Source organism: Phyllostomus discolor, chromosome 14 (genome assembly GCF_004126475.2).
Source record: "Phyllostomus discolor isolate MPI-MPIP mPhyDis1 chromosome 14, mPhyDis1.pri.v3, whole genome shotgun sequence".
In the NCBI taxonomy this organism is placed as follows: Eukaryota; Metazoa; Chordata; class Mammalia; order Chiroptera; family Phyllostomidae; genus Phyllostomus; species Phyllostomus discolor.
Genome location: NC_040916.2, coordinates 31487880 through 31556091, shown reverse-complemented (window position 1 = coordinate 31556091; position 68212 = coordinate 31487880). Strand labels below are relative to the sequence as shown.

Here is a 68212-nt window from a genome sequence, read left to right as displayed (position 1 = left end):
TTGCACCCTTTCCTTTCTCGTTTGCCTTCCAGATCGGGGGCACGTATGCCAAAGCCGTGATCCTGCCGCCCGAGGTGGCGATCGGGGCTCTTGGATCCATTAAGGTGCGTTTATGAAATAGCAAGAAAGAGTTTAGGCAAATGGGGGAAGTAAACACAGGAGAGTGGCCATTTCTGAGGTTTCCGCTCGCTCGGTAGGTGCGAGGGTGAGGTTTGGCCCGGGCGCCGGTGCGTCTGGGCCTCCAGCTCCAGGGGCCTTGGCGGGGCGGGGGGCGGGGGGCGGGTACCGAGGGGGTGGTCTGAGTGTGTGTCTGGGGGTGTGCCCCGCAGCTCCTGCCCAGTGCTGGGCGTCTTGCGGGGGTTACTTGCCCAAGCGAGTCATTGAGTCATTATTTATGGCTCAGTGACTCTTTTTTTTTTAAGATTTTATTTATTTATTTTTAGAGAGGGAAGGCGGGGGGAGAGAGAGAGAAACACCAATGTGCGGTTGCTGGAGGCTGTGGCCTACAACCCAGGCATTGTGCCCTGACTGGGAATCGAACCTGCAATGCTTTGGTTCGCAGCCAAAGGGGCGCTTTTTCTCACACTCTTTTCTGTTCAGGAGTGATTAGGGATGCTAGTTTGAAATGGGATTTCTTGGCCTTGGGCACAGAGCCCCCAGAAGCTGGATTTTTAAACAAAAGCCCAGTAGTTTCAACACAGGGGTGACCTGTCGCCCGTTTTAGGAGAAACCGACTTAGAATGAGGGTTACCAGGACTGTTCGTCCGCCTGCCTCCGCTCCGGCACCCGGGCTCCATGGAACAGGTGTCCGGACTCACCCCGCATCGACTGAATCGGAGTGTCGGGCCGGGGCGCGGGCACCCCTGTAACTCGGGGCGCAGGCCCCCCAGGGCTGCCCCAGCGAGGCCCCGAGTGCCGTTTCTAGACCGCCATTGCCAAATGTCAGTGTCACCACACTGACCTCGATGTCGGCCCTCACGAGTTCAAAAGAACCTTCCTTCTTTTATTTCACTTACCTTAGTAATTCACTTCACATATATATTAAAAGTCTGTGATGGGCTAGAAATGCGGGGGGAGGGGAGCAGGTCCTTCACCCAAGACAGACAGAGCGACGGTTCCGAACCGCGTGCCCAGCCTCACCAGCGCACGTGTGGCCTCTCCCCGCACTCGCCCTGTACCCCTGCTCCCTCGGCCCCTGCCGTCCCTGTGCCCCTGCTCCCCTCTGTCGCCGTCTCTGATGTCCACTGGCTTGTCCCCTCGCTGCCTGTGCTGAGGGGGCCTTGCTGAGGCTTTCCTGCCCACCCTCCACGTCTCTGCTCGCTGTCCCCTTTCCGGTGTCTCTGCTTTTTCTTTCTCAAGTTTCACGGTCTGATACACTCTATAGAGGGTCTGGTACAAGTGACAGTCCTCTTTTATTACGAACTCTTTTATTACAAAAATCATAAGCGTGTAATTCTGTAACATAACAATGTCACACTCAAGCACACCATAGGGCATTATAGGTGAAATGTTCAAATTAAAACTATGAGTTATTACACGCCCATTACTACCTCACCAACCACACTCACACAGTCATTACTTCTGCCAGACCGTGTATTTTTCCTGTGTATCTTAATTCTGTCTCTCCCCCTTAAAATGTCAGCTCCAAGAGGGGAGGACTGTTTGTTCTGTTAACTGCGTTACCCCCAGGGTCTAGGACAGTGCCTGCGACATAGCAGGTGTTCGGTAAACATTGGTTAAGTAATTGAAATGGGAGGAGAAATTTACCATGCGTGTGGAGATCGTTCTGGAACCGAACACGCCGGGCTTGGGACACGCCCTCAGAGAGGGACCAGCGAGAGCTGGAGAGTTTCGGAAGTCGCTCGGCAGGGCCATCCCGTCCGCACTGCAGGGGGCCTGCAGCGTCTGTGAGTGTGCACCCCCCCCCCACGGCGAGGGCTGACTTCCCGCTCTTTTCCGCACCCGCAGGCCCTCCCGCGGTTCAACCAGAGAGGGGAGGTGTGCAAGGCCCAGATCATGAACGTGAGCTGGTCGGCCGACCACAGGATCATCGACGGGGCCACCATGGCGCGCTTCTCCAACCTGTGGAAGTCCTACTTGGAAAACCCGGCCGTGATGCTGCTGGATCTGAAGTGAGACCCGGCGACCTGACCCGCGAGAATCTCGGAGCTTCCAGCGACACGTGGAGCCCAGCCGCGCCCTTACACGCCCCTCGCGACAGCCCATGTCTGGGTGGACTTCTCATTCCCCCCCCCCCCCCCCACTGCTCTCCCTGGGCCTCCGTCAGTGATGTGGGCAGGCAGGTCCATCTTCGCTGCCGGCATGACCCTCATGGCCGCCCCAGCTCAGTGGCCTGGTGCTCGGGACGTGCTGGCTGATGCGGGCTCTGTGCCCTTGGTATTTTTATGACGCGCTGAGAAAGCACAAAGTACAGCCAGCAACCCAGCCAAGGGTGACCTGGAGCCAGGGTGGCCCCGAGGCAGCCCTCATGCCTGGGGAAAGTTCAGGGCGCTTTGCTGGCCACCAGGAAAAGCGTCTAGAGGAGGAAAAGGAATCTGCAAACCTCCTCCTCACCACTAAAACCTTCATTCTACATGTTTGGCAAAGAAGAGTTCTTTCTATGTGGAGTGCGGCTGTTTGAGAATGCGTTAGAATTCCGTGGTTAATCAGCCTGCTTAGTGTTTTCTAGCTCCTTGGAGATTTAGCAGAACGTGGGTCATCATTTTTCCTTTTAAAATGTTTATTATGAATGATTCACGTACAGCAGCCTAACGTACAACTACACAAAGCAACGGTGCGTCTAATGCCCAGCGGGACGGAGCACGGCCAAACCCAGCCACCTCACTTACTTAGGTGGGAAGGTGTTGCCCGCAGCAGAGGGGCGCCCGCTCTGCCCAGAATAGAACCGGCCTGACTGACCGCCTTACTGCTCCACTGACCTATGCACAGCCACCCTCAGGGAGAATGTAAGAAAGCTACTGCATCTGTATCTTTAATCGCCACACTTGAATGCTGTAATTATTACTGTTCTTGCATTCTCATTTCTAGCTAACTTCACATAACATTTTAAATGAAGCACTTCAATGATGATTTTATTTACTACTCACGACAACCTTACGTACTGTTATTCATTTATTTCAACGATGAGAGAGAGCAGCCCTGGCTGGTGTGGCTCAGTTGGTTGGAGCATCGTCGCATGGACTGAAGGGTCATGGGTTCAGTTCCCAGTCAGGACACCCTACCTAGGTTGCAGGTTCGATCCCCGGTTGGGGAACGTACAGGAGGCAACCGATTGATGTTTCTCCTCACACCAACCTCTCTCTCTCAAAAACAAAAGCAATGAGAAAATGTCCTTGGGTGAGGATAAAAATGCATACATAAATAAAATAAACCCTTGTTTGTTTTTCTTGTTTGTTTTTTACTGTTATTGACTATATTTTGTATGTTTTACATCCTCATGACTATCTTGTAACTACCAGTTTGTACTTCTTTTTTTAAGATTTTATTTTATTTATTTTTAGAGAGGGGAAGGGAGGGAGAAAGAGAGAGAGAATCAATGTGTGGTTGCCTCTCACATGGCCCCGCACTGGGGACCTGTCCTGCAACCCAGGCATGTGCCCTGACTAGGAATTGAACCTGTGATGCTTTGGTTCGCAGCCTGCACTCAATACACTGAGCTACACCAGCCAGGAAACCCTTGTTTCTTTCTTTCTTTTTTTTTTTAGATTTTATTTATTTATTTTTAGAGAGGGAAGGGAGGGAGATAGAGAGAGAGAGACATCAATGTGCAGTTGCTGGGGGTCATGGCCTGCAATCCAGGCATGTGCCCTGACTGGGAATGGAACCTGTAACACTTTGGTTCGCAGCCCACGCTCAATCCACTGAGCTACACCAGCCAGGAAACCCTGGTTTCTTAGAGAAGGAGCAAAGGCTCAGAGAGGATGACAGCCGGCCCTGGTCCCACAGTAAACAGCCGACCCGTCCTCGCAGTCACCTTCCCAGTCACACCTGCCCAGCTCAGCAACCTCAGCGTCCCGGAACACGGCCTCTCCCGAAGTTCCCACCCCCCACCATTCCCCAGATTAGTGTTTAAGATAAGTTGCTCCGTGAGGTCGGTTCTTTTCTGGGCACAGGGCAGGGGGGAATGGAAGCGTGGGCCGCTGTGCCTTGTGCAGGCCCCAGAAGGGAGGGCGGAAACCATGTGACTGAGTGTCTGCTGCGAACCAGGCACTGCGCCGGCACAGATCTGCATCTCAGACCTCATAACGACAGTCCTCAGTAACGGCATCGATGAGGGCTGGGTCTGGCCACGCCTGAGAGAGGCCCAACCCAGCGGCAGCTCAGACAACAGACTCTCGAGTGACTGACTGTCCTCAGCTGGTGCGACGGCTCTGCCCACTGAGTCCTTACGGACCCAGGCTCCTCCCCGCCTTGTGTCCTGGGTCCCTGCAGCATCACGTCTGTCCCCACTGTCCAGGCCCACATTCCACACGGTGGGGCAGAGGGACTGAAGGGAGGTTCTCTCCAACGGAAGATTCCCGGAGGCCGCCCCGGCCACTCCTGGTGACCGGGCTTCCTTCTCCTCTGCTCGCCTGCGGTCACAGTGTGCGTGGCCAAGGTCTGGCCGTACCTCCCACGCAGGGGTCACCTGGACAGTTAGTTCCCTGCGGGCCCGCTTCTCCCCTGTGCTCTAGGTACTCGTGTGCACTCTGAGCATCTCGGGGTGACCGTGCGTCTCCGTGACATCAGACAGACCGGGTCGGCTCTGAATGATTGATGCCGAACCCGAGACAGTTCATCGTTTGCTCATCAAAATGAACCTGGCTCCCGTCCCGTGTCTTATAGCATGCCCCCCCCCCGCCGGAGGGAGCGTGGCTCCTCCATGTCTGTGGGCTCAGACGCAAGTGATACAGACTCACCCAGAGGCAGTCCCAGGGCTGAGTCCGGGACTCCAAGCGCAGGCTGGCGCGCCTGCTGGCCGGGCCCTGGCTGGAGGAGTCCAGGCCACGGGCTGAAACCGAGCAGGGGAATGAATGTGGAGCCGGTCCAGAGGACAGCCATAAAAACAATAGGAGCGTGACGAGAATAATTGCAGCTGCAAAGAGACCTTCTTTCTATGTCGGGCTTCCACGGAGCTTGTTAGCAGGTGGAGCGCGGGGAACAGCTGCCGTGGGTGCCGACGACCAGGACGGAAGCACTGCGAACGGGGCCGAATTTAGGGCGGACACTGGGGCAGGGTCGGGCAGCCCAAGGAGGGCTCGCGCTCGGCCCCGGCCGGGGAGGACGCGGCACCTGTCCCCAGCCGCCGCGTTCCCAGAGGAGCCGGCACGCGGCAGGAGACTCGCTAGCCCCGCTTCAGTTGAAGCTTACAGCTCGTTTATATGTTCCACGTATGTAGTCAGTGGCACTAAAAACTGTGGTGAGAGAGGGAACTTTTAAATGGGATAGTCGTTTTTAAAATGCAGTAAGAGCCCTGGCTGGCGTAGCTCAGTGGATTGCGCACAGGCTGCGAACCAAAGCATCACAGGTTCAATTCCCAGCCAGGGCACATGCCTGGGTTGCAGGCCATGACCCCCAGCAACTGCACATTGATGTTTCTCTCTTTCTCCCTCCCTTCTCTCCCTAAAAATAAATAAATAAAATCTTTTTTAAAAAGTTCTTTAAAAAATAAATAAAAATAAAATGCAGTAAGAAAGGAAAGGGGAAAGAAAGTCAAGGTTATAAAGTCTGTACAGAAGGTGCGAGAGTGCAGTCATCCGGAAAGAACTAGCAACTTAATTTCCTGGAAAAATGCAGCCAGCGTGCCAACCGTGGGAACAAAGGCAAGGTCACGGACGGCCGGCGTGGCGGTGTTTACACGGACTGCAGGGACGAATACAGACCGGCCCTGGACTAACGAGTAGGGATGTGAGACAGCCACACGGGGCAGGGAGGAGGCCACCGCTAGGCCGGCACACCGAGGAGGCTGCAAACCAAGGGCACCGCAGACCACACATGAACCTGGCCTTGGCCCCGATGTGTTGCTGGCACAAGATTAGACGGGCCGTGCTTGGACAGAGCAGGACAAACTGTCACGGAGGTGGCATGAGTTTTTTAAAAACCACCACTGTTATGTACGGCACTCGGTTCCCTCCTAGGTGTGTGCATGTTAGAAATACTGATGTGTAAATGCAAGGCATTTCAGTTGTAATAGAATGCTATTTTTTCCATCCTATGGCTCTCTTTGGTCGTAATTCTCCTCCTACTTCAACTCCCCCGTCCCTTTCTTTTTTTTTTTTTTTCCTGCAAAGAGCTGTATTGTTTCCATTTGGGCCAGTGCAGGGGGAGGCGCCAGGGTGGTGAAAAGGCTGCCTCGTGGCTGCAGGGAGAGGCTCAGGCAGAAGCCAGACCCCAGGGGGATGCAGAGGGGATCCTCCATGGGCTCCCAGTCATGCTCGACCGACAGGGAGCCTCTCAGAGAGACCCCGCCCAGCCCAGCCCAGCTGGGGGCAGCCAGCCCGCAGAGGTGAGCCGGAGGTCGCCCATCTTCTCGATGCGTTTCACCTGCTGGGCCAGACGCGGCTCCCCAGGAAGTCATGGGGCTGAGGGGCTGTGGGGCAGAACCCAGGGCAGGAAGGTCCGGAAGGGCCGGGTCAGGTTCTTCTCTGGGACGGTGGCGGCTTCTGTGTGTCCTGAGCGGCACCCCGCTCACTGTGGGAAGGCCTCTGGGAGAGGGGGAGGCCCCCTCACTGGGTTTGCATCTTGAAGACGTGCTCGGTGCCCTGAGGCTTCCCCGGGCCGACTCTCAGAAGTGTCCCCTGTGCAGGCCACAGCGTCGGACCAGAAGCTGAGAGAGGTGGGTGTGGGAGGCCCTCAGAGCAGGGTGACAAGGCAGTGGGTGGGGCCTCCCACACCCAGGGTGTGATAATTCTGGCGGATTTGGGAGCTCACGGTTGCTCAGGAGACAAGGTCAAAAACAGAGCCGCCTGGTCTGGGAGGCTGGGGGAGGCTGAGGCGGTTCTGAAGGTGGCGACTGGAAAAGAGGTTGGAGGGGTGTCGGGGCTGGAAGAAGGGGCGCCCCGGGGACTGGGGACTAGAAGTTCTGTCCAGACAGGCTGAAGCAGGAGATGTTTGGGGGGGGGGGGAGCCGCCGAGGGCACTGCCTGCAGTGCTTTCTAAGCACAATCAGAGTTCTCACAATCCCACCTTTGTAGATATTAGGGGTCCTGCAGAGCAGTTTGTGCAAATGTGATGAAAGCAAATTCTGTGGGTGCCTTCTGACATGCATACCGTCAAAGGCTGGGCCAGTACCCTAGGAACCAAGGATTGCCCAGGGACAGAGTTTAAACTCCAGTGTAGACTTTATTCCTGTAGAAATAAAAAGGGGTGCATAAAAATGGAAACAAAGGGAACATGAATTTTGAAGTTGTTACCTGGCCAAAAATACCTCACCCAGCATGTAGCAAGCCGGTGCAATTTTGCATCATTATTGGGTGCATGGGCTGCGGGGTTGCTGTCTTCCCTACCCCTCCCCTCCCCTCCCCTTCCCTCCCCTCCCCTCCCCTTCCCTCCCCTCTCCTTCCCTTCTTTTGAAGCAGGATTATACTGGCTTTTACTTTCAGCCCGTCCAACCCTAGGTTTAAGTTGCTCCAGGAACCTGCATGACGGTCTGGCGGCTCCCACTAGGGTCCACATGGTTCCCGTAAGAGCTGTTGTCACGTAATGGGAAACGCCATGGCCACTCCTCCGTTCACCAGAGAAGTGAAGCCTTCCACTGGTGTTTTGCTTGCTGAGTGACCTGTCGTTTCCGGAGACTGACGGCATGTTTTTCCCCAGTGCAGATTTTAAAATCACTTCCAGTGAACTTTCGATTTCTAGCCAATTCCCAGTAATGTAGAAGAAGTGGTTTTCCTACATTTACCTGCATCTCCACTTGTTGATTGGTTCAGGGAAATGGTGTGTGTGTGTGTGTAAAGGACAATTCGGTATCATTTTAACCGCATAAATCCCCAGACCGTCTGTGCAAGGGCGCCCGAGTAGCTGGCAGCAGTGACCGCCATCCAGGAAGAGGATGAAGTGGCTGGGGGTGGGCAGCGGAGCTCCCCTGTCGCTTGAATTTTGTGCCATGTGCACATAGTACCAATGCAAAAAAGAAATGCATAATTTTATTTAAAGAACCAGGAGTTAACTCCAACCTAAGCCAGGCTGAAGAGAGAAAGGGTGAGGGCGCAACGAGCCTGACGAGTCTGACGTGTGGATGTGGGAGGAGCTCGGGGCCCCTGTTTCCTCTCCCTACCCACGCCTTCATTTCCCTTTTTTTCCCCTGGAGCATCTGTGCCTTCAGTTTAAATATTTAAAGATCTGTGGCTTACTGGGTAGGGTTTTGTTACCCCATACATACTCTCGTTTCCGAGTCGCTTTCTCTCTGAACGGGGCCATCCAAGTCTGTGCGGTACTGAGAGTGTGGAAGTCAGGAGAAGGGGAAAGGCTTGGGGGGGCAGGAGGTGTGTTCTGGCTTTGGGGCGCCTGTCACTCCACGTGGCGTGGGCAGCATGCACTCACATACATGCATTCTCAGCTGATCCTTCGCACAGAAGCTCCACGTGACCCCTGCTATTCTCAGCTTTGTCCACGAACTAAATTTAGACCGAGGCTGGCATTACCTTTCACTTGGTCACCGACCGACAGAGGGTTCTACTCATTCGGAGCTGTGCTGTGAACCGTTCTGCCTGAGCCGTTCTGCCCGACACACACCCTTCTGAGCTGATAACCGGGAACTTTGGGCATGTCGGTTTCTGCACACACCGACAATGGTAAGTATTTTTCTAGAAAAAAAATTTTTTGTTCCCACTCTTCACGTACAAATAGACTGCTGATGGTCCTGTGTCTGTATTGGCTACGATGTACAACTAGACTTAGAGTTGGGTTTAAAGGTCTCTGGGGGGGGTTTCTGGTCCCTCACGCAATTGTCCTTGTCAGGAAGACAGACGTCCCTAAGAGTTAAGGAGCATCTGTTTCGAGACTGTGTGTCTTTCTTTTGACTTTGGGGAGCTGGCTTGCCGGTCATGCCATTGTCGTGCCCGCCTCACCGCCAAGCCATGTCCTGGCCCGTCACGGCGATGATGCAGGCAGAGCCCACAGTCCTATGGCAGAGGCCAAAAGCACATAATGTCATTGTTCCTGCTCTCCTCTAAGGGGACTCGGACACTGTGACGGGAAAACTGTTGGCTGCCCAGCGTGTAATGGCAAGTGAGGAAATGAATGAGCACGTTTATGTCTAGTAGAATATAGATAGTTGGAATTCTCGAAAACACTTCATTGTTTGATAAACAAATCCTTCAAACAAACTGCAGCTTGACTGGGATCTGTCCAGATAGTCGGATCATCGGCGTCTGTATCCCAAGGTTTCTAAATGGCAAAAGACCTGGCCGTCTGCTCCAGGCCAGAGTCTGCAGGCCTCGCTTAGACAGAGGGACCCTCTGTCCTCGCGGTTTTCCGCATGTTGGCGATGACGTATCAGTCCTGAAACTGGACACTTTCCCCCTCTGTGATGTGTGTCTCCTCCCTCTCTGTCTCTGTCTTGGTCTCCCTCACCCCACACACTGCACACCTTTACCTTAAAGAAATCAGTACTTCAGAGGTGGTTGATGATGAAAAGCAGAGTTCTTTACCCAGCGTCTCCCTACCACCCTAGAAGCAACATCCTGAGCATCCCAGTGGTTATCTCTGTATGTCTTTCTCCTTTTCCCAAACACGGTTACATGCTGCTTCTTGCCCACGCGAGACATTGTCCACGGAAGTTCACCCTGAACGATGCTGCCCATGTTCTCCAACACCCCCTGGGGTTCTCTCCCAGTGGCCAGCGTCTCTCTCAATCACCTTTGTGACTCGAAGCAAACACCGATTTCTTTACATCTTGTTGCATAAAGTGCCCACAGTATCTATGGACTCCCCACGTGGGCACTGAGATAAACACCAGGATTTTAGAAGCGGTGTTGCTTGTTGTAGCACAACTCTGAAACCCAAATATCCACATTCTGTCGGGGGTAAATCAGCGGTGGTGCCATTTGAGAGGTCACCGCATGTCGGTTTATAAGGTGCCGTCCCTTCTCCATGGAGCTGTGTCATTGCCCACGAGGTGGCTACACCACCGTGTACAGATGGAACTCAGGGTGTCCCCAATCTTTTACTGTTATGAAACACACCGTGGTGAATCATTCTGTAGTATGTCATTTTACAGCTGAAAACATGTGTGGTATAAGTTCCTGCCAGTGTGAACGTGCGCTTGTGAGTTCGGTAGCGATCGCCCGGCTTCCCTCCCTGGAGATGAGGACAGCGTGCACCGTCCCTCCCCTCTCCCCCTCTCCCGGTGGGAGCGCTCACCTGCGCAGCTGCAAGAGTCCCCTCTCCCTTCCGGAGCTCTCTCTCCTCCTTCCCTGAGTTGCAGCATCCCAGGGACACGCTGCAAATGCTGCACGGACGTGGTGACGGGGGCGCCGCTGGCTTCCTGAAGGGGTGGGGGGAATCAATTAACTGTAAATTGAATTCGTTCACTGTTGTTCATATAACTTGGTGAAAAACCAATACCATTCTTTGTAAGGCGAAGAACATTCCACCAAACGGATCTACCATAATTTACATAACATTTCCCAATTATTGTTTTCTTCTCATTTCCGAGATTCGGGTCACAATCCTCACTTTTACCTCCGTCCATTTGCAATGTATTTTACACAAGAGTAAACAACCCCAATACACGCTTTACCACTCCACAGAATTCCAGCCGGATCACGTAGCTCACCCCAGGTGCCTGTCTTATTTTATATATCCCTTTTTAACCGTTTTCCTATAATCAGACATGCGAACGAGTTGCAGATTTTCTTTTTTTTTTAATTAATTAATTTTTTTAGAGAGAGAGGGGGAAGGGAGAGAGAAAGAGAGGGAGAGAAACATCAATGTGTGGTTGCCTCTCATGCACCCCCTACTGGGGGACCTAGCCCACAACCCAGGCCTGTGCCCTGACTGGGAATCGAACCAGCAACCCTTTGCTTCACAGTCCAGTGCTCAATCCACTGAGCCACGCCAGCCAGGGCCGAGTGGCAGGTTTTCATTGTTGCGAATTGCATAGTAACGGAGGGAGTGTACTTGGCACCAATGCCTTGAACACACCGCTCATCTTCTTTAAGGCGCGGCCTTCCCATCCATATCTTAGAGACAATGAAAGTATCCAGGTCACAGTATCTGTGTGGCACGTAACGTGTCTGAATAGCACAGTGCCGTAACGTGTCTGAATAGTCTGGGGAACCTGGCACGGGTTCAGGAAACACGCGCTACGGTGACCGTGACGATCCTGAGTGGGCCTCTGAAACCCGCTGTCCTCTCCCCCCGTGTCCGCAGGTCCTTTCTGAGAGGGCCGCTGGGACTCGGCTGCTCCGAGCCTCATGACATCGGCGACTCCGTGACGATGCGGAGAAATCATGTCAGAAAACGTGGCTTGTCCGGGGGCTGTCACTGCTGTCAAGGAAATCTGGGAAAAAAGGATAAAGATACTCAATGAAGACCTGAAGCGAGAGAAGGAGTTTCAACAGAAGTACGTCCTCACGTGTTTATTATGTTGAGCTCGTGAACACTTGTAACCTTGTTCTAGAAAAGAGTGATATGAAATGCCTTGTTACTGAACCTGGTGGAATTGTTTTTATTTATTGAAAACTTAGTATGCACCCAAAGGAAACACTCCACTCGGTGGAGTGTGGCCCTGTGATGGGGACCCAGACAGTCTGAGTGTCTGTGCGTGAAACCACAGTTACTGTGGGCTCTGTCAGGGCTCTGTTCGTCAGTCGCTAAAGTTGCATTAGCACCGTTTCGTCCACTTTTCAGTGGTTGTTTGTGCGACGTCACGGCCACTAGGATCTTGGACAACATCTGGCTGAAGGTTCTGCAGATTCTCATCCATGTGCCAAGCTGTGGGCTCCAGCCAGGGCCCCTGTAACCCTGACGCCTTGATTCAGGCCCCATTTAAATGGCTAGGCTCTCGCGTCCTCCGCCTCCTTGGCGTCTCCTTACTTTCCTCCCCGAACGTGTCCGAGGTTCTACTGGTCTTGCAGGAACAGCCCCTGTCCACGCGGATCCCCCATCGCCCCGTGCGTCAGGGCTGTCAAAGCATCAGATGGTCTCGTGCGAGTCGGCACATCACAGCATGTTCACCGAGAGTGGCTCAGGGGATAAGGAGGTCCTGAGGCGAGGCAGTCCCAAAATGTCGCCAGCTTTGTCCACTCCGCTTCTTTGGTCACCTTCCCCTGCGGCCCTCAGGTGACTTCCCTCAGCGTCACAGGGTGACTGAGGCACCTCCAGGCCTCGCCACGTTAGCAGTAGGGCAGAAACTGGTTCCTTCTATTTCTTCTTTATTGGCTGGACTCAGGTCGTTTGTACGCCCCTCACCCAGTGACCTTCCAGGGAATGAGACTGTATGATGGATTTAGACAAATTAAGGCTGATACCTGGGTGGGGAGGGGCCATTCTCCCCAACCAAAGGTAATAAGGATGCTGACCCAGAGAAGGGTAGTAGCTGTTTATTGTGCATTTACTGTTTCTTAGGCATCTGCTAAGTGTTTTCTTGGCACTGTCTCACTTAACCCTCCCACCATGCTGAAACGTGGTTTTGTGATGTGGGTGAGACTGCGTTCTGAGAGAAAGAAAGCTAAAATAAGAGCGCCCCCGACAAGAATGTTAGCTTTTCTGGGTGAAGTGGCCCAGGGCTGGAACAGCACGCCACGGAGTCAGACACCTGGGCTTCTGCCTCGTGGCTCACCCGTGTGTGGCTTCCATTCCCGAAGTCACCGCCCGGCCCCAAATAGACACACCGACTGCAGCCAACCTGATTGATTCCGGCCTGCAGGAAAACATGTGCACACTGCTTCTGCCAGCATCCAGCGGCCAAGCTGCCCATGACCCCCATCTGGCTGCAAGGGGTGAGGGGTGGCTGAATGCCATTGTGTGCCCAGTTACATTGAGAGGGCGTATTATCGAGGAAGAAGAGGAGTAACAGATACCTGGGGACGATGAGCAGCTTCTGCCACACACAGGTGCTATTATGCTTTCCATGTTCAACACGGGGAGCCCAAGAGACAGGCCCAGTCTCTTGTCAAAGATCAGATTGCTAATGAACATGGGTGGCGTTCACACCCAAGCCATCCGACTCCCTGAGTGTCACGGGGGCCTCGGGGCTCCCCTTTCCCTGGATGGGCCCCGACCGCAGAGAGCCACCCTCATGTCACCGGTCGTGTGTACGGTGCACAGGCAAGATTGATTTGACTGGACAGAACTCCCAATAAATGCTACTCATTTGAAAAACGGCGATCAGGAATCACGACTGGGTTCTAAATGCTTGAATTCCACGTATCACGTATGTCTGGTTAAGAATCATTTCATTCCAGCAGCTCCGAGTGCTCTCTGTACAAGAGTAAGGAGTGTGCATTATTGTCCCTATTGCATCTTCTTATTTTATGTATTTATTTTTACTTATTTTAGACAGAGGGAGAGAGAGAAAGAGAGAGTTGTTGTTCCACTTATTGATACGTTCATTGGTTGTTTCTTGTATGTGCCCCGACCGGGGATCAAACCCACAACCTTGGTGTGTCAGGACGACGCTCTAACTCACTGCGCTACCCAGCCAGGGCCCATCTTCTCTTTAGGTTTCAAGACTAGATTGTGTCTGGGAGGGAGGACAATCTGTTAGTAAAATGTAAATTCCAAAAGCTGAGCCACACACACCTCTATGGATCATTAAGATTAGGTCTGGACTCTGCCTACTCAGCTCTGGGCCTTACGCCAGCCCCTAGGGCACTCACTCGTTCACTCATTCATTCATTCATGCACCACACTGCCATGTACCTGCTGGGAGCTCCTGGGATCGCTGAGGGTAGACCCTCCTCAAATCTGCCCCCTGGGGGTGGGGTGGTGATAGAGAAGACTGATGCAAACAGTTGTAATTAGCATATGCCACATCAGAGATTTCTGACAATCTTTAGGGGGGAAAATGAGAGACTGTTTAAGAAATTTAGGGGGGAAATTCTTTTTTTTTTTTTTTCACACCTAGACCAAAGCAGTTTTGAGCTCTGGAATCTTTACTTGGAATTTGCAAAATGCTGTCCTTCAAGGCACCCTTCCTTAATCTTAAAACAATTTCATTGTAAGATCATTTGATAGTGTTATAAAACTTGATTTATGGTGAATTTACGTCTAGGCTGTTTCCAAAGTAAATGATATAGACTTACAACTTGTATTGTTAAAAAATAATACATAAACAACCACAGCTGATGCAAATGGTGAGACCATGACACACCGTTTCAGTGAGGTCATTGTCGGGGGAGAAAATAAAAGAAAACCTCAACTGTATACTGAATTGCATACTGTGAAATGATTAGTTTTACAGCATGAAAATTGTATCTCAAGAAAGCTGCTGTTATAAAAAACATTTATGGAATTATGATACTTTTTGAAGACATAAAAACAGGGCACTTGTGATGCTTAATCTTACTTAAAATTCTTATAAAACAAAATCTTGTTTGATTTCTAGATACTATTGATCAAGTGGTGGTTTTGAATGGGCCTTTCTTAACACAAAAGTGAGCACTATGGCTTCTCGGCCTTTTGGCCAAGGTCAAGTGCAGTGTCTGCTCTAATTTGTTTGCTGTAAAAGTGCTGGCTGCCTCTGTCACCACCCGAGAGCTCACTCTACTTCCTGGTCCCCAGGCTCGTGCGGATCTGGGAAGAACGCGTGACCTTGACCCGACTGAAGGAGAAGGTCACCAGGGAAAATGGGAGACTCATTCTGAAGATAGAGAAAGAGGAATGGAAGGTAAGCGTTGCAAGTATTTTAATAATATTTGCTCTTCTGCCCTTTGCTTTTGCGGGGGAGTTGACAGAGTGACTCTGAGACCGTGTCATCGAGACTGGAATAGTTAGGAAGTCGAAGTTAATAATATCCCCAAATGAACTTGGGCACCATGAGCAACTGAAAAGAAACACAATGTCACTTTTTTTTTTGCAAAAATTGATTTTGCTTCTACTCCGCCTAAACTTAAGTGAGTTGTAGTATTTATTCTACAATCCTTTTAATAGTTTCTAATTTTCCATAAAAAGGTAACCATCTGCCTAGTGAAAATCATATAGCTTTTCCAAAGGAAATACTCAGTTAAAACTTCACAAAATAAAAATGGATATTAATTTTTTAAAGATTTTATTTATTTTTAGGGAGAGGGGAAGGAAGGGAGAGAGAGAGGGAGAGAAACATAGATGTGAAAGAGAAACATGGATTGGTTGCCTCTCACACACCCCCAACTGGGGGCCTTGCATGCAACCCAGGCATGTGCCCTGACTGGGAATCGAACCAGCAACCTTTCCATTAGCAGGCAGGAACTCAGTCTACTGAATCTCACCAGCCAGGGTGATATTAATCACAACTGGCTGGACTCTAGTTTTCACAAGGGCCTCCCTCCCTTGGGTCAGTGTTTGTGTGCATACAGGCGTATTTAGCTAGAGGCTTAGTTTCTTTATTTTCTCTTTTGGCTGTTTTAGGCTGAAAGGGAAAAGGCAGAGACTTTAGCTGAAACTCTTAAGATCCTTAAATTTTTTTTTAAACTAATTTTTAAGATTTTATTTATTTATTTTAGAGAGGGAAGGGAGGGTGGGAGAGGGAGAGAGAGAGAGAGAGAGAGAAACATCAATGTGCGGTTGCTGGGGGTTATGGCCTGCAACCCAGGAATGTACCCTGACTGGGAATCGAACCTGTGACACTTTGGTTCCCAGCTCACACTCAATCCACTGAGCTACGCCAGCCAGGGCAAGATCCTTAAATTTTTTTAAAAATCCTCTTTAACACCATAAAATATTTCAAAATAGAAAGGAAAGAGAAGTTTGAATATTTTTAAAAGAATTATTCTTTTTTAAAAATAATTTTAAAAACTCCAATTACAGTTGATGCACATGACAAATATTATTTAATCAATTATTATTAAAATGTTTTGGGATTGAGCAAAAAGGAAAAAGAACTCATGGATATGGAAAAGTATGGTGATTTCTGGGAGGAGGGAGGTATAAGGCAAAATGGCAATGGAAAAAATACAATAAAGATTAAATTTAGCCCTGGCTCATGTGGCTCAGTGGATTGAGTACTGGCTTGTGAACCAAAGGGTTGCTGGTTCGATTCCCAGTCAGGGCACATGCCTGGGTTGTGGGCTGGCTCCCCACTGGGGGATGGGTGAGAGGCAACCATACACTGATGTTTCTCTCCCTCTCTATCTCCCTCCCTTCCCTCTCTAAAATTAAATAAATAAGATCTTTTTTTAAAAGAGATTAAATTTAAAAAATGTTTTGGTTTCTCTGTGACTCCAACTACCCACCATCTCCTCATTTTCAGTAGCATACGCACTCTAGAAAAGCCTGATACAACAGAATCTTTAGGACGTAGTTTTCTTTTTTCTTTTAATTTTTATTTATTTATTTTTATTTTTAGAGAGGGAAGGGAGGGATATATATATATATATATATATATATACATATATATATATATACATATATATATATATATATATACATATATATATATGTATGAGAGAGAGAGAGAGAGAGAAACGTCAATGTGTGGTTGCTGAGGGTTATGGCCTGCAACCCAGGCATGTACCCTGGCTGGGAATCGAACCTGGGACACTTTGGTTCCCAGCCCAAGCTCAATCCACTGAGCTATGCCAGCCAGGGCTATTTATTTATTTTTAGAGAGGGAAGGGAGGGAGAAAGAGAAAGAGAAAGAAACATCAATGTGCGGTTGCTGGGGGTCATGGCCTGCAACCCAGGCATGTGCCCTGACTGGGAATCGAACCTGCGACACTTTGTTTCACAGCCTGCGCTCAATCCACTGAGTTACTCCAGCCAGGGCTAGGACGTAGTTTTCTCTGTGAGTGTGCTATTGACCAAAATATGTCATTTTGTTCATTCTATTATTATCGGGCTTGAGGTTGAGCAAAACAAAAAGTAAAAAGCACAAAGCATTTGGAACTATAACCTACCGAGAGAAAAAGATTCCAAGTGTTTTTCCAGATCAAGTCTAACAGCTCCGCAATGAGGCTTCCACGCCGCACAGCCCCACAGTCACTCCAGTGACACGGTGCCTGTCATTCCCTTCTCTTGAGTTCAGACCCTTCCTGCTTCTCTGCTGAAGCTGAACCAGCTGCAGGAGTGGCAACTGCACAGAACTGGTTTGCTGAAAATCCCTGAATTCATCGGAAGATTCCAGAGCCTCATCGTGCTAGATTTATCGAGAAACACAATTTCGGAGATACCCCGTGGAATAGGTAAGGGAGGCTGCGGCTTCTGCTCCCCGGCCGTCGCTCTTCGTTGAGCCTGGTGTCTGATGCGTGGGCCAGAGGTCTCGCTCCTCCTCCGTAGCCCTGAGCCCTGAGAAAGCTGTGGACGCCTACTCTACATGGATGCTCGGGGGGATCCAAGCTTCACGATTCACTGAGGTGATCCGGGGTGAGATTTCAATGCAAAAAAAAAAGGGCTCTTTGGACGTATAATTTGTGTATAGATTCTAAAACCAGTATTGCTGGTTCAGTTATTTCTCGAAGAGGACAGGTTGAAGACAGAAAAGAAAATTAGAAAGGTTTCTTAAAGGAGAAAAAAATCCCCAAGTGGAAAATTGGCCAGGATGCAGTACAGATAAAACAGAATGGAAAAAATGTACATTTGCCTAAGGCACTGACACACCTGCCCTTTCCCTGGCCAGAGTTAACCACCTGGCCAGTGTGAGTTTATCAACGCCAAACCAGCTGGTTCTTAACACAGTAATACTTGGTGACTGGAAATATTATCATCTGTCCACCTGCTCTCAGTCGTGTATTATTTTTTGCAGGACTCCTTACTCGACTTCAGGAACTGATTCTGAGTTACAACAAAATCAAGACAGTCCCCAAGGAACTGGGTAAATGTGCCAGTTTGGAGAAACTGGAACTCGCCGTCAACCGAGACATACGCGATCTTCCGCCGGAGGTGAGAGCGAGACGCGGGCCCGCGGGTCCACTTTCCGTCCGCCAGCGGCTTGCCGCTCTCAGATGCGTGGCCCTTGGAAATCACACTAGTGGAGAAGATTTCATTCCAGGGGATACTCAGTGGAAGCTGTTTCCGGTTATTCTAAGTAGAACGCGTGGTTTCAATGGGAGCGGCCTCTACTTAGCATAAACGACACCTCTGCTGCTGAGGTCGGACAACTGACCCGGGAGGCCAGCATGAGTCTGACTCATTTCAGTTCCTGGAGCTGGAGGCACAGCCTGGGTGGCAGTTGTGACTTGATAAATGCTTATTGAGTGAATAAACGATCACCAGGAAGCGCAGGCAGTGTGGTGCTAGGAAAAACTCTTTCGCACCACACTAGCTGGTTGTCCACCGAGCACCTGGTGTGTGAGAGAGGCCAAGGGATAGGATGTGCATTCTTCAGATCAGGGCAAAGCATTTCCTTTTTAGAAGTAGCTTCCCGGGCGCCACCAAGAAAAAGGAAAGCAGTGGGCTTGGAGAGCCTTTGCACTTGGATGTGGTTGGAGTTCTGAGGGTGTCTTATCATTGGCCAAAACCAAACTGGTCCCAGAGCCAGAGACACTTGGATTACTTTTCAAACACATCTGATGCTCTTCGAATCCACAAAGGAAATTCCCATGGTGCTCTGCCTTAAAACAATGACTTTGCAAGGTAGTGGTTAGGAAAAATAATAAAACTCAAAATAAAATAGATGATTACCTTCTCCCTTTATATCTTGGTGAAAATATCACTTTTCTTTTTTCCAAACCAGTAAACATGTCACCAATAACTTTTGCTCTTGCAAGTAAGACACAGTTTGTATATTGATATCTATCTCTTCTTACAATAGTTCAATTTAGTGAAAAGTAGGCATTTGTTTATGATGAAAATCATGATCACAGGGACAATTCTTTAGGCCTACAAGAGGGCCAATAAGTATTTTATTTCTAATTTGTCATTCTTATGACTTTGTTCCTAGGATTGATCTGTTGCCAAAAGGCTATGTGAATAAGGCCATGGCCATTAACCTGTCTTTCCTTAAATCTCTTCGCTTAGAGAAGTAGGTTTTAGCGGAACAACACCGGGCTGAAGTCTGGAGCCAGGGGTTACTTGTACGATGGCCTGAACATGCAACATTAAGCTTTGTGTGTAACAGTGTTAGTGCGTTTTCAATCTTCTACCATCCAAACGTTCTAGCCCCACTGAGAAGTCCGCAGCGTGAGCCATGACGTTGTGTGTGCCAGACACGCAAACACATCTATGCTGATGTGAGAACAATCTCTTCATACTCTGTTCTGAGCCACTTTAAAACTTCGAAAGTCTGATAACAGATTTCGAAAAAGTGTTTTATTCACGGCTTGAATTCTAAAGTTGGAGAAGCATCAATTACGAGATAAGGCTTTCTGCTTTTTTTGCCCACACACAAAAACACAGGGTAGTTGTGCATTTTTCTGTGTTCAAGTGGTGGGTCCTGAACATGCCTGACACAGAAATAAAACAGCACTTCCATAGCTCGGTGGAGAGCTTCTAAATAAAAGTGAACGAAGTTCTCACATGTGGAAGCTTTCACGACTGCCCTGTGGGAAGAGGAAAGACATTTTGGGCTTTGGGTCCGTGGCATTTGAGCGCACGGCACCGTACAGCTTCGTCTGCTCTAGTTGCCGGGGCCACCTGAGCCGCTGTGGCTGTGGCCCTGAAATGGAAGGCAGGCCCTCCCTGGTGGAGCGGATGTCAGAACTGTTCATCACAGCTTTCTCAGACCAGGCGTGGGGCACACAGACAACTAAGGGCTATTTTTAAATGAATAAACTAGAAGCGTTGATGTGAGTACAATTTAAACGCTGATATTGAGAGGAAAATCCAGTTAAAGACAGACAAGCACTATATCATAATCTTTGAGTAAAATTAAAAAAATAGGAATATAAAATTATGTTTACAAGAACACACATAATAGGAATCTGCACACAGAGAAATACACAGAGAATACGTATTCCTGTATAGCAATCGGAGCATTAGAAAGGGCCTGGCAATGAGAGTCGCCAAGGTCAGGAGAAGTGTGACCCTGCAGAGGAAGAGGGGACAAAGGACACCGAGGGGCAGTCATATCGGTAGATCTTCTTTCTTCAGCTGACACATTGGTGCTCTGTTATTCTTCGTACATTTTTATTGATGTTTTCACTTAAAAATAGAATTCCGAAACTAAACTCTGTGACTGAGACCCCGTAAGGGGGTTCAATAAGAGGGTTATTTTGAATGTGAGTTTCCCCACGCAAATCTGGGCTCTGGGGTGAAAGGGAAACACATGTTTACCCTGAGAAGGGGGGTGGGGGGCCCCTGCCAGGCAGGTTCCGTAGTCCCTGGAACCTGGTTGTTTTGGAGGATAATTGTCTTTGGACAGATGGACTGTCTGGGAGAGAGTTCTCCGCTTACCTGCAGGTCACTCAGGTTCATGTTGGTTTCGACCGTGTTGGGGGCCCTCGTGACAAAGCAGAGCCCAAGCACACCTTGGTGCGCCAGGCGGGCCGTGAGCGCCCCAGCTCGCACCGTGCCCCTCGCTCTGACACGCCCTTCACCTGCCTCCTCAGCTCGGCGGCCTGTGCAGTCTCACTCACCTGGACCTGAGCATGAACAGCTTCTCGGCCTTCCCTGCCGCCGTGCTGGACATGCCGGCCCTGGAGTGGCTGGACCTGGGCAGCAACCAGCTCCGACAGCTTCCCGAGACCATAGACAGGTAAGAGCAGCCGCCTTTCGTGCTCGCAGCAGATGCGGTGAGAAGGCAGACACAGCACCCAGGGCCCCCACGCCTCATCGGTCACAGCAGGTGCATCTAGAGCCACCGGTGCTACCGTTCAATGGAAGGTTTCATTGACTCCAAAGAAAAGGGGAAAACTGGCCATCTGATGCCCACAAAGTGACAAGGACGTGCCACAACAGTGGCATCGCTTAGTGCACGCCAGACGCTTCTGTGCCCTTTGCACACGGACGGGGAAGCACAGAGATGTCAGCTATTGTGTTGCTCAAGGTCACAGTCAGTGTGCAAGCGAGGGTGTGACCCTAGGCAGCCGGCCCCACAGCCTATCCGTGCTTACTTTGTGCTGTGTGGGCCCATTGGTCATTGCCGATTCGTCCTGTAAGATGAATTCGAATCGGGCCGCACGTCGAGAAATCTGTGAGAATAGAGAGGAGTTCTGGAGCACACTGAGTTCGGTCCCAGCACCGCACAGGAGAGCGGAACGGCAGAGATCAACCCCGCAGCGAGGTTGCCCCGGTAACCAGGGGCTGGGAGCCAGCCAACGGACAGGCGCTCGGGTGGATGGGGGTCTTGGAGAGGGTGGCGTTTCCTGGGTTATTAGGTTCACGAGATCCGGGGTTCTCACGTGACGTGTGACCGACTAAGCTCAGGCACCCCCGTTCCTTCTTCAGGATGCAAAGGCTCCACACGCTGTGGCTGCAGCGGAACGAAATCACGGGCCTGCCGGAAAGCATGAGCAACATGAAGAACCTGGGCACGCTGGTGCTCTGCAACAACCAGCTGCCGGACATCCCGGCGTTCATGGAGGAGATGACCGGCCTGAGGTAACAGACCTCCACGCAGAACCAGTGCATTGCCTTTCACTGCAGGGCAAGGCGACTTGGAGAAACTGCTGTCACTGGGCTCGGGTTCTCACTCCTGAGAATACAGGCACTCCAAAAGCCTGTCCAGTTTCGAAGCCCTAACTCATACACAGGATTCGTATGATACTGGTCTAAGTTGTTCAAGGACGAATCCACAGAACTGACACAGGGCTGGTGGGATTTGTCAGCCTCAAGGAATGCCTTGTGTGGGTGACACCTGCATGGAAATCATCTTTATAACTGCCCACAAACCCCACCTGTGACGTAAAAATGAAAAACACAAAAATAGTGATAATTTTCCTTCTAAATAACTACAAAGGGACACAGGCAATTAATTATCCTAAAGATAGAGCAATCATAACTTCATACTGAGTTAATTACCCTTAAAACTCCTTGGGTGTCTTCCTCCCAAAATTCAACTTCCTGACGGTGAACGTAAGGAGTGACCATTCACACCAAATCCCACAGTGTCCATAAAAAATCATTCATTCATTCATTCGTTCATTCACATGCTTATTGAGCAACTACTAAGCTCCATACCAGGTGGTGAAGACTCAATGATAAAGACAGAAGTCTATAAAATATGCAAACTTTAAGTTCATTACATTGATCACACAGAGTCCTTGGACTTTACGATGGCACAAAGTGACATACATAATAAATTACATGAGATATTCGACACTTCATTATAAAGTAGGCTTTGTGTTCGGTGACTTTGCCCAACTGTCAGTAAATGCAAGTGTTCTGGGCGTGTTTAAGGTGGGCTAGGCTGAGCGATCCTATTCGTTAGGTGTATTACATGCATTTCCGACTTATTTCCAAGTTACAATGTGTTGATTGGGGCATCACCCTGTCGTTAAGTCACGGAGCCTCTGTGCATTTGAAAGGCTTTAGAATTGCCCTCGGAAGTTCAAGTGCACTGTGTTCAGTAGGTGCTGTGGCTGCTTTTACAAGCTTTGCAGTTGTCTAAAGCTAGTATTTTTTTCTTCTAGGAGAAAATCCTTAAAAATTCTTGGGATATGTCACATCTCACCTACACGTTCAGTTATCGACACCAGTTAAAAAAGAGTAACTTAGAATTCTATTACCATTTGCTGTGTCTCCAGGGACGCAAACACACACTTCCACAGCACCTATGAGAATCCTGTTTTTTGCTAAACTGCCAGGTTTGTCAACTTCAGAGACAACCCCCTGAGGCTGGAACTGACCCTCCCTCCCAGCGAGGGCACGGAGGAGGAGGAGGAGGAGGAGGAGGAGCGGGAGCTGTTTGGCCTTCAGTTCATGCACACCTACATCCAGGAGGCTCGGAGGGAGGCAGGTAGGGCTCCCTCCCGGCGGAGGGATGTGTGTGTGTGTGTGTGTGTGTGTGAACTCCTTTACACGTCTCTCTTCCGGTCCCACCTGCTCTGCCACACTCTGGTCTCTCGGTCACTGTCGTGGGAGGGAGAAAGGTGGACTGCAGCTCGGTTCACTGTTTCGACAAAGACTTGCAGTCTTTCAAGTGGAGGGAGGGAGTTTCTCCGGCCTGGCACAGGGAGCGTGGCCAGGCTCGGACGGACACGTCCATGGCGCTTCCCTTCCCGCCCCACCCACCAGTTTGTCCCGGGCCAGTTTGCTCTCCTGAACCCACCTTCTCTGCCACTTCCTTCTTTCCTGCAACCCACGGAGAGCAAAACGGCTTTTGCCTGAGGATGAAAAATACTGAGATGATACAGATTTTTAACTGACAGTTAAAATACGAGGTTTGGATATACAGAAGTCAGCCAGTCTCTGATAATTTAGAATTAAACCACGTTTTTTTAAACTAACAAAGGAAGGCCAGTAACTTAGATCAAGATTAGGGGAGGGACAAGGAACACAGTTCTGTTAATAAAAATGGTGAGATAGCATAGTAATAGGTATCATGGTTTTGTAACTCACTAACATGTGGAGTTTTCTCATCAAGAGTTTTTCAGTCAAAAGGCAGGTGTTAGTGCGTCTTCAGGTAGTTCCTTTGAAGAATACGGCCTGAGCGAACAATGGCGGAGCTTTTCAGCCAGAAGACACAGGTCCAACCAACCCCAGAGGAGGGCGTTCAGGACACGGTTAGACCTGGGGCAGCGAGGTCACGTGAGTGATGACGTGCAGGACCCTTTGCAGGAAGACAAGTGAGGGTTGCAATAGTTTGGGGCCTCGTTTTGGAAAGCCAAGACAAATACACGCAAGACAAGTGGGTGACCGAGTTGATGACTGAAGATGGGGAAAGGAGGGCCTGGGGTGAATCTGCTTTAGGGGAGATCAGCTGGCCGGGTGGGCAGAACCAGGAGAGGCGGAGGCAGGCACCGGTTGAGCACGGTGAGGCCGGCGTACCCGCGGGACACACGGAAGAGGCAGCCGTGGAGATGAATGTGAAGTCCGAGCAGGGGTCCGATGAGCCCGCAGGCTCTGCGACAGGTGGAGGAACAGCCCTGTGTGCCTCCTGCAGGTTGCTGCTGTGGTGATGCCGAGGGAGACACACAGGGCTGGGGAGAACGGGGTAACCGTCCTGCGGCCGGCACACTGACAGCCAAGGTTCCTCCCCACGAAGTACTGGCGCGGTCGTCAGAGACGTGTTAAGCTAAATAATGCACTCATGTGCCACAAGCCTGTGAGTCTGATTCTTGTGTGTGTGTTACACAAAACACAACTGAACAGGCCTGTTGTAGAATGCCATTTATTTCTGGGCATAACTTGTCGAGTGATACAGAACCGGCTGTGTGGCACAAACTAGCTCTGTCTGACCCAGTGACGCAAGTTCACTATCGAAATGGCGTATTGCCTACCACTCACGCATCCTAGATCGGGGGGCATGAGGATTGGACTTAAAATGTAACCAGACTACCTTACTCCAGTAATGTTTGACAGACATAAAACTTCTAACAAGAGAAAAAGGTTACGACTTATGAAACCAAGGCTGCTTGTTTTTATGAAAAATAGATTCATGAGTTAGTGCTCTTCACTACAGTGTTTGTGGAGTGCTCGCTCTGCGCCCCGATTTTGTAAGCGTTTTGCACGTACAATCTGATGTTCACGGCAACCTTGTGAGGTAGGTCCTATCACTGTCCCCATCCCCATTCTTCGAGGAGGAAATCGAGGCACGAAGAGATGAAGTGGCTTGCCCAAGGCCACAGAGTCGAGAGGTCGCAGGGTTGGGATTCGGACCGGGCAGTTTCACCCAACATCTGTGATTAAACTAAACAGAAAGGTCGGGCACTAAGAACAGGCTGGGGACTTGGTTTACAATTCATGGAATCACAGACCACAAGGCAAAAAAGTGACCTAAGAGTATAATTGTACCTAAAATGAGTGATTCTGAATCTGTCTTGGTAAATGCACCAGTGATAAACAGTTTTTTGTTTTTTTTTTTTACAAATAAAGGCAGAATAAGTCAAGGATAAAATGTGGAAAACAGTAACAATCCTGACTTGTTTGGTTTAATACTTGCTTGTGCATAGAAACTGTTTATATGAGCTAAATGAGGTCTAAATGTGAGGTTTTTGGTTTCACTATCTAATGTCTACTTCACTCCAAATTATTTTTCCAAACAAGAGAATATACTTGTATTTGTATTTATACATGTAAAAATGGCCCGTTAAAAGATTCGAGGTAATTAATTTCAGAAGACATCTGCAAATTTCAAATTGTGAAATGGGCTTCTGTCTTTTTTGAAGTTCTAACTAGATAATTATCTACTAAAATGAAATAGGTTTTTTTCCCACTTGAAAATATCTCTTCAGTTTTGGTGTTTGCACGGACAAATTCCGGTAATACACAAACACAGGTCTGACTCTGGAAACCGGAAGGTAAACTTACTGACTGTAAACATCTCTGAGTTTGTTTGCATAAAAAAAATCGTAATTGATTATCCTTTCCGGATCTGCATGGAAAGAAAAAATCCATACAGAAGCCAGATTCTCAGATTGGCTCTTGTTGGAAACTGACAATTGATCCTTAACGTCTTGAACTTGAGCGATAAAAAGTACTAAGTGAAACCGAAGGCAAATGCGCTTCCGAATTAGTGCAGCAGAAAGCGGACGCGCTGGCCCCGTGGTGACGTGTTCCGTGTGTTTCAGATAACCCGGCCGGCTGTCTGGCCAACCCACCCGTCTCCGTGAACCCTGACGCATGACCCGAATCCAGGTGGCCCACTGAGGACCACGGCGGGACCGCGATGACTTCTCTCGAGTCTGGACTTCTCTCGAGTAAGAAACAAAGCTATCACCAAAGTTCCATGAGGCCACAAGGTCTTTTCAAGTCCATATTCTCTCCTATTCAGATTACGTTTTCGTGAATATAAAAATACGGTTTAAAAGAGCTCTTCTTTTTCTGGTGGAAGACAGCGGTGGTTCAGGCCCCGCCCGCGTCAGGCGGAGGCTTCCGCCGCGGGGCAGGGCCGCTGCGGCACGGCGGTCAGCAGCACGTTCTCGGGGGACACCCCGGGCTCCGTGTAGTACTGCAGCGCGGGCCGGAAGCCGTGCCGCCGCAGGTACTCCGCGCGGCCGTGGTCGATCAGCAGCTTGCAGAGGCGCCCGATGTCCTCCTTCTCCTCCGCGGTGAGGGACCTGAACCGCGCACACACACACACACACCAGACGAGGGGACACGGGGTCAGCGCTCGTACCAAGTCAGTGCAGTCCGTGCATTTACCGGCAGGCCGCTCGCTGGACAGCCCACAACATACACCGCGGGCCGCGTCCCCTGCTTCCAGGGCACGCTTCGTTTGCGACCCCAGTAAAAATGCACTTGAACTCCCTCTAAAATCCGACGGCAACATGTGTTCCCACGGATGTAAACTCGGGTGGAGCCCCCTAAAGAGCAAGGGCGGCGACCAGGAACCGTCTCCGCCCCGGGCTGCCCGCCCCCGGCCACCTACCCCGGCGGGCTCTCGGCGCGGCCGTCCGTGACCGGGTGCCCCGCGCCGTCGTGCTCCTCGCCGTCCGCGCTCGGGCCGCCTCTCCTCGCGGCGCCCCGCAGGCCGCACGTGGCCCAGCTGCTCATCCGCTGGAAGTAGTGGAACTCCAGGGCCCCGAGGCCCAGCGCCCGGAAGTGCTCCCTGCCCACGTAGTGCCTCCAGTCACACCTGTGGTGGCAACAGAGCGCGATGACGATGCCGGCCACCGGGGGGCTCCACGGCGCCGGGGCTGGTCCGCCGCGCCCTTCCTCCGCCGCGGTGCGCGCTTCTCCGTCCGCTCTGCCGTCCTTCCTGCGCTTGGCTGAGGGCTCCCCGCTCCCGTCCTCGCCGCGGGCCCCGCCGGCTCCGACCAAACACCGCAGCGCCAGGTCTGCAAACACACCCGCGCCCCGCAACGCCGTCTTTAGATGAGGACTTACCACGTCGGTCAAGCGCTCCGGCTTCAAAATCCCCGACCCAAACAACATCCCACCTAGCCTTCCACCTGCGACGGTTCTTCTGTGAATCATCATCAGCTCCGTTCACACCTGCCCTTTTCCCGCCGCGGCCTCCCTCTCCCTAAGGATGTGCTCTGCCCAGAGCCTCCTTCCCGACAGAACCGCCCGCCGCCCAGGGTCTACGGCTTGTAAGAGCTCTCAGCCCAGGTCCTGGGGTGGACTCTCACTTCTCCGCCCCGGCGAAGGAAGTGGCCTGGACAGAGGACCCTCATCTGCCGACATTTAGGCTCCGGGGCAGTCCTGACCTCAGGGAAACTGGAGAAGGGAATGAGGAGGAAGGGCGTGGGCGCGGGCTGACGCTCGGGGTCGGCAGGCAGGGCCGGGCTGAGCGCCGAGAAGGGGTCAGACAGGGAGGTCGGCCTCCCCGGGTCATGCATTTGTTCCTGTGGCAACCGGACACTGAACCCCGCCCACCTGCGAGTCACCGCGGAGGTCATGGCGATGAACGCACATGAGCTGGGGGTGGGGGTGTGTGTGTGCGCTCCACGTTAGAAAAAGTCGCAGTGCGCTGGGAGCGGAGCCAGCGCGTGTTTGACGACTGTCACCAGTCCCCACGGAGGATGGCTGTGTTCACAGCTGACAGTGCCAGAGTCACCCCATATGCTGTAAAACCCCCATGTTTCTGTGCCTGTTCAATAAACACACACAGATGTTTTAAATCATGTGACCCTAAGTGTCACAAGTCACGGTCACTCGACCCAACACTGCACTGGTGAGTTCAGTTCGACCCATGCGCTGGAGCCCGTGACCGGGAGAGCACGACGCCGGCTGTTCTCTGAGGGACTGTCGCTCTCCAGCAGGTGTGCTCGGTCCCTGGTTTGTTTGCACTGGACTTGAGATGATTTTCAGACACATCAATAACCAGAAACTTGTTAAAAGAATTAAGTTCTTTTAGAATCGGGAGCTTCAGCAGTCCACCTCAACGTCTCCTGTACAGAGGACTCCAGGGACAGGCACAGAGAACACACTGCCGGCCGAGGTCACTCGCCCGCTCACTCGCCCGCTCACTCACAGGGCGCGTGTTCCACGCCAGCCGTCCCGTCCGCCCAGTCCCGTGCTCTAAGCACTCACGCAGGAACTCGGGGTGAAACACAGCAGGGGAAGTCAGATGCGCAGCGAGTGTGAGGACAAAGGGGAGGCCGCCACGCCCTGGACACGGTGGCCGCTGGGCTGACAGTAAGACAGACTGGCCCCCGGAAAGCTGGGGGCAGGGGTGGCAGAGGCCGGAGAGGGACGAGGGCGCCGTGTTAAAGGGCCTGGACTCCAGGCTGGCGGTGACTGGGAGCAGCAAGGCGTGTCCAGAGGAGGCGGGCCGGCCAGGTGTGGGGCGACGGGCCGAGTTTCAGCACAGAGGGGACGGGTGGTGGAGGAGGCGGAGAGAGAAGGGCAGGGGCGGAGTGGCAGAGTTGGGAGTGGAGAGAGCCACAGGTGGGGGCCGGGGGGGCGGGCCGGACACAATCTCTAGTAGTGTAAGCTGCCCCAGCAGACTGCTCAGGACGGGGTGACGGGGCGAGGGAGGGGGACCGCAGACACGGTGACTCCAGGCAGGAAGGGCGGGCAGCCGGAGAACCGGCCAGCAGGGGCTGCACTTCTGAGGAGCTTGGGTTAGGGGGCCGGAGGACAGGGGCCTTTCCCCTTCCCAGGACGGAAGGCTTTTCTGAGGGTCCCGCGGGATCAGTGCAGGAAAGCTGCGTAAACCCTGGCCCTCGGAGCCACTTCCGGCCCACCCACGTTTGGAGGCCCCGAGCTCCCCTGTGGGCGGATGAACCAGCAGCGGGAGCAGGAGGAGGATGTGGCAGCGGCCAACCCCCACTGAACGGGAACACGGCCGCTCCATCGGATCCTGTTTCGCAGAGGCCGCCCCCGGCCCGGAGGGGAGGGCCGCAGCTGTCAGGGTCGCACAGCCGAGCCGAGCCCCGGGCAGCGGACTCCAAAGCCTGTGCTCCTTCCGCTGCACCTGCAGGAGCCAGTGACACCCCCCCCCCCCCCCCCCGTGCTCGGGCACGACACTGCAGCTTCTCCCTTGCCTGACGTTTGCGCCCCCCGAGCCCCCACACACAGTCACCTGCTCCTGGGAGAGGTCTCCCAGTCCTTCCCCAGCAACGCTTCTAAAAAACCAGTCGCTTTTGGGGTGCAATCATACAGCTCCCACGAATGACTCATTTACTCTTTGGTTGAAATGTAACCCGAAGAACTTTAGGGTCCCACATGACAGAGTTTTGGGGTGTCCCACCTCTTGGCCTTGCTGGGCCACACATTAACTACACTGGGACACGTCATCACGAAGAAATCCCACAACGTTTTAAGTAAATGTACGACTTGGTATGGGGGCGCAGTCACAGCCGCCCTGGGCTGCACGCGGCCTGCGGGGGACACCCCTGCAGAGCCCTGAGTTCACCCCGCAAAACGGCCCAGCGAGCCGTCAGCAGGGGAGCTCCGCACCGATGTAACCCAGCGCCCCACGGTCAGCGAGCTGTGAACCCAAGTGACATGAACTATGGGAAAGAGGCCCGGAAACAGCTGGGACACGGCCCACGTGCTGCCCCAGCCTTTGGGGGTCACGGACTCACCAGTCGCCACCCCGCACAGGTGCTTTCCGATCCCCACCACCGGCAGCTTCTCTCTGCTGAGCACGGGGATCTTGTCTGAAAGAACAGGGAGGGAGGTAAGGCCTCAGCGTGCCCCCCAAAACAGAGAGCTAATTAGAGTCTCTGAATTTCAGGGCTGAAAGAGACACAAACAAGAACATTCTCCCTTTGTCGTCTGGGGGCGGGAGGCTCAAAGACACAGTGACCTGATCAGCAACACGGACGCCACTGAGTGGGCGAGAGGTCAAGTCCGTGGCCTGAGTGCCAGGCAGTCTCTCCCTTGAGGACCCGGGACCCCCGTGCGCCCCGGGCGCCCATATGCACCACTGGACTGCTAGGCACCCCCACAGCGCGAGCCTTCTAGGGCCTGTGGCCCACAACGGAGGGGTGTGCGACTTACTCAAACACAAGTGCTGAATGTCAATCTGAAGCCTTTCAAACACTGCGTTTTTCTTTCTGTGTTTGCCATCAACCTGCACAAACAGAACATTATTGCAACAATGGCTTTTTCTGTTCAAAACAAAGCAGCTTCATTAAAAAATAAAAAAAAATTCTGTTTCACAATTCAGGGCAAGTAAGTTTCCATCTTATATTTTGGTCTTTAACGTTAATACTAATACAAAAATTTTAAGATCGTGTGTTCTTTGATGAAAACTCCAAAGTCATCATACCGCACATCTCTATAAGGCTTGAACATTTTATTAGTGATCACGTGAACCTCATTTCCTTGAGCTCTAAGAATCCCCGGTTCACTGACGGGGGGCCGAAGTTCCTCGGATCGCCTGCCCGCCCCTCCGCCTCTGGCAGCCCCGAGTGACGCCGCTTCTGGCTCACCCGTCCTCTCGCTCTCCCCGGAAGACCGCAGCCGGCCCCACTACACCCGCACGCCCGGGACCGACACGTCTACTCTGGGGCCCCACCTCTCGGACAGGCACCAGACACACACGTCGCCGCATCTGTGGCTTCCAGCGCCTGGACATCCCTCTCCTCCTCCCCCCGCTCTGCCCCTGGGCACAGCCTTGGCTCTGGTCCTTGCTCCCTTGGGTCACTGGAGAATAATGACCTTACAGTTAATCTCCCTGTTTCAAGTTTCAGACGCTTGATCAGCTTTACTGGTACTGTCTCAAAAACCCTTTTGTATTCACTGCTCCAACTCTTACACAGTCTTCAGTCTCCTCTCAGCTGTCACTTCCTCCAGGGACCCTTCTGTGACCCACCTGGGACTGGACTGCTCTGCCTTCCCGCTCCGACGGTACCTGGTCCTCACCCCTGTTGCCAGGCACTTAGCTCGCTGCGCCAAGATGCTTGGGAGGCCGCCCCACTAGACATAAGCGCCTTGGACACCGACAGCGCATCCCCAGCACGTGGCAGAGCACAGTGGGACGCCTCCCCCGGTCAGCGAGACCCCCGCAGCCTGGCCACGCCCTCCCACCATGCACCCGTGTCTCTGCACCTCTCTGCTGCTTCAGGCACCCGGGCGACACCAGTCCTGCTGCCTGCACTGCTTCTCAGACCCCAGGTCTGGCACATGTGGCGTCACCGTTCCAGACGCACCTGGAGCATCACCTCTTCTGTAGTCCATCGCCACCCACTCTCCAGAGACACTCGTCACTCCCTCCTTCGGACCCACATGGACCTCCGTGCAGACTCTTTTCATACTTTAATACTTTCCCATCATCATGTACTGGTCTGTGTGTCTCTCTTTTCTATACACAAGTGACAGAGGTACGGACCTTTGCCTGAGCCCGCCCGATGTCTACCAGGGGGCCTGGCAGTGTGCTCAACCAACGCTTACTGGAGGGGGAGCGGGGAAGGGGCGGAGGACCCAGACCTTTAACCCCGGGTGAGCGCTTGGCTCTTTCCACACATTTTCTTGTCTCTGCTTAAGAACTCAGAGCAACGAACTACCCAAATCTGGATGAAAACATTTATCTCCAGTCACTGATAGAATGAGAATAAAGAGCTACTACAACCAAATAAAAGGCACAGAAAATTCATTTCCTTTGAGGCATGTTTCTGCCTGCGTCAGAAAGTGCAGACAGACAGCGTGACGACTGATCCAGGCAGTGCGTCCGCTCACCTTGAATCTCGTGGTCACCTTCTCCACCAGGACGAAGTGAACTTCCTCAGCGTCTTTTAAGGCAATATCGACCCAGTGAGACAACCTTCCCTTTCCTGCTCCGAACTCGACAAAGCATCTTCTCGGACCGAGTAACTTTAACTTTTCAATGTTACCTAAAATAGAAGCCTGCAAACTTGACGAGATTATTTTATAAACCGGAGCAGACACATCTGGCTCAGACAGGGAAAGGCGGCATGGCAATGTCTACGTCAGGCAGCACGTTCATGCAGAGAATTTCTGTTTGGCCTTGAAGTTTTTCTCTTTGTTTTCAAGTATTTCACACGCGGGACTTAGAACCATATCTATGCCAAAATTTTTAAATATAGGCTTATATGTATTTTGGAAATGCAGAGATTCTGTGGCCTGGAAGAAAATCTAAGTGGAATGTGGTTAATAGCTCTATTTAGGAGGAACAGAACGTTAGCTTCGGAGAGACGAGCGGGAGGCCACTTGGAGCCGCGCTGCCGTGGCCCAGACGTACCTGCTGTTTCAGGTGTTTGGTTGCGGAGTCACCATTTCTCGGGTCCGTGAGGGCGTCGTGTAGTGCTGGATGGGACATAGTCTGATCCCTGAGTGTGGCGTTCAGACCTGGGCCAGACACAAGCACGGGGCTGAGGCAGACGAGCACGGAGCCGCAGGGCTCCCAGCAACGGCAGCCGCGTCTTTCAACCCGGGTGGGCCCCGAGGCGCGGGCCGCCCGACTGTCCTGAAAAACCCTGAACTTGCGGTTTTAGGCAGACTCACCTTCACTTGCTTTTCTCAATTTCATGATTAAATTTTCCAACTGCTCTTCGGGGAGAGAAGAAATGGGAACCTATGCACAAAAATGAGCTGATCACTAAGAATATTGATTCTACAGGAAAACGCATTCTAAATTCAAAAACATTAGCTCATTTCAAACAAAAATCTGAACACAGCTCATTCACAATGTGGAGAGAGCTTATTAATACTGTTGAAAAGGAAGTGTTTAGTCAAGTACTTACGAATTGGTCAGGCGTTTCTGTTTCATCCTTCAGGCCTGCATTAATATCCTGAACGAAGAAGTCCTTAAGAAAAACAAACCAAACCATAAACATATTGTTATTACTGTGACGTGATCACAAAAATTAAGCTGAAAAACTGATCCTTCCCATCCTCCCGAGATTCATTAGTTACTGAGCACCTCCTATGGTCCTCAACTCAGGATCAGTTAACCACCCGAGGGTGCCCCACCGCAGAGAGCGGGACGCACAAAAATCTGTGTCCCTGGGCCTTACACCCTAGTGAGGTGGCGATGGGAACATCTACAGTCTGAAGAAACCCATTAGCAATTTTTATTAAAGTTTCCGTCTCCCTACAGCAGGGGCTGAGGACTACGCCAGCGAGGCAAAAACAATCAGCTATGCTCATCTGTGCTCTGGGCTGCTGCTCAGACGGGAGGGCAGCCAAACCCAGAGATGAGATACAGACGTGAGGACAGTTTAGGTCTGACTGCTCCTATTTACAAACGCTAATTAAAGTAGTATCTTAACTATTCTCTCTGCGAAGCCCTTGACTCCTTGGATTTAATTTTAATTTTTCTACAAGCGTGTGCTTTTTCACACGTGTACTTCTTCTGTGGAACTTATTAAACAATACCTACTATTTACAAGTTTCCTTACCAGTTTCAAACAAGCTCTTCAAAGGCTGGGATCATATGTTATTGAAATAAATTAAGAGGCACTAAGTAAATACTTTTGAGTAAATAAAGTGTGAAGATATTCTCTGAACAACACTCTGGTTGCATAAAATTCTGTGATCTGAACAAGGACTGGAAGGGGATTCTCAGTCTGGTACAGCGCTGGCCTTCACCCACTCAGACGCAGTGACCACGCTCAGGCCTCCGGAGACAAGTCTTGTTAAATAGTCCCACCTGTCAGCTACTTTGTCTCCATAAACACTACACACCACCGCACATTTCACCATTCAGTTTTACTGATCAAATACTTACCGGTTTGGGCTTCTCTCTTGAATTACATTTTTTCAAATGCTTTGCCAGTTGATCTTCATACACTGTGCTAAATTTAAAGACAAAATTATCTAAAATAAGACTTGTGACGATGACTGTTTCCAGCAGAGAAAAACCCGTATCTGACCCCGTACTTACTGTTTTGGATCTAAAGGACACAGGATCCTCTTCCGAGCATTTTCTTCCTGGTAAAGAAAAAGGACGTATTTGAATAAAGTAACAGATTCACTGTTTACAGGTACTAGTTCTGACTTCAGTGTAATCATAAATTTCTGCATTCCCCAAACAAGGCAAGGATACCTTAAAAAGCCCATTAATGAAACATTGGCACAGTTAGGTCATAGGGTTTAACATGAAAGTGTCTGGTGTGGCTGGTTTACACACGTACGAGCAAACACTGCTTTGGATGAGGGTCTGCACTTCAAGCAGGTTATGAGGAAGACCTACACTTGAAATGCTAAACCGATGAAACCATGGACTAAAATGCGCATTTATTTTAGGCACCGTAAAGGAAGAAAAAACACCACCAATTTAAATTATGACATGTCATTGATTTCAAGATGCATTAGAAATAATGAAACATGGCATTTGAACCAGTTGATAGGTGGCCGAATTCTACTGGCTTTGCCACTTGCTGGGAGGGCAGTTACATCCTGGGTGTTTCTAAGTCACACACATTTATTAACTACAGGCGCCAGGGGAAAATGAATGGGGATCAAGAGTGACGGCAATTCCACCTGACACACCAATCGGGACGTGACAGGTCACCTGACTTCGGAGGTCTGATTCTCGGCTCCATCAGCCCCTAACTCCATGACTCTTGGTAGCCTTACTGCCTCAACCAAAACATGACTGCATGTCTTGCTCCCAAAGGTTCAGAAAGATTAAGTGAGCTCATAGTTTTTAAAACACCTGCTTAGCACAGGGCTGGCCACGTTCCTGTCCAGGTACTGATCAGCGGGTAAGGATCTATTCATATCCTACTGTTACCACCATCGGCTGCCACCTTCCAGCTGTGTGGTTAAGGTCAAGCCTAAGGTCTTATCACAGACTGAGAACGAATCCTTCTCTTATCATACATCGCATTCTTCAATCAGGGGGTGTTTGCTGGTCCCCTCAAAACCAGCCAGTGCAACTCTGCGGGTGCTTCCAAGACTGGCAGAGGAAGGGCCCCTGGGCAGAGCTGCGCTGGGTATTGCAGAGAAGGGTGAACCTTGGGACTAACAAACAAAAACAATGCACACAGTAATGGACGTGGAGAAGACATGAAACAGACACCTGTGTACTGGGTTTAATCCTTCTAAAACCTATTCAACAGGGTCTTTTTCCACAAGCATTCCCCTCCTCTTGTTCTCATTTTTACTTTTCTATCCTCTATCCTAAAGAAATACACATACACAAAAAAAGAGTACGATAAATAGGTGTGTCTGTACTAGCAAACAAAATTGTCTGAAAACAAAATGTTTTCATTTTTAAAGGGAGAGTTGATTTTTACATGTTTTAAAACCTCTCCTCCCCCTTAAGAGGTACAGATTGGCAGCTACAGAATAGTGACCAGGATGTCAAGTACAAAATAGGGAATATAGTCAATGTCACAATACGTATGAGGCCAATGGGTGGTGCTAGAGGTATTACGGGACTCACCTCCTAAGTTATGTTAAGTGTGCAATCACTATGTTGTACATAGAAACTAACATAACATTGTATGTTAACTGTTACCGAAAAATTAAAAAATAATAAAGAAATTAAGTTATCCCCTTAAGGACCTCCGGTGGGGAGATCCCATCCTTGGGGCGAGGCCAGGTGTCAGCATAGATTGTTACTTGCAGGTACTGGACATTCGGGGGTGGGGGGGGGATCCCTCTGTAAGGTATGATTGTCTAACCACAACGCTGTACACCTGAAACGAATACAGAATAATGCTGAATATCAAACGTAATTAAGGAAGAAAAAAGAAAATCTTTCTGTCCCTTTTCCAGCACTCTAGGTATAACCTGTTCTCAAGTTCTACTTTTTACAAAGTTTCTCTCCACCGCACTGGCAAGAAGAGTGATGAGTCGCGAAACCGTGAGAACACAAATGGGATCTGGGATCCCGGTGCGCTGCGACCGACACTCCGCATCGGGAGAGCGGCGAAGGGAAGAAGCCGGAGTTTGGAGTGGAACTGAAATCGGGAGTCCTTGTCCTCATCGCCGGTCCCTGCCGGCTCATCCTGGCTCCTTGGGGCCACAGAGCCGCGCTGGTGAGCACAAAGGCTGCAAAACCCAGGGGACCGAAGCAGGAATCGGTCCGAGAGGGGAAGTGCGGGGGCCAAGAAACTTATTTCCGACTCTTGGGAGGGCAGGGCGATACCAGACCTCCGCGGCACCAGCGTGTTCGCCGCAGAACCTTTTCCCGGCCGCCACCACCATCCTGCAGAACCTCTTCTTCTTGGCCACATAGTAACCGCACCGGCCCTCGGCCGGGGAGCCCGTCGCGCGCGGGGTCGGCGCGGAGGCCGCCATAGTACAGGGAAAGTTGCTAAGGTCCCGCGGGGCCCCTTCCCTTGTCAAAGATGGCCGCTTCGGGTTCCGCCACGCAGACGGGAGCCCGGAACTACCGCTCTCCTCGCCCCGCCCCGCGCGAAATCGGAAGAAGCCGACGGTGGCTGGCGAGGCCCAATCCACCTTTGCCTTCAGTCTGTTTCTTTTCCCCGCCCCCTCAGCGGAAGTCGAGCGCCAAACTCAAACTGAGCGGGGCCAGGACGCTCGCCGCTCGCACCAGTGCCGCGGTGCCGGCCTGTTGGGCGTTGTGCACAGCGGCGCGGCAGCGGTCCAGCATGAGCCAGGTTCTGTTCCAGCAGCTCGTCCCGCTGCAGGTCAAGTGCAGAGACTGCGAGGAGAGGTAAGGCCCGCGTTCCCGGGTGCCGGCGGGTGGCGGTTGGGGGTCGGGCTGAGGGGGAAGATGGCGGCCCCGGCCCGTGGACTCTGGCCTTCGGCGGGGTGACGGGCCCGCGTTCCCCGGGACGCAGAGGGAGGCTCGGCTGGGACGCAGGGTGCCCGGTCTCACCGAGCGGCCGTTGCCGAGGACGCGGAGGGGAGGGGTCGAGGAATTGGGGAGCTGACGCGCCCCGAGTTAGCGTGGCCGCCGTGGAGGGTGGAGCCCCACGCGCAGCTTTGACAGATGGGAGCGAGGCCCGGCGCTGGCCCTCAGGCTTGGTCTCCAGCCTTGGATTCTGTTGGAAGTCCATTTGAGTTTCGCCTTCAGAAAAGTCAGCCTTACGGTGTATTGCCCCTTCCCATTTCCTAGACATTAAATGACGTCTCACGGGCTGAAAACAATAGGAGGCAGCTAGAAATGTCTCTGATCCACCCAGGAAATGTCGCCGGCGTGCAAAACGCCTGGCAGGGCCCGGGGGCCGCCGTGTCAGGACTTCGGGCGTTGTCTCCGTGGGGTGGACTGTCCCGTGGGGAGGGAACGAAAGAAAGGCCCACCGCACAGACACAAGCAGGGACAACTTCCACTGAGGACGCGGCGCTGAAGGAGGGCGGTGGGCCCAGCAGTTAGGGACCTGCCGTTCTGTCTCGGTTCCACGCCCCCACTGGCTGGCTGGTGGCTTCGCGTTCGCAAAACTGACAGTAACGTGCCCGCGCACGGGGTTGTTCGGAGGGTGCAGGGTGCAAGGGTGGCGTGGGGAGCGCGGACGTCGAAGTGCTGGGTGATGTGAGACGGGTGTGTGGTTTCATTCGTTCGAAATCTGTCGGCAAGGCGGGCACGGAGAAGGCACCGGGGCCCAGCTGCGCACCGGGGTCTGGGGGCCGGTTCCCGCGGTCCTTGTGTCCCCTCCGCCGCGTGTGGTTCCTGGGTGTTGGGGTGGGCGCTCGTCCGGGTTGATGTGCCGTAGAGCAAAATGCACATTGGACATTGAAGACTTCACATGGGGAAAAAAAAAAGAATGTAAAATGTCTCCACTTTTATACTGATTTTGTATGTTAAGACAATATTTGGGGTATATTGGGTTTAAGTAAAATATTGCTCAAGTAATTTACCTGTTTCTTCCTATTTATTTCATGTGGCTTCTAGAAAACGTAAAATGACCCACGTGGCTCATGTTCGTGGGCCCCGTTCTGTCTCTGTTGGACACAGCGCCGTTCTAGAAGGATTAGAGAGAGATGAAAGGTGGGGGCGCCATTTCTGATGCCAACGTGGAAACTCCTAGCTCCTCTCCCTCTCCTTGCGTTAGCAAATTTTAACTTCCACAGCTGAAAGGCTTTTTAAGAATAAAGTGTGTATTGGGCCATTGCTGCAGGGTGGGGGAGTGGGGAGACGGCCAGGTGGTTCTGGGACGTGAAACCTAATTTACCTGTAGCGGCGAGCACCTGTGGAAAAGCCATCCTGGCGTCACCGTGTTTTAAAGGGGGGGGGGGGGGGGCAGTTGTAAGTTGTGTTGAAAAGGTTTATACTGGCTCTGGACAAGGGGGTGGGAGAAGGTGAGGCAGTGGGTTCTGGGCTGGGGCGGAGTCGCGAGGAGGTGTCTCCCATGGGTTAGCTGGGGCGGCAGCCTGGGGACCTTGCAGGTGAGCGGAACTCCTGGGGTGGACAGCCAGCCCAGGTGCCTGGAAGCGGGTCCAGAGGTCCAGCAGCCTCGGGTCAGCTGGCTCCGCCCTCCCATCTCTTTCTCTCTGGCTGCTGTCATTTCATTCAGAACAAATCAGGTTTTTGTTTTTGTTTTCTTTCTTTTTTTTTTTTGGTCAGCATTTACCATCGTATTTGCCTTTTAAGGCACACCACTTTCACCTATTTCACTCCTGCTTAGAGACCTTTCCGGTCACCTGCAATCGGTCCTCATACCGGAGCGCATGGGCCAGAAGCCCACTCACAGCCTACTGTTGTGATCCAGTTCTACCGGGGCGCAGCCTTTCTCCTTTGCTAAGGAGTGAGAGTGGCTGCTCTTACGTTCCAGGGCGGAGAGGAGTGTCTGTGACAGAGGCCTATGGCTGCACAGCCCCAAATCTTGACTCCTTGGCCCTTTACTGGGAACGTTTGCTGACCCCTGCCCTGTGGGGAAAAACTGCAGACTCTAGTTAGGTATTCAGGGCCAGTTCCACTGTGCACATACATTTATGGAGGCCTACTAAGCACCAGGACCTGTCCCGAATGGGAAGGCTGTAAAGCTTCCTGCCTCCTGGCCCCACCCCCAGCAACAAGGACAAACTATGTCCATCCTGGGCCCCGAGGGACTGGCCCTTTAGCACCAACGGGAAACACAGAGTCCCCCTGGAGAGGTGGCGGAGCATGCGGGATTGCAGGCTCTTGGTCTGATTGGGTTTAAATCGCAGGGCTGCCACTCACCGACTGTTTGTTTTTGTGCTTTTAAACAAACTAACGTCTCTGTGCCCATCCTCAAATGGATGGTGAAAGCACCTGCCTCACGGGATTCCTGGGATGTGAAGTGAGTTGGCGCGTAGGGGAGTGCCTAGGGCTGCGAGGGCCCAGAGCTTAGTGAGCGCTCACCCAGCCGTAGCGTGTTGCCGTGTGGTCGATGCGTGACGCTGGCAACAGTGCTGACGTTCCCGGGAAGGAGGCAGCTCAGGTGAAGGCAGGCGCTGGCAGCGCCCAGAGGAGGCTGGGGCAGAGCTGGGGAAAAGGCTGAGTCCCGGATTTGACACTCGCCTGCATTGTCCCCCTGGTCTCCTGAGCTCCTCTCCCCCACCCGCAGGTGCCACACCGGAGGACTCTCTCCCTCCCTCGCCTCCAGCCCTGCTCTCCCTCCGCCTCCAGTGCTTTCTCTTTCCTCGCCGTCAGGGTCTGTGTTCAGTCCCGTCAGCGTCAGCTTAGGGCTCTTTCCAAAGCTGCCTACTGGAGACGAATTGACTTACGCATTTGCCAGGTGGCTGGGCGTGGGTGAAACGTCGGAGCTCTGGTCTGGGCTCTGCAGTGTGGCCTTGACCTGGCTGGAAACTGCCTCGAGTCTTCCTTTGTGGGACAGAAGTAAATATTTACCTAACGAGATGGTCATTGTTAGGCAACAAGATGGATTTGAAGGGCCTGGCAGGGACTCAGTAAATGTTAGTGGCCCTCCCCGCCCCTCTCTTGAAGCAGATCTGGGGTAGTCGTTGCATCGGGTCTCAGCTGGAGGGCTCGGCCGTGTTGACTTCTGTTCGTATCCCTGGCTCCCGGCACAGCACCTGCGCACAGTAGCTCTTGTTCGTTTGTCTGGAGAGTTGAAGGTCACAGCTTCTAGGTGGCAGAGCGGGGCTGGCGCCCAGGTCTGCTGGTGCCAGATTTAACCGACAGGGAAGGTGTTTACATAGATTGTGCATTGTTCACAGTGTGACACTTATTTTGAAAAATGGCATTTTTGTTGATTTATTTTATAATGTTCCTGTGACATTAACCATTACAATGGAAGAAATAAGGTTTCTGATTTCGGGCCCTGGCCAGGGAGCTCGGGGGTGTCATCCTGATCCAACCAAGGTTGCAGGTTCAATCCCCGGTCAGGGCACCTACAAGAAGCAACCAAGGAGTGCATGGATGAGTGAAACAATAAATCGGTATTTCTCTCTCTCTCTCCCTCCCTCCCTCTCCTTTCCTCTCTCTAAAAATCAATAAAAATAAAAAGATTTCTGATTTCAGATAGTGTGTCTGAAAGCTCGGGTTTTTCTACAAGATACGGCGCGGGGAGGAGGTGACATAGACATGGGGAGTGCTTCGGCCTGCAGGTCTTTCCTCCTCTTTTTCTCCCAGCGTCTCATGCACACGAGCATTGGGAGCAGGTGCGCCAGAATCATTAATGTGATGGGAAAACTGCCATAGCAATATACTTCTTCTGGTAGTACGTAAAGAATATTTTAGGAGGTGGGTGCTGCTTGAATGTTTTTTACACATTTAGCAAGTGTAAGAGGGCTTGGAAGACGAGTCGTTAGCCAGTGTCATGCGTCCACGGCAGCTCGTACCGGAAGGAAACTCCCGGAGGTCCGAAAGCCAGCCCTGCGGGCGCCGTGGAGCCGGGGAGGCCCTCACAAACCCAACGCAGTCCGCGTGTCTCACAGAGGCGGAGGTCGAAAGGTGCTCTTCCCCCAAGAAGGCTCGATTTAGGTGGATTTGGAGTAGGAATCCGGGCTGTTTCACGTATATTGCTTTAGATACTGGAAAAACAGAAGCAGAACATTCTGTCGTTTTAAAGAGAATTCTTCCTATTTTTGTGGAGTTCACCAGTGCTGCCTGTCCCTTTTCAGGTAACAGACACAGGTCGTGGTGACCTTCTGTCCTGGAGTCACAGTGCAGCGGGCCGGCCCGCACTTTCCTGCTCCTCCGCTGGGACGCTGTTCCCGGCTCGGAGCCCCTAGCAGCTCACTAACTTGGGAGGCCCCGCGCGGCTCTCGGGAAGCGGATTCCGTGCCTCTGCTCACGGCTCTGGGCCTGCACGACCCCGGAATAGCCAGCGGCGCCGGGGAGCGGGGTTGTGATGTCGGCTCGTGGGTGCTGCGGGTGGTGCCATGCACCCCTCTAAGTGGAGCTGAGTGTTAGCACCCAGTTCCGCATGCAGTCAGAAACCTAACCGAGAGGACGTGTTGTAAACCGATGTAAAGTCACCCGTCAGGCATGGACACTCACTCTGGACTCCAGCCTTGGTCAGCTGTCACCAGGCCCCCGGCCGCACGCAGCTCTGTGCCTGTGCTTTCTGTTTGTGCAGCGGGCGGGTGGTGGGAGGACGTGGGAAGGTTGGAAACACACCTTGAGAAGAGTAACTCAGGACTGGACAGATTCCGTTCGTTTTCTTTGCCGTTCCTTTGTTACTAGTCTTTAATTTTGGCAGAATTGTCTGAGAGCCACTTATGTAGAGATTTTCCACCATTTTCCCTTTATTTCCTGATTATTTAAACATCTTTGTTCAATTTGATGAATGTTTATGAGCACCTTTGTCTACATGCCTGTGTTTGGTGCTGGGTTCTCCAGGGTGCAGTGCAGAACGTGGGGAGCTGTGATTTCTTCCCTGTCGGGCGTGGAGTCATGCTGGGACGAGGTGGATGGCAGCCACTCCGTGACAGTCTGCTGGGGAATACTGCAGAGAGTATGCTGAGCAGATGTGCTTTGAGGGTCTGAAAAGAAACATTTGGTGTGTGTGATGGGAGGGAATATGTTACCTTGTTCCTGGACTCAGCATTTCAGTATTTCAGTATTGCTTCACATTGTAAGTATTTCAAGTGGACTCTCTCATGAAGCATTGGGCGGTTTGAGTGGGTGATGTCTTAAGTGTGGAAAGTTGTGTGATGGACGCTGTACCCTTCAGCAGCTGCCGTCCCAGAGTCAGGGCGGGGCGGTTACCTGCAGCCAGTGCTGCGCCTCCCGCACCGTCGTCGCCCTCTCGGTCCTCACAGCAACCCCTTTCCCGAGGGAGAGCAGCGCAGCCTCGGGCTAGAGACCTGACTCCCACTTAGTGGCAGGAGGACCAGGGCTGGACCTTCAAGTCCAGGGTGCTCTCGCAGCCGCTCCTCGTTGGGACCGCTGTGGGAGCCCGTGGAGTTAATACGAGCGGTAGCGACAACGCGTTTCATGCGACTGTCTCCTGCGACTGTCTGACGCCTGGGCTTGTCTTCCATGCAGGAGAGTGAGCGTTAGAGTGAGCATCGAGCTGCAGTCCGTGTCTAACCCAGTGCACAGAAAGGTCGGTATGCACTTCCTTGAAACTCGGTAATGGCTGTTACATTGTAGGTAATCATTTGTTCTTTAACATGTGACATCTTTCATTACCCCCCCCGCCCCCCCCCCCCCCCCCCCCGCTTGCTTTTAACTTGGGGCTATTTTGTAACCTGCAGATCTGGGGTGGGGGGCTTAATCTGCTGAAATAACAACTGAGGGACTGTGACACTGTGTGTTCCTCGAGCGTGCAAGGATGGGGGTGGGGACTGGTGCACTCACGATGCTGCTGGGCTGCCTCCTGCCGCCCCGTAGAGCTGGCACTCCAGGGCGGACCTGTGAGCGCAGAGCGACCTGATTCCCTGCCAGGAGGTGTTCTTGAACCTTTGACTCTGCCTTTTGAAGAGAGGCATGTCAGCGTATGATCTCACTGGATTTCACCCGTGTGCGTCACAAACAGAGACACGGATACGGGACAGGGGCTGAGCCGCAGAGCGTGCGTCTTCTCTGGCGTGGCTTGCCCTCGTGTCCCGGGGCCTGGTGGCGGCAGCAGCAGCAGCTTCAGCTTGGACTAGCCCTTTGGGACAGATCCAAAGAAGTCCCTCGGTAGCAGCCGCTAGAAGGTCAGGGCATTCTGAGGCGGGCCAACACCCAGGTTGCCAGTTTGGGGGAGAGATATTGTACTTCTTACATGTTATTCCTGTCTGCTGCGTCCCTCCTCATTTTCCAGCTCCACTCACGAGTGGTTTAGATTTTTGTGGGACCCCTAGTAGTTCCTCAGAGCCACAAGTACATTTTACTTCAAGTGGAGCCTCACTGATAACCCAAGCGCGTGTTTCCTTGTTATCCTTCATCACCTTGTTGCGCTGCCCGTCTCCCCGACACGGATGTCCTGGCGCACGTAACTTCCGTGCACTTACCTGTGGGCTTCTGCCGCCGGGAGGAACTGCCGCACTCTCAGCTGTCTCTGGACGGAGTCTTTACCTTTACGGGGGGTGCTGAGGTCCTTTTGAACACAGATGGCTCCCCCCGCCGGGCCATCTGGAGTAGGTGGGAGCAGCAGGCTCTGGGGAAGAAGCCCTGGCAGCGGTCACCTGATCCCCGTCCTCTGCCGGAGAGACAGGTGCTCCTTTTCTCCTCTGGCGGGCGACTGTCATTTCTGCCGATGCATTTGCCACTTGTGAACTGCCGGACAGTTAGCTTGAAGGACACTGGAAAGATGATCGAATGTGATGTTTTTTTGACATAGAATCCCAGTGCACCAAAGGCACTTTCCTGCTCCTCCGCTGGGGCGCGCTGTTCCCCGGCTCGGAGCCCCTAGCAGCTCACTAACTTGGGAGGCCCCGCGCGGCTCCCGGGAAGCAGACCCGGTGCCTCTGCTCTCGGCTCTGGGCCTGCGCGACCCCGGAAGAGCCGGCGGCGCAGGGGAGCAGGGTTGTGGTGTCGGCACGTGGGTGCCGCGGGCGGTGCCACGCACCCCTCTAAAAACTGCATCTACCAAAAACATTTTTAAAAACATTAAAAAATAATCTTTCTTTTAGGATTTAGTTATTCGTCTGACTGATGATACTGATCCATTTTTCCTGTATAACCTTGTTATATCTGAGGAAGATTTTCAGAGGTAACTGAATTTATCTTTTTGATCTTATATTTAATCTAGGGAAAAGTAAGTTTTTTGATTTCATGAATGTCTTTGGTACTATTCTCTTTGAAACACACCTAGGACCATTTTGGTATTGGGAGAACACTGGGCTATTTATAATCATCCAGAATGTTTTTGAAAGTAAGTATCTCATAGATTGAATGTTCTGCTAAAATAGCTCAGAAATTTAGATCTTTAGCTAAGCTTATTGACTTTTTTCCTCCCATTGAATACATTTTATAGAAATCAAAGTTTTCTAGTTTATTTCTTGATTGTGGGTGTTCAGTAAGTAAAAAATGATATTTCAGGGTGTTAATTGTAATTGAAGATCGTAATTACATTTTTTAAAAATGATTTCTCCTGTTTTCCACGTAGTTTAAAATTCCAGCAAGGTCTTTTGGTAGACTTCCTAGCTTTCCCGCAGAAATTCATAGACCTCCTCCAGCAGTGCACGCAGGAGCAGGCCAAAGAGACCCCGAGGTAAGCCCCCGAGAGAGAGCGCCGCCCCGGCACCGACTCCGGAGGCGGGGCCTCTCTGTGACGCGGTGGCTGCACCGCCTCGCCCCTGCCCTTTTTAAGACCTGGGACTGGGGCTCTGCTAAATCCTTAATTAATCTCACCGTTAAAATCAGAAATGTTGACCCTTAACTTTCACATGTTGACAAAGCCATCAAGTTATTTGAACTATTTAGTAGCATCAAGCATGTGTTTTATCGTGGACTTGGGAGGAGGCCGCGTAAGCTTGTGCGCATGTGCGCTGAGGTCCGGAGGGCTCTGCCTGACCCCGCGTGGCCGCGTGCGCCGGCCTCTGAGCGGGGCTCTGCCGCGAGGTCGTGGGCCGACTCAGTCACGCCACGAGGGACCAAGAAATTACACTTCTCTGATTCTGTGCTTTCCGGGTTATTAGTATAATAAAAAGAAATTACCCTCATCAATTAGGGTGATTGATTACTCTGAAAATTCATATAGGAAGAGATAAAAGCTTAACTCTTTTAAATTGTCAACTTTCAGAGTAAGCAGTTGTTATTGTAGTTATTTTTGTGGTTTCAGTAGGTTTTTGGCTTGTTTTTAATTTTAGTTTGTTGCTTTGTCTCCTCACCTGTCATTGTGAACTCGCGGACACTGACTGTGTTTCAGTCAGTGTTTCTTCTTGTCCAGTTTATGTTTTGCTGTTTGCACCGCTGTGCCCAGTCCTACCATCAGGAGGCCTTTCGTGCCGGCCCCTCTGATTTCAGTGCGCCCCTCTCCCTGGTCTTCGCTCACTGGCGACCCGTTGGCTCGGCTCACGATGTCACGGAGCTCAGGATCCAGTGGGGGCGTTTTCCTGCGTCCGTCAGGAACGTGTCACAGTGTGGCCTTTTCTTTCCAAAGGTTCCTGCTGCAGTTAGTTTCTGCAGCCGCTGCTCTGGATAATTCTCCTGCCCTTTTAAACGTGGTGGAGACGAACCCTTTTAAGCATCTTACGCACCTCTCACTAAAACTGTTACCTGGGAATGATGTGGAAATAAAGAAGTTTTTAGCAGGCTGTTTGAAATGTAGCAAGGTAAGGTTAAAACTTAAGTTATTCTTTTAAAATAACGACCAAAGGACTCAGATCAGTCACTGAAGAGCTGTATCAGTTTAGTTTTGGTTTTCTGAATACAGATGTCCAGTACATTTTTATAACACGCAACGAGTTTATTTCTCATTTACTCACGGTACGAGGGTGGAACTGGACCAGGAACTGAACCTTAGGTCCAGGCTTTTACTAATTCCCTGTGGTCTCGGGCAGGTCGCCTGCACTCCCAGTGTCGGGCTTCGTCAGCTTATGGGAAGGCGTAGAAATGTGCAGCCTGTCTCAGATGAAATAAAGTACGTGGAAGTGTCTTGACGACCACACAGCGAGCGCCCTGGAGCTGTGGGAGGCGGAGGGCACGCAGGAACCGCGGGCCGCCTTGCGAGTTCTCAGAGTCTCCGGGTCCGGCGCTGCTGCAGATCCGCGTGGGCCGAGCTGAACGGCACGCGGGTCTTCTGGGGTCAGCCGGCACGGCAGGTCCTGCCTCGGGAGGCCTGGGTGGGGCCGGAGATGCTGCGCTTCCGGCAGACTCCCACGGGCGGGCGATGCTGCCCCGCGCTGCAGTTGGAGCAGCACGCTGACGGGCGGTTACATTCAATGATGAGCGACATCATTTTATTTTATAAACAGGAAGAAAAATTATCATTGACGCAGTCACTAGAGGACGTTACTAGGCAACTGAATTTCACACAAAAGGTAACTCGGGCTTCATTTTTCTCTGTAAGCCATCCAGACATTGGCTCTGAACCGCCTCTTGGATCTCATCCAGGCTTCTGTGTGCTCATCCCCTGCCAGTTAGTATCCTACCTGCTGCGTCCCTCGGTGACACTTTGTTGTGCCCAGACACCTGTTTCCCCAGCAGAGGCCTTCACTAGACAGGTCGTGTGTGGGGTCCGCTCCCTCGCCTACCCGTTCCTCTCGTCGGAAACGGCCTGTCTCGTAACCCTTTGTCTCCCTTCTGCAGTGTGTGGGATTAACCCCTCTGGTAGGCTTCTTATTTCAGCCGCAGCTACTTCCTTTTGGCTCCTGGTCCTTGGAATTGAGGGTCGGAGCAGCTGACAGTCCACTGCCCTGCACAGCAGGGCCCAGCCTGGGGACCCATGTCGCCATGGGCCTCCGTGTTCAGTGGGCTGCCCCTCTGACCGCCTGGCTGCCCCCGGGGTGCTTTCTCTGGTCTTCATGCCAGTGGAGCGGGTGGGGTGGTAAGGAGCCGGGTTTAGCCAAAAGGCCAAGGATAGACAAGCTTGACTGGTGGGCCGTTGTAGATCTGAAACTGCTGTTATTCTAATCTCAGTTCCCTGAGTATTTAGTATTTTCCGAATACTTTAACTGTGCCTTGAAAAGCTGTGATTCCGTTGTCTTTACTATCCTTGTGAATACCGCTCTGTTCTAACCTAACGACCTGTTCAGGAGACTTTTAACACTCTGTTGAACTCTGATGCAGACGTTGTCAGAGAAGATCCAAGAACTAGATAAGCTGCGGAACGAATGGGCCGCCCACACGGCGGCGCTGTCGAGTAAGCACTCTCAGGAGCTGACCAGCGAGAAGGAGAAGGCCCTGCAGGTACGGACAGCGGAAGAAACCGGAGGCTGTTGTGTTCCTGCTCTTAGTCGTTTTGTTCGTTGTGAAAATAGTGCGAGCTTGCTTTAAAATGTCCAGGCGTTGCAGATGTCTACAACATTAAGTCTCTCCTTCCAAGTCTTTCCACCCGGAGATAGTCTCCAAATACCTACGCGGGCTTTTTCAGACTTTTCTCCATATTTGTAAATAGTACACAATTTACCAATACTTCTTCGTATTTGTGCAGCTTGAAATATGCAAGTTACATGTAGTTGCCGATGGACGTGCGCACACGCTGGGCCTGGTTTTGTCTTACGCTGACGAGCCCCGGGCTCTGACTGCAGGTCTCTTCCGTCCAGTCCAGCAGGGCGGCGTGGCACCGCTCTCTGTCCGCTCGGACGTCCTCTTCAGTGGCTCCGTGGTATTTGCATGTGACAACTTATGTAACCGCTCACCCAGCTGGTAGACATTTAAGTGCTTCGACATTTCAGTTATTGCACATGTACTGCAGTGAACATGCTCTGTTTTTACAAGTGAGGGTGCGGTGTACCCATGTAACATGTTCCTGGGTCATGCATGCCTCGCCCTCCGAGTGCCCGAAGGGTTCGATTGCGCTCCTGACCGCATTTCTGATCGGACTGTGGCCCCGCCCTTTGGACTGCACGGCCACGCCTCTCTGCTCTGCTCGCTGAGAGAGATCCTGTGGGCGGTGGGTTTACAGCTTTCGTGTATTTCGGAACATCCGAAGTAAAGTGGAAAATACAGATGTTGTAATTCTGTCCCTCATTTGGCGTTTTTTAAACAAAGACTCCAAAACTCTGGTGATCCCTGGGATGAATCCTTCTTCTGCCGAGACCGCCTTTGGTGCCCGCCGCCTTGAGTGTGTCTGCCGGCCCTCCGAGCGGAGGCCGGCCCAGCTCGCACCTCGGGGCAGGACCCTCCTTCCGCCTGCTCCTCCCGGGCCGCACTCCGTTTCCCAGGGCCCGCTCCTGGTTTCTCTCTCTGCTCCCTTCCCCTCTCCTCCTCCGTATCCCAGAAATGAGGGGGTTCTTACCGTGGTAATGTGAAACTCCCAAAGAGGTACTTTTATGAAAGAGACACTTTAGCACTCGTGGTGGGAATTTTTGAATAGCTACCATGAAGTTTTACCTTTTATTTAATTTTTTTACGAGTACAAGTTTACTTAGAACGCCACAGAGGTAGAAGGAGTGCGCCAGCTGGGCCGTGTGGGCTCAGGAGACAAGGTACAGAAGCAGAGGGAGGGCCCTTGGAGCTCAGGAGGGAGAAAGGCAGAGAGAAGGCGCCTGGGGAAGGAGAGGGGGTGCCCCAGAGAGGCGGGGGGCGGCCGGGAGGTAGAGCGCTGGAACGCAGTTTTGGAACTCATGTGGAGCCTGGTGTTTGTTGACAGTCTCTGACCTCTGCCTGACTGTGAGGAAACACTCTGGGTTTTGGGTGCATGTCTGTGCACAGCAGCGTGAGCGGCTCTCTTCGCGGCGGTGGCAGGTCGGAAGCTCGTGTCCACGGAAGGGCAGGAGTGGAAGGGGTGAGGCGCAGCGAAGGTGGAGTGTCGTGCGGCCCCACTGTGCTCACAGGGCTTTCTATGCCGTGAGCCGGTGCCGATGGCCAGGGAATAAAACACACGACTGGATCGTGTGACTAGCTCGGCCCTGATTGTTAGATGCGTAGTTGTGTGTGTGTGTGTGTGTGTGTGTGTGCGTGCGGGGGGGGCGGGGTGTTGATTTCACTGTGGGCACGACTGGAGAGGAGCGCCCTGCGTCTGCCGAGCGGCTCCCCGGGCGCGGGGTCGGCGACTGGTGATTCCCTTCTCCGTGCTTCGAAGGGCGTGTGTGACTTTTCATAGTCAGAAAAGTGTATCTTTAAAAAGTACTTAGGACGTTGCAGCGTTCCTCAACAGAAATTACGAGGCTGTGTTTGTGGAGTAACACGCACAGGCACCAGAGATTGCGCAGCCACTGTCTGGTTCCAGTTTTACTTCTGATGAACCGTAACTGCCGTCTGTGAGACTGAACGAACGCGTACGCCTTGTGGACTTCACGAGTCTGGGCGGGATTCCGTTTCACTGTAAACACACACTTGCACAAAGGGGGACGACTGACACTGCGGAGTTCCACAGTGGTGCACACTCATGTGTTTTACACAGAAAGGTTCATGCTATCCATACTAGCTTCAGTTTGCTTTTTAGTCACATACTATTCCTCTCCCCTGAACTTTTGAAGACCATCACGTCTGAACACGTGTGGGCGTGGGATGAGCAGAGGCCATGCACGAGACCGTAGTGGTCCACACGCCTCTGCTGACCTCACTTCTCCTTCCCGAAATCCGTAATTGGAAGTAGACCCTCCTCTCCCTGGCGGGGGCGCTCGGTTGGTTGGAGTGTCGTCCTGTGCCCCGGGGTTGCGGGCTCGCTCCCCAGTCAGGGCACACACCTGGGTTGCCCTTGGATCCCTCCCTGGTCAGCCAGCCGATCGATGTTTCTGTCTTTCTCTCTCCCCCTCCCCGCTTTCCTTTCTCTCATAAACAAATCAATAAATGTATATCTCCTTGGGTGAGGATTAAAAAAAATAGAGTAAATAAAAGGAGATAGATCCTCTTCAAAACAGGGAAATCTTATAATCACCTAGAAGAACAGTTAAGACCTCGTTCATGTTTCCCTGTGCTTGTGTTTCCGGCTCTCCTGGACCTGGCGCTGGGTGTCACTGCATGACAGGCGCAGGTTCTGCACCAGCAGCAGCACGAGCAGCAGAAGAAGGACCTCGAGGCGCTCCACCAGCGCGGCGTCCAGCAGCTGCAGAGCAGGCTGTCGGAGCTGGAGGCAGCCAACAAGGACCTCACTGAGAGGCGGTACAAAGGGGACTCCGCCGTCCGAGAGCTGAAAGCAAAGCTCTCTGGAGTCGAAGAGGTATTGCACGGGGCGCTGGGCGCCCCCCGTCCCCCACTGCAGAGAACAGTCTAGTCTGATGACCTCAGTGCCGTGTGGGTGGTGGTCCTCTGGGTCAGCAGGGCTCGCTGGTGTGGCAGTCAGTTGAGATGATGCAGAAGCGGTGAGGATCTGCAGTCTGGGTGGAGGTGAACCTGGATGTTTGTAGTCGGGGTCTCGGAGAGCAGTCTTGGCATAGCCCTCAGCGATTTCAGACACTTCAGGAGCTCAGGCTCCGTGGTGACGGGGCTGTTCTCTCCTTCCGCGTGTTCAACACCCCACGTGACTCTGAGGTTTAGTGTCCAGTGATGACAATGAGAATCGTCGTGATGACAACGGCGGGTGCTTGATGAGCAGCACCTCGCTGTGTGCCAGGTGCTGCTTTAAGTGCTTTACATACATTAACTCATTTAATTCTTGTGGCAGGTCTTTTAAAGTGGGTACCCTTACTACGCCCATTTTACAGGTGACAAAACTGAGGCACGGGAGGTTAGGTAACTAGCCCAAGGTTGCATAGCCAGTGAGTGAGAGAGTGAGGATTGCAGCCCTCCGTTACTTGCCGGTATTCACTGGTACCTCTTTCACAGACAACAGAGAAACTGTAACAGCACTTGCTCTGGTGGCCCGTTCGGCGATGCGTTGGCAATGGATAGACTTCTTCCTAGCATGTTGTGTGTTAGTGTCGTAGGAAATTAGCAGAAGACGTGCGGATTTTAAGTCTGTCACATTTAGATGAAAAGATCGCCATGTCACTGGAGCTCACAAGACTGGCAACCCCCGGTCGCCAGGCTGGTTTGCGTAGGAACTCTGCGAGGCTGTCGGGTCTGCACATCGGTCTTGCCCCCCCCCCCTGCCCCCCGCCGGGGTCTGCGGCCCGCCCTCCGCCCCCACCTGGCACACCAGCGGCTAGCTAGGCTAGCTAGACGTCCCAGTCTTCCCGGTGCGGCGGCAGGTCGCCTGCTTTGCTGTGGAGCCGCGCCTCAGAGTCTGTCCCGGCCCTGGGGTGGGCTGGGTGGGCACGGGGCGGGCGCCTCATCGTGTCTGGTGGAGACATTCCTTCCCAGGTTCGAGTAAGGCCTGGAAGTGAAACAAGTTCGGGAAACTTCTTTTTAACCCCCAAGTTACGTAAAAATTACACCTTTTGGGCATTAGTGCCCTAACATTAATAATTGCTACCATTTACTGAGTATTTACTGTGTGCCAGACAAAATGCTAAGCAGTTCACATAAGGGGTTTGGGAAGATTAAATGAAACCATTTATGAAGTGTTTATCGTTTCTCTTTTGCAAATGAGGGAGCTGAGCTGTAGGGAGGCTAAGGACGGAATTCCTGGGGAACCAGAACTCAAATCCAGGTCTGTCGGATGCCAGAGGCAGCGCTTCTGAAACCACCGTGTTACAGTGCTGTAGAACTGTCTGGTGAAATTTTTGCTCAACACGAATTCTAGCTAGGGGTGCTGTGTGCTGGACTTCCTTACACCACCATTTGGGTTGGTATTAGTGAATGGGGAAATGATCTCTTCCAGGATTTTTAAAGTCTGTTTTTAATTAGCAATTGTTGTTTGCTTATTTTTGCTTTTAAGAGTGAACCAAAGAAATGTTAACATATTTGTTTTCATGGAAAGATATTTGAGATATATATGTTATAGGTTAACACGGAAAGGTGTGTGTCGCATGTATGTATATGTGCATATATGTATACACGTACACACGTGTGTGTATGAAGTAGGTAGATTATAAAGCTGCACAGGAGCCCTTAAAATAGTCTGTGTGTGTAAGCCACAGGGGTCAGTGTTGCCTCTAGATCACGGTGCTCAGCGGCTGTCTGTAGACTCGGTGGGAGCGGTCCCAGTTGTCCTGGTGCCTGGTCGCACCTCGCAGGAAGTCAGAGCCTCCTGGGGAGGGCACCAGGCGGCAGGGCAGGCCCACCGGGAGGGTTTGCTCGGCCGGGCCCTGGAGCGCCGCGGTAAGGCAAGTACAGGGGCTTTTAGAACTCCCAGGCGGTTCGGCATGCAGAAAGGGCAGTCGGAGAGCCCTGCTTAGATGGTAGAATGACAGGGTTTTCAACTTACTAATTTTATGTGTTTTTGAGTTTTGTCACAGCTTTAGTACTTATTACCTAAGTGGATTTTTTAAACTGTAAATTTCAAGACCTCAGAAAATTCTTGTTAGCTAGTTTTTTCAAGTTGTAGTTTATTCATGAATCAGGGTTGTTTTATTTTCCTTTATTGCGATTGAATTAGTTTTTAGCGTATTTTACAACTGCATCCTAAATGTACGAGTTACATTCACCCTTAGACTCTGTGTCCAGCCAGACCAGCAACCCGGCTCTTCCGTGGCGCCTCAGTTTCTGCCTCCCCTAGGAGCTCCAGCGGGCGAAGCAGGAGGTGCTGTCGCTGCGGAGGGAGAACACGGCCCTGGATGCCGAGTGCCACGAGAAGGAAAAGCACGTCAATCAGCTGCAGACGAAAGTGGCTGTCCTAGAGCAGGAAATCAAGGATAAGGACCAGCTTGTTCTCAGAACAAAAGAAGCATTTGATACAATCCAGGAACAAAAGGTCTATTTTAATATTTTGTAAACAAATCGATGATCATATTTATAGAGGGATGCTTTTCCTAAACAAGTGCCCCAGTATTCATGTTTTTAAAAATATCATCAGGTGGTTTTAGAAGAAAATGGTGAGAAAAATCAGGTACAACTAGGAAAACTTGAAGCTACCATAAAATCATTATCAGCGGAACTTCTTAAGGTTTGTTTTTAAAAATTTAAGAGCATTGATATTTTATTGGATTATGTAGAAATACACATGTGAGGCTCTTTTATAGGCAAATGAAATTATCAAGAAGTTACAAGGGGATCTGAAAACTTTAATGGGTAAATTGAAACTGAAGAATACAGTTACCATTCAGCAGGAGAAACTCTTGGCTGAAAAGGAAGAAAAATTACAAAAGGAACAAAAGGAGTTACAAGATGTTGGACAGTCTCTCCGGAATAAAGAGCAGGAGGTGGCCACTATTTTATACTTTGACATGTATGATTATTTGTAAAGTACGACAGTTTTCCTCAGATGTATTTTTTAAAGTTCTCCTTCATTATATTAGAGGATGGCTTTGGCTTTTTTTGTTTTGTTCTTTTCAAAGAGCATGGCAAGATTCAACAGAAGTTACTTATTTATGTTTGAAAAGAAAGTTACCATGACTCAGATACCTTGAGTGTGCATGTGTGTGTGTGTGTGTGCGCACACTGTGTTTTACTACGTAGGTGAGCCAGCTCCTCCACTCAGTAATAATTCGGAGTGGTCAACCATGCAGCTCATAGCAGTACATTCCTTCGGTTTTTATTTTAGTCTTTATTATACTTACTATGAAGATTGACCTATTTCAGGTATGCAAATTACAAGAACAATTAGAAGCTACAGTTCAAAAACTTGAAGAAAGCAAACAGCTTCTAAAAAATAATGAAAAGTGTAAGTATGTTACCTTGCTGTATTCCTAACCTAAATATTTTAACTTGAAATCATACAAATCTAGGAAAGTCCATCGTTATAAAAAAAAAACCCCTGTCATCTGCATCAGTAACCCAAAATTGAAAGTGTTGAAAATATTAACCATGATTTACTTTAAAAATTCTTCAATCTTCTTTCATTGTTGCGTGCCTTTAACTAACAGTTTTACGAGTTCCCAGCTGTGGGATGTGAGTGTGGACTTTGGGTTTCCAGCTGTGGACTTTGGGGTCCCAGCTGTGGGATGTGAGTGTGGACTTTGCGTTCCCAGCAGTTGGGTGTTGAGTGTGTGAACTTTGGGTTCGAAGCTGTTGGATATAAGTGTGGACTTTGGATTCGCTGTTGTGGGATGTGAGTGTGGACTTTGGGGTCCCAGCTGTGGGGTATGAGCGTGAGCCTTGCACAGACCGTGAGGCCCCCAGAAAGGACAGTGCAGCCCGCGGAGCGGTCCGTGGCGCCGCAGACAGCAGTGCAGTGGGAGTTCTGCGGGGCAGTTGCCAACCTAAGAATCTTTAATGATAAAAAATTTAAGTTAACCTATGTTGTTCTCCTGCGACATAAGATAATTAAAAACTTAAAATTTTAGAAAACTCAAGATAATTTTCAAATGTTTAAAACTTTTAGGGAAAATAAAAATAATGTAATAAAATTCTTTACCTTGTTTCTTTTCTTTCCTTCTGTAAGTAATAACATGGTTAAATAAGGAACTAACTGAAAACCAGCTGGTGAGGAGGCAGGACGTGCTGGGGCCCTCTGCCACCCCGCCTGTGCGAGCTAGCGGCGGCCCGGTCAGAAGCGGACTCTCTCCCAGCCCTAACCCGGTAAGCGAGCAGTGATGACGAGAGAGGCCTCCGTCAGCCCCCTAGAGCAGAAAGTGTCCCCAGCTCGCCCCGAAGGCCCCGTGACTTCCGCCGCCGGTGCTGCTGGGCTGGGGCCCTCCAGCTACTCGCACTGAGTTGAGTTTCAGTTGCCCGGAGGTGGGGCACGCGGGGGCACTGGCCGGTACCAGGGGGGCTGCATTTCAGGGGCACACTCCTGTGAGATTTTTAATCCACGCAGGAAGCATTCAGCATGAAGTAAAGCAATGCCAAAGACGCTGAAAACTTACACACGCAGGCACACAAACACAGTCTCGGAGGCCTCAGGGCGGAGCAGGGTTTGGCTCAGGTGTGGGAGTTACGACGGAAGGACCTAAATGGAGTTCTGTCACCCAGAGGAAAGGCCTGTCACCAGGCTCGCCAGCTCTCGGTTCTGGGAGGAACTGGCAGTGGGTAGAAGCTCTCCAGCTTCCAAGGCCAGATCCCGTGCTTTCTCCGTGCAGGAAGGGAGCCCCGGGTGTCGCCGGGAGCTGGCCTGGCTCGCGCAGGCAGGCCTCGGGGTCCTCCTGTGGGACCGGTGCGAGGTCGCACGGCGGCGGCGGCGGCAGACAAGCCCGCTCCGTGACTGTGCCGGGCCTGGATGAGGAGGAGACCGCTCCAGGGGCACGTCCGAGCACAGGCCAAAATGCAGGCGTGGCGCAGCCACAAACGCGGGCGCAGGCGTCCCGCGCTGGGCCCCACGAGGGCCTCGTTCCCAGTCGCAGCTTCGGCCTGAACACGTCTGTCCTGCCGTGTCCGGTGAGGGCCGCTCGGACACACGGGCGGTCGTCGCCCTCTCCCGGTGACGTCCAGTCCGTGGCGAGGCCCCACTTTCTTCACGTGCCCCTGCAGTCACCCGGCACGCCGCTCTGAGTCCAATCAGGAAGCCCCTGTCACTGGCTCTGACCGGGACACTGCGCGGTTCGTCACGGTGTGTGGTCTCCCTCGACGTAAGGAGCAGTGGTCAGGCTAGGTGTGTGGCGAGGTGTGTCCAGGGAAAGTCTAGCCTTTGTTAATGTAACTGGAACAGTTTGCACAACATCGATGTGACCAGCAGCCCAGGAGCGTGGACTGGAATGCACGTGTGTGAGCAATGATGACTTCACTGTACTAGTCAGTGGGGGCGGTAGACACCGTTGAGTGAGCACGTGCACTGTGTGGCCGCTGCGTTCAAAGTGAGAGAGTAGAGCAACAAATCTGCGTCAGGATTTGCGTCAAGCTTGAACGTTCCTCCGCGGAGACTGTTCGGGTGACTCAGAGGCCACAGCTGTGGGCAGCTGGTGACTGGCGGCTTTATCGTGACAATGCACCTGCTCATGCATCACGTCTTGTGCAGAGTTTTTTGGCAAAACATCGTATCACCCAGGTGACTCTGCCCCCTTAAAGCCCAGATTTGGTGCCCTGTGACTGCTGGCTTTTCCCAAAACCAAAATCACCTTTGAAAGGGAAGAGATTTCAGACCACTGATGAGATTCAGGAAAATACCACAGGGCAGCTGATGGGGGTTGGGAGGACTGTGTGAGGTCCCAAGGTGCCTGCTTTGGAGGGGACTGAAGATGTACAATGTATGTCGTATCTTTTTCAGTAAATGTTTCTATTTTTCACATTGCGTGGCTGGATACCTCCTGGACAGACCTTGTGCGTCTGTAGCCGTGACTCTGTAGCCACTGGCGGGCGTGCCCTGGCAGGGGTTTAAAGTCAAGTGCCTGGTGAATCGGGCGGTACTTGGTGTGTAAAGAAGGGCAAGCATTTCTCCTGGTGGAAGGGCGGGGAAAGAAGTGCCCGACACTGAAGTGAAGGCTGGAGGACACGGATGGTGACAGCTGCTCGCAGGGTGTCTCTGCCGTGCCCCACGGGCACGCACAGCACCTAAGGCCGTGTTCCGGTTGGCCCCGGCCGGAACGGACTGTCTTCGTGGCGTTGGTCAGTGGCGGCGTCACCGTTGGCACAGCAGGCTTATCTCGTAGTGTAAGGGTGCTGATCTTGCTTCTACCCAGTCCGGCAGAAGGAACATTTTTGGGGGGTCCTCACCCGAGGACATGTTTCCATTGATTTTCAGAGAGAGGAAGGCGGGGTGAGTGGGGGAGAGACCGAGAGAAAGGTGGGGAGAGAAGAAACGTCGAACCCACAGCCTAGGCGACCCCACAGCTGGCGAGTGCTGCTCCAACCCAGCTGAGCCACGCTGCCAGGGCGAGAACGATTTTTCTTTTACCCCTGACTGCTCTGTGCACCTATGGCTCCACCCCCATGTCCCCCTCCGTGGCACTGGGGGTGCCAGGGTGAACTGTGGTGCCTCAGAGGTGTGTGTGTGAGCAGCTGGAGGCCGGTCCAGGGCTCCTCTTGGCTGCGCTCACGTGGCTGCGCTTGGAGGCCCAGGCGGCCCCAGCTCATGCTGTGCGGTGAGGCCGCGTCTTGCGGCGTCGTGACAGAGCACGTGGCGCTCTGAGACCGTGCGGCCCTGAGACAGAGCCTCTGACTTCCCCCGAGCCGGCTGGCACCTCTGGGGCGGTGGGCGCTGTTCCAGGCCGGTTTCTCCCCGTCACTGCCCCGTGTTTCTGTCCCCAGGTCGATGGCAGAGTGGCGTACCCAGCCTGCGGGGTTGGCTGTCCTGGCTCCTCTGCGTTTGCCTTCCAGAACACCTTCTGGCACCCCGCAGCTGCCAAAAGCTCCATCCACCCGGTTTCGGGACCAAAGGCAAGCACATTCGCCCTTTCCTCTTGGAAAACATAGCAAGTCATTAACGCACAGATGTTTCTACCTCTGTAAAGTGCGTCCTCCGGTCAGTTGCTAGGATCAGGTGACGCGTGAGGGGATGCTGACCGCCCAGGGGGGGTCTCTGTGCTGGGGGCAGTGCGGTGCACGCTCACTTGGTGACGCGTCAGCCTGCTGAGACTGCTCATTCCCGCTCCACCGCCCTCTCTCTCATTCGTCTGCCTGTGGCCCCTGCAGCTCTGGAATCTCGCTGGGGCTCCTGCCTCCCCACAAGGGGGTGTGGGGACTGTGCCCCAGTCCCCTGCGGGACGGGGCGGTCTGGGGGCGGGTCCGGCGCAGACTCCGCGTGCAGCCCCTGGGGCGGTTGGCGGGGAGAGCGCGGCCCAGAGTGCTGCCGGCCTCAGCTCGTCTGCGAAGGCGCGCGGCTGCTCCTGTGAGTGCTTCCCGTCGTGGTCGCTGCTGTCCTAGGTTTCTGTGCCGCGCCCCGGGCACCCCGCTTCGTTTCCGCAGCGGAGGATGCGGCCCGCCCAGACCGGCCGCGGGTCCAGACGGACTGTCCCCTGCGCCATGGAGACCACCGGTCTTGGAAGGACAGTTTTACAAAAGATGGAACGGGGGACTCCGAAATGCTGCTGTGAGCTCGGTGGCAGCTGTGGCCGCCCTGAGGAGCAGTGGGCGGAGCTGCTTCTCGGTGCTTCCAGGCGCGTGGGGCCTTGCGGCAGCCGAGAGGGAAGCCGGGGTCCGTGTGGGGATGTTACGTGAGGAGCGTTTGGATGCCTCACTGACGCTTCCCGCATTGCTGGTTAAGGAGAACAAATGCACGTATTCCGGGAACACTGTTGTTTTTAACAAACACCCATGTGCTCAGTGTGGTTGCATCCTAGGATCAGTCATTTCTTTAAAATGATGATTGAGTTAAAAACTACTTCTCACGTTAAACAGCCTTCTAGAAATTATATACTGTCCAAGGGGAGCCAGGACAGGTGGGGAGGGCTGACCGTGACTTCGGCAGGAAGAGGTTCCCCTCCGTGAGCCCCCATCGGGGGCCATGACGGCCACCGCTCAATGTCCCCTGTCACTCATCTCCATTATCTTTTGCTCACCTAGCCCCTTCCATGAAATTCTCCCCTTGCTAAGTTTCCCGTTTGGTGGCGTGAGTCGGTTTCATGCCATAAAGCCGCCACGCCGGCCCAGGTGGAGCGAGTTTGCGATTGAGAAGCAGCTCCGTGGCTCATTCGGCAGTCAGACTGTCCACTCTCTGCCCCCAGCACCCGTGGCCTGTGCCCTGCCCGGGCAGCCACCACGCCGCACTGTCTGTGCGGGGCTCACACCGCGAGCAGCCGTCACTTCTGCCCCCGTGCAGGGCCGGGAGCTCGTTTCTGGTGGTCCGCTGCTGTCCCCTCGTGTGGAGAGGCCACGTGGGGGACGTCTGTGTCACTTTCAGCTCTGGGCTGTCACACACAGACAGCTGCCACGTGTGCAGCCTCTGTGTTCCCCTGCGCGAGCACCCGCGGGCAGGATGGGACGCCCGGGGGCGTGGGTGTGGTTGTTCGGGGCCGCACCACTTGTGGCCCTGCCCCACCTGCAGTCCCTGCTTGAGAACGCTCTTTTGTTCGCTCTGTCCAGTTTCCTAGTTGTGAGTGGTCGGTGGCCAGAAACGGCACTGTGTATTACTATCCGGCACTCCTCCTTAACTTTCCCCCCTCTGTGTGCGTGTAAGGAATAGGAAATCCTCTCGTCTTGCTTTAAAAAGCCCTGTCTGCGTTGGCTCTGGCCACGTTAGATGTGCAGCTCCCGCAGGCAGGCCGGCCTCCCTGGAATGCCGAACTGGAGAGCCAAGTGCAGCACCGTCCGCCTCTCTCATTCATCGTTTCTTCCTGGCGTGCCTATTTCAGCAGCAGTTTCTACCAGAAATAGACACCGTGTTCCTGTGCCCTTCCTCTCTGTGTGCACGTGGTGAGGATCTCTCTCCTGGGACCGGGAGCGTGGTCACTCACGAATGACCGCAGGCTTCCTGATCCATGTGCAGGGTCCTGGCGTGCGGCCCGCACAGCCACAGTCGTCCCTGCCCTGCGTGTGCTGCTCCACCGCCCACGCCAGGGTTCTGGTTTGGGCTGGGCATGGGTTCCTGGATGGCTCCTCAGTGCTCAAAGTTCCAGCTCCCAGCCCTCGGTTGGAGTCCCTGAGCACCTGTGGCGTGGGCTCCGCGAGTTCCCGAGAGGGGAAGAAGCTTCCCGGAGAGCGTGCGCGAGGTGAAAGCATCGGTGCAGCACTTGGTGCTTGCTCACGCCACAGGGCTCGCGTGCACGCGCCCGTGTGCACGCGCCCGTGTGCAGCCTGTTTCCGCCCTTCACCTTGCGCCTGGGGCGGCGGCTGCCCGGCCGGGGCGGCAGCGCTCTCCTGGCGGAGCTGCTCCACGAGGCGTCTGTTAGGGACTAGAGGTGGGACCTGGGCCCCGGGGTCTGCCGTCGGGCGAGGAGGGGAAGCATGGTCGTCTCCGTGCGGGCAGTCTCCGTGCCGGTCACCCCGCCCCCGCTGACTTGGTCACAGAGCTGTGCTCTCACCCCACAGGTCCAGTTTAACCTGCACTTCCCCAAACCCAGCGGGTCCCCGGGGGATGCGCCGGCCGGAGCCACTGGGAGCGCGGCCTGCTCGGCTGACAAGGAGAAGTAAGTGCCGGCCGACGCCGCGCCCAGTGTGTGCGGTCTGGAAAGAGTCCCCTGGAAGGATGTGCCTGCTCGCGTGTCCGTGGCCTGGGGGCGGCGGTGCTCCCTCGCTGTGCTTCCCTGCGTGCTGAGCCGGGGCCACCTGCCGGCCCTTGTGTGTCCCCCTGCCCCCCCACCCCATGTGCTTCACGCTAGACTGAGCTTCGCGTTTCTGGGGCCGCGTGTTCTGCTAGAGGAACGGGACCCTGCGCAGAGCGGGAGAGAAGGGGGAGGCGCGAGTGCAGGCACACTTGTTTTCTGAAACTCCGTACTGGTGTTGGTCTACCCAGAATTCCCTGTTGTGAGCAAGGAGTACTAATGTCTGTGACGACACTTGGAGCACACGTTTTGAAGAGCGTTCGGTTATGGAACGAGGGAAGCATCCTTTTGAAATACAGGACGAAATAGGAAACGCTAATACGGATTTTCTCAGGACACGCACATGCGTGTTTCCACAGTGCTCGTGGAGTGTTCGTGCCCCACACTCCGCCTCAGCCCCTAGAATGCTTGGCTTTTCCTGCTGTGACCTCCTCTGTGCTGGCAGGAGGGTGCTTCAGCTCGTGCGCAGAGAAATCAGTGAGCAACGTGATTTGTTTTGAGCAAAACTGTAGGTGTGTGGATTAAAAGAGAAAGTGACTTTGTTAAAGTAAATAATTACCGTTTTCCTTTCTAAGTGGTGAAAATTTAGGGCTAGAGCCCAAATACCTGAAGAAAAGGGAAGACAGCATTCCTTTGCGTGGCCTCAGCCAGAACCTCTTCGGCGACCCAGGTGAGACGACGTTTGGAAGCAGCCCCCCTGCTGTGGGGGGAGGGAGCGCAGGTGGGGGCTGGCGTGAACGTGAACCGTCTCTCTGTCCTCGTTTGCAGACCACCAGAGGGACGGCGCGCTGGGGGCCCTGCAGCCCCGCCCCAAACCGACCGTGGTCGCCCCGGCCCCCTCGGCGTACTTCCCCGGGCAGCCCCCCAGCACGTAGCCCTGTGCCCCCCCCCCCCCACCCCCCAGTGTTAGCCAGGGCTGGACACTCGGGCGGGCGGCTGGCCTGGTGCCAGCAGCACGGAGGAGATCCCACGGGGGTGGGCGGGAGCCGTGGGTCCTCCGTGCGGCTGTCGCTGCCGGCGGGTCGTGTAGAGGAGCAGGTCGGTCCCTGGGGCGAGGCAACCCGCCACCTCTTCAGTCTGTCCTTCGGTCCGCGCGTGCGCACTTCTCAGGACCTGCGGGGAAGGAGCATCGGTGCCGGAGTTTTGTCAGACTGGTCCTCAGAGGTTCTTCCAAGTTCTAAGGCAAGAGGGGCCTTTGTAGGGGACATTGTGACCATAGTGACTCTGGGTGGACTTCTCAGACGCAGCAGGGGACCAAGGAGTGCTCATAGTCCATGTAGTTTTCATTAGTGGAGCAAGTCTGAAATTTGCCGCCTGAGAATTATGAGGGAAGGTGATTATCATCTCCTAACACACCTGTTATCGATAATTTATAGTAATGAGATGAGTCCTAAAATTGAATGAATTATTCCTTCATAGCAAGTCTTTTCCTTTCAATTAGCTATTAAGACTCTCGAGTGATTTTGATAAATATATTATAAAAATAGCTCGGACAGTGTATTTACATGACCAGATGAAGTGCAGTGTCTTCGTCATTTGAGCTGCAAAGTTGGTAGGATCTCACGGCTTCCTACGCGTCTGTACTCACCTGCTTTTTCTTCCATGTGGATTTCTCGACCCTTTTCTAATGCAGTTAAATTTGTATTAGTGGAATTTTGTTTTAAAAATTAGCACTATACAAAAGAGCATCATGAATATACTTGTATTTGCTTTTTATTTCAAAATGGGTTTATTTTAATGTTTGTTTAATAAAGCAGGCAAAAAAACAACTCTTAGATGTTAAAACTTTCTCATTGTTTATGTTTCAAGTAAGAATAGTCGGAAGAAATTAGGTGATTTAAAAAAATTCACCCAGAATCATAGGGCCCGTGTTCTCTTGTTCACAGCCATCCAGTAGAGTAGCATTCTCTTAGGAAACACCTAACTCATTTTTTTATTGACAAATATCGCTCATTTTCATCTCATCTTTAAAAAAGTATTTTCAAGGACCCTGTTGTGCAGAGGAGGAAACACGTTTCAGGACGCTAGTGACGTCCCGACAGCCTCCTGGTGACAGTCTTGCTCGTTTCTCACAAAGCTGTAGTGAGCCTGCCCTGGAACACGGCCGGCCACCGCGAGGTGTGCTGACGGGGCCTCGCCGAGCACTTCGGTGGCCGCCTCAGTGGCCGTTGCCGGGCAGGGACCTGTCCTGCAGCGCTCTCTCCTCGTTAGACCTGCTGCGGTGGTGAGACTCGCTGGTCGCAGTGGCTTGGAAGCACTCGCAGGGGACTGGGAAGGAGCCTCTGGTGGTGGTGGAGCCTGCTCTCTTGTGAGGACTGTGTAATGCGTATATGCAAGTGTATGGGCAGCGTTTGGATGAGGTGACATACCGGTAGCTTTTTAAGATTTCTTTAAGCATAGATCCCCTTTTTCATGTGCACACTCGGACAGCTGAGAACTTCCAGAGATAGGAGAGAGACCGCTTTGAGGCAGCCAAGATTTCTCTCTGTCGTTAGAGGTACACATGCAGACTTCTGAGTGTGCTGGTCCTTTGCCCCGCCTCTTCAACTTTCATTTGAAATTGTTCTGCAATGCACTTTGTACATGTAGTAATAATCAAAATGTTGCATTTAATGTATTTCTGTGAACTCTGAGCTTGGTTAGTAAATATTAATATTTTGAAACTAGGACATGTAGAAAGTATATAAAAACGGAAGAAGGACTGACCTACAACAACATTGCTTAGAAAATCACTTTAACTTATGGGCTAAGTTTTCAGTTTGTTGTCTTCCTGCAAAAGTTTTTCCAGTGAAGGAAAAGAAAGAAGGATTCTGAGAGAAGGTGTGAAGCTTTGATTTGCTGCGTGAAAATGATGGCGACAAAGCCACAACAGGCCCTGTAGGGAATCACAGATCAACACTTTGTTTAAAAAAAAAATCATTAAAATATTTAATTTTATTAACAGAATATTTACATTTCTTTGAGACCTATGTAACCATAAGTGAATGTTCCAAGTTTAAAAAGCATTAAGCAGTAACTACACACAAGATGAAAACTGTGTAGACTATACAGTACCCTATGTACAATTTTTACAAAGTAACACTTTTTTAAATAATATAACTGGACACAAAAATATACACTTTAGAGAAATTCACATCGGTAATTGTATAAAGCTCTCCTCTAGGGCCCTGAAAACCTAGGACAGACACCAGCTCTGCAAGGGAAGTGTTCCTGTGACGGTCCCGAAAGGCCACTATGTTTGTCTATCTGCACGTAGGTAGCACACGGACGCGTTCTCAAGGGCACCGGCTTCGCTGTGTGGTTTTTAGACGCGGTTCCGAGTGCTGAGGTCCCTGTGACCACACGAGCACAAGGAACAGCGGTGTGAGTCGCTGGGGGCAACTGCGAGCCAGCATCGAGATGGACAGGCTCTGAGCACCCCAACTCAGTGACATTCTACACGACTCGTATTTCTTACTTAAAAACCAGTAGTGAGTACTGTTTAAAATAAAATTACTGCAAACAAGTTTGAAACATGATTCAGATTTAGTACAGTTTTCTTGAGTTGTTCTTTTAATGCAAACAATTTACCATTTCTTTAGTGCATCTGCATTAAGGCTTTGAATTATTTGACCCAAGATTTTACAATGATGAGATCTAACTCCAGGTTGTACAGGTTAAAAACAACAGGTCCGTAGCCGCGCCTCCCGCTCTGTCTGCTGCGAGTCGGCACGTAGTTAAAGCTCAACACCTGCGGGAAACGGTAGCAGAGACATTGCTAGTATATAAGAAGTTACACATAGAGTTTTTAATTAAAGGGTGTATATAACAAAACAAACAGTTTAGTGGCAAGAAATTGGTTCTAATAAACAAAAGGTTCCTTTTCAAAAAAATTGTAACATCTTTGGAAAACTGTCCGGTTCGTTCTGGAGTCCCCACGGAGCCCATGCAGACGCGTTGGTTAAGACACCCTGACAGTCCGTCGTGGATGGGAGTGGAATGTCCGTTGGGGCCGCAGGTGCAAGCCCAGCCCCGGCGCAGGGGGGGGGAGCCGCCCCGGCGGCGGCGTCACACGTTCGTGTCCTGGAGCAGGGGTTCTTTGGCCTCTCCTGGCGCCTGCGTGCTGTGAGGGTGGCTGTGCCCGCCGCAGTGCTTCCTCCAGCCGCCGGGCCGCAGGCTCAGGTTGGTGTGTTCCGGGATGAACAAGGCCACCAGCAGAGCCAGCAGGACCGAGCAGGCTCCGAAGAGGAAGGGGGGGCCGGGGATGATGGAGTTCTAGGGGAGACAGGAAGGCGTGATTGGCACTTTTGCGAAAACACCTTTGCTCATGAGATTGCTTTTCTTTTGGTGATATCCCATTGCTGTGAATTACAAACCATAATTATTTAATTATGGCATTAGAGCCATAGCTAGAAAAGCATTCCCTTTGCAGGAGTAAAGGGGTACCATCGTAGTCTCAATAGAGAATTCTGGGGGTAACAGCTGACCCAAGAAAACAGCCAGATATCCCGTGCAAAAGTACCGTCACCGGCAGCACACAGCCTGAGCACGTTCTAGGAGCCTCCACTTAACTCGCTCGAGAGGAAAGTGGGACGGAGGAGAGTAAAGCCGAGCGGCACACGGGTGTGAACGGGAGTGCAGAGCCGGCACCCACAGGCCAGGCTGGGCAGGGAGAACGGGTGGACCTGTTTCACCAGAACCTGCACAGCCGGCTCCCCCGCCGGACGCGCCCGGCACTCGTTTAAAACCCGTCCTGCAGCTGCTCAGGAGGCTGGCCTGCAGCTCTGTCCGGCCAACAGGGAAAGGGTGTCTGCCGCTGGCGGTGTTCAGTCGTGGTGAGGGGAGTCTCGCAGCGCCCGCCTGCCCCCCTGCCCCCCCCGCCCCTGCGCGGAAGGCCTCTGACAGCCGGCTGCAGCCCGTGCCCCCGGCACCACACGGCCGAGATGGGATGCCGAAACTGCCCTCGTGCCCAGGGGAAGAGGCTGCACAGCCGGTTGGGCTCTGGTTTCGAGGGCACCGGCCCATCTATAGACGGGCGCGCTGGTGAGAATGGGCACCGTGGCTTTCCTGAGCGGCCAGGCGCACGCCTCTGCACCGTGAGAGGGCGACCCACCTGCTCGAAGTGGTGCTGCGGGCTGGTGTTCGTGCCCACGTCCGTCCCCGTCATCGGCAGCTCTTTCAGCTCCACGTGGAAGATGTAGAAGATGAAGCCGTACAGAGCTGGGCCCAGGCCGTTGCACAGCCCCCGGATTCCCGTTATCATTCCCTGGACGACACCTGAGTTGTTGGGAGAGGGGACCACTCAGGACACGGCAGCTTGTCCTGCCCTGGAGGCCGCACCGACAGCCGGAAACCAAAGCTCTTGTCACACACCAGCAAGTGGCAGCGGACTGTGACAGCCGCTCCGTGAAGTGTAGCGGCTCAGGTGGGGCAGACGGAGCTCGGCCCCGTGTGCCACAGGCACAGGTGGGCTGGGAGCTCCCGAGACCGGGTGCAGCCCCGCCTCCCGCTCGCCTCGGGCGCGCGCTCACACCAGAAAGGCAGCTCGCCCGCCTTCCTCTTCCATCAACCCAGTGGCTGCTGGCAGTCTTTCGGAACACCGCTTTTTTATGACCAGATATTTTTTCAAAGAATTGTTACCATTTCGAGAATTGGACGTTCCCACCACTAAGCCTAAGGCGACAGAAATGTGTGTGCCAGCTGTGCTCACATCACTGAGCCCATGAGGTCCGTACGAGGGCTGAGCGAGGCCCCAGGTGCCCGGTGCATCAGAGCGCCCCTAGGTGATCGGCGAGAGTGGCGTGGCCCCCCTCAGAGGCACAAGCTGTCCGTACCCGAGGAGGGGCCGGGACCACGGTGTTCTGTGCGCCCCACGGACTCACCTTGCTGGTCGGCGTCAGCGGTCCGCGAGACCAGGGCACTGACAGCCGGGAAGGTGATGCTGGACATGGCGGCCACGGCCCCTGCGGCCCACATCATCCTGTGGGCAGAGCAGCGAAGCCTGGGTGTCAGCCCCCAGCAGCCCCAGGTGAGCTCCGGGGCCTGGAGAGCCGCGCCAGTGGGTCCTGGAAGGGTGGCCCCCCATACTCGGAGGGTAACGTGTAACACGGATAAACACCATTAAACGTTTCTACACATGTGAAGGCAGTAACTCCTGCAACGTGCCCACTGTCTTCTGATGCAGGTGGAGATACCACCGATTGGATCAAACTTTGGGATGCCCCTGGTCTGATGTTTAAAACAGTGTTTTAGATAAACCGTGAGCAACCCCTCCTGAAAGCTGGACTGGAACCCAGAGTGTCCGTCAGAACACGCCGAGTGCGGACGGAGGGCGTGCGCAGGTGTGTGGGGCGTCGGCACACAGCGGGTCCCTCCTGCAGGCACCTCCCGCCCGCGCTCAGGGAGCCAGGCTGGCAGGGGCGGCCCAGCCTCCGCAGGAGACTGCGACGCTGCCGTGGGTAACGATCCCTCCAGCCAGAAAAACAGAAAAGGCAAAAGCACGCTAACTTTCGGGGCCCTGTTGCTACGGGACTGGGTGCTGTCTTCTGACGAGATCGATGGAGACATTGAACACTCACTCGGGATTCAAGGGCTCAAGAGTCTCCTTCAAAAGCCCAGCCCGTGACTGAGCTATAAAATCCCACCTGGCAGGCCATGCTAGAATATTTGAGCACACAGGGGAGAGGTTTGTATTATACAGTTTGAGAGAAAAAAGCATAGTAAAGGCTGAAGTCTAAGCCTTAGCTGAAAAGCAAATAACTACAGAAACTGTCAATTATACCTCAAAGTAGGGGGAAAAAAAAAACGACGAAAGAGGCAAACACCAAAATGTTCAAGATTAAAACAAGCACACCTACCAGGGCTCCGAACCGAAGCCGTACCACGCCAGCTGCAGTATCTGAAACCCCAGGCCCAGCAGGATGGTGTTCTTGTTTCCGATGGACCTCATGAGTAAACTCAAGACGATGGTCTGGGAGAAAGACCAAAATGGTGCATCAGAACACAGCAACTTGTTAAAAGAAAAGCTATTTGGTGATTTCTTTCAACCTGTAATAAGACCATTCTGTTTTCCTACATTTTGGCTTTTTAGCCAAAACGAGTGTGTCTGAGACCACGGCTCCAGGTCACGGAAGCAGGGGCGACGCCACCCAGGAGGAACGCAGGAAGCGGAAAGAGGGAGTTGAGCCGAGCTCCTGCCATTTCTGCTGAGGCTGAGCGCCACCCAGACCAGCAGGTACAACCGGAGGCCCGAGGGTTCTCAGGTGACTCGGATGGCCCTGTCACATAACAGGCGACTGGTCCCCGCTCCTCCCCGACTGCAGAAAACCTGCCCAGTCCAGCAGCCCTTGCGTGCTGCACCCAAGTCCGTCTGCTGCCAGCCCCACCAGGCTCTGCCAACGGCCACTCACTCTGAGAAGTGGGGGGCCCAGCGTACGGCTGAGACCGCGGCCTTTGGGAACACCAGCCCTGCCCCCGCAGGCCGCCCACCTCCACCGCCCCAGCTCACACCACGCAAGGAGCTCGGGGTCCCACACGGGGAGAAGGGGGCTCAGTCAAGGCACTGCGGGCTGGCGGGCCTTCCTGCTCCCCGTTTTCTTTCACAGCTGACACCCTCTGCAGTGGCCCGGGGACCCTGGGGAGCAGCTCTGGTGGGTCTAGTTCAGGAATGACACACACCACATACGAGCTCCTCAAGGAGGAAATGCAAGTGATTCAGGAAATCAGTCTAATGACTGGCCGGCACTCTAAACTCTCAGTGATCAGGTCTGAAATTCTTTCAACTGAGACAGTCATTGAAGAGCTTAACCAGATTTAATCCAATGAGCCAGTACAAAGCAAGGGGTTCTTCAACAATCAGGACTCATGTCTTTCTCGTCTGAGACAGAGTTCCGGAAGACGTGGGTCTCTGCTGCGGCAGGTCCCCAGCCGCGGCCTCAAACGGGCGTCGTGCCCGGCAGCCGCCAGCGGAGAGAACCTGCGTGCGCGGTGGCCCCGTGACAGGGACCCTGCCTCGCCCTGCTTCCTTTCAGAGAGGGGACAGGCCTGCTTTCCCATCTGTCTCCCCAGCCAGCACCGAACGCCAGTTCTTCAGTGTTTATGAGAAGCTGGTGCGATCTCGAATGTCACAATATCCTCAACGATGGAGCAGATTATAACAGTACGGTATATAAGAGTAATTGTCCCTTAATCTAGTATAACTCATTTTGAGGATGTTAAGTGATGTATAACTTAACCAAGATGACACAGCAAATTGATTGTTAAC

The 68212-nt window shown here is 52.6% G+C and overlaps 5 protein-coding genes across 7 annotated transcripts in view; 3 read left to right on the top strand and 2 right to left on the bottom strand.

Moving 5' to 3' along the window:
• DBT (dihydrolipoamide branched chain transacylase E2) overlaps positions 1–3107 on the top strand; it is a 20821-nt gene extending 17714 nt beyond the window's left edge. Inside the window, exons 10-11 of the mRNA XM_028502913.2 lie at positions 33–104; positions 1969–3107. Of these exons, the coding sequence (XP_028358714.1) occupies positions 33–104; positions 1969–2136 (240 nt within the window). The 3' untranslated portion in view covers positions 2137–3107. The remainder of the gene's footprint in view (positions 1–32; positions 105–1968) is intronic.
• A 5365-nt stretch (positions 3108–8472) lies between these two features.
• On the top strand, positions 8473–25814 carry LRRC39 (leucine rich repeat containing 39). Its single transcript, XM_028502524.2, has 9 exons — positions 8473–8792; positions 11374–11566; positions 14728–14833; positions 17168–17324; positions 17885–18021; positions 20628–20773; positions 21466–21618; positions 22824–22975; positions 25749–25814. The coding sequence occupies exons 2-9, from the start codon at positions 11454–11456 to the stop codon at positions 25802–25804; spliced, it is 1020 nt and encodes a 339-aa protein (XP_028358325.1). The 5' UTR covers positions 8473–8792; positions 11374–11453; the 3' UTR covers positions 25805–25814.
• TRMT13 (tRNA methyltransferase 13 homolog) lies at positions 25023–36326 on the bottom strand. Of its 3 annotated transcripts, XM_028503049.2 has the most exons (11): positions 36139–36325; positions 33920–33966; positions 33764–33830; positions 32778–32840; positions 32539–32608; positions 32276–32382; positions 31753–31920; positions 30073–30145; positions 29655–29729; positions 26549–26957; positions 25023–26237 (listed from the first exon to the last, which is right to left on the bottom strand). In XM_028503049.2, exons 1-11 carry the CDS (start codon positions 36283–36285, stop codon positions 26039–26041), a joined length of 1425 nt encoding a protein of 474 aa, XP_028358850.1. In that variant the 5' UTR covers positions 36286–36325; the 3' UTR covers positions 25023–26038. The 3 variants fall into 3 exon arrangements, with proteins under 3 accessions (XP_028358850.1, XP_035871689.1, XP_035871690.1); XM_036015796.1 differs by lacking the exon at positions 31753–31920 and having other exon boundaries at positions 36139–36326; XM_036015797.1 differs by lacking the exon at positions 32276–32382 and having other exon boundaries at positions 31753–31805; positions 36139–36326.
• Positions 36327–36377: 51 nt separating this feature from the next.
• Positions 36378–60884, top strand: SASS6 (SAS-6 centriolar assembly protein). The gene is made up of 17 exons (XM_028502812.2): positions 36378–36664; positions 42368–42428; positions 43942–44021; positions 44418–44522; positions 45414–45585; positions 46228–46293; positions 47042–47161; positions 49887–50078; positions 52458–52652; positions 52755–52844; positions 52921–53100; positions 53480–53561; positions 54282–54418; positions 57020–57148; positions 59738–59835; positions 60546–60640; positions 60739–60884. The coding sequence occupies exons 1-17, from the start codon at positions 36600–36602 to the stop codon at positions 60843–60845; spliced, it is 1974 nt and encodes a 657-aa protein (XP_028358613.1). The 5' UTR covers positions 36378–36599; the 3' UTR covers positions 60846–60884.
• A 2002-nt stretch (positions 60885–62886) lies between these two features.
• The window catches only part of MFSD14A (major facilitator superfamily domain containing 14A), a 24481-nt gene continuing 19155 nt past the window's right edge, over positions 62887–68212 (bottom strand). The window contains exons 9-12 of the mRNA XM_028502970.2: positions 66807–66919; positions 65832–65929; positions 65063–65226; positions 62887–64224 (exon numbers count right to left, since the gene is read on the bottom strand). Coding sequence (XP_028358771.1) covers positions 64018–64224; positions 65063–65226; positions 65832–65929; positions 66807–66919 — 582 coding nt within the window. The 3' untranslated portion in view covers positions 62887–64017. The remainder of the gene's footprint in view (positions 64225–65062; positions 65227–65831; positions 65930–66806; positions 66920–68212) is intronic.

Excerpts from the sequence above, each read along its gene's own strand:
- LRRC39 (XM_028502524.2), top strand. The coding sequence starts at position 11,454 with ATGTCAGAAAACGTGGCTTGTCCGGGGGCTGTCACTGCTGTCAAGGAA. Across the intron at positions 18,022-20,627 it reads TACGCGATCTTCCGCCGGAG|CTCGGCGGCCTGTGCAGTCT; the intron begins GTGAGAGCGAGA and ends CTGCCTCCTCAG. Across the intron at positions 20,774-21,465 it reads CTTCCCGAGACCATAGACAG|GATGCAAAGGCTCCACACGC; the intron begins GTAAGAGCAGCC and ends TTCCTTCTTCAG.
- TRMT13 (XM_028503049.2), bottom strand. The coding sequence starts at position 36,285 with ATGGCGGCCTCCGCGCCGACCCCGCGCGCGACGGGCTCCCCGGCCGAG. Across the intron at positions 31,921-32,275 it reads CCAAACACCTGAAACAGCAG|GCTTCTATTTTAGGTAACAT; the intron begins GTACGTCTGGGC and ends TCAAGTTTGCAG. Across the intron at positions 26,958-29,654 it reads CCTGTGCGGGGTGGCGACTG|ACCTGGCGCTGCGGTGTTTG; the intron begins GTGAGTCCGTGA and ends GTGTGTTTGCAG.
- SASS6 (XM_028502812.2), top strand. The coding sequence starts at position 36,600 with ATGAGCCAGGTTCTGTTCCAGCAGCTCGTCCCGCTGCAGGTCAAGTGC. Across the intron at positions 46,294-47,041 it reads AACTGAATTTCACACAAAAG|ACGTTGTCAGAGAAGATCCA; the intron begins GTAACTCGGGCT and ends ACTCTGATGCAG. Across the intron at positions 47,162-49,886 it reads AGAAGGAGAAGGCCCTGCAG|GCGCAGGTTCTGCACCAGCA; the intron begins GTACGGACAGCG and ends ACTGCATGACAG.